Genomic DNA, 71,783 nt, shown 5'->3' with positions numbered 1-71,783 from the left:
CTAACTCATTCCAACACAGGTGTGTGTTGTGTGTGTGTGTTGTGTGTTGTGTGTGTGTGTGCTGTGTTTGGTGTGTGTGTGTGTTGTGTGTTGGTGTGTGTGGTGGTGTGGTGTGTGTGTTTGTGTTGTGTGTGCGGGGTGCTGTGGTTTCTATTTTTTGCCCATCGTCGACAATGACTTATAGGTGACCTCTTATGCCGGAGGCATGCATGAGCAATTACCATCGTCCTTACTATGCATCTCTCTGTGGTTCTCGCAAAGTACTGTCGTGCTCTGGATCATAAGACGTCTCTTACATTATTATATATTAGATAATAGTAAGATGAAGGGTCTTTACAGAGATATAGAAAGAAAAATAAAGAGGTTATGATCATCTCTCCAACCCAATGAAATGTTTAAACACCTCTAATTTCATTATGCCAACAAAAGGTGGAGTCGCATGCAATTAACCAACGCGGACCTAGACGTCCTGGTCCTACCTTGTACGTGTAGCTTGTTAAGCCAAATGCTTTCAATAAACCTATTTCGAATTTATAGATACCTTAGACTCAGGACCATACATTTATCTCACGAGATTCTGCAAATGACGTATAATCAACTGCAAAGACGATATCACTATGCTGAGAGCCTATATTCATGTTCTCATGTAGATTGGCTAAAATGCTCCAAAACAAACAATAACCTCTCCGTCTCGTTGGCGACATCTGTGTATGTTGAGCGCTCCCTAAGGTGGCCATGTGCTTAGTTGCCATCTAGTGGACACAGAGACTCTCCACCTATACAATCCATTTTTAAATTGGCGGAGTTGCGTCTTGCTAATTCTTAACCCTATCCCACACAACATATGCGAGAAAAAATGTCAAAGAGGAACCATTGTAACACGAAGGTATGGGTATCTTGGGATATCTTGACACAGATTGAATACCTTTCTGAAGAATCACTTGTACAGATGTGCTCTCCACTGGCTATCCCTCTTTGACCATGCCTGTTGATCAAGGCCAAAAGGACTCTCTATTTCTACGTGATCCTGCGTAATACCCAATTGTTCAGAGAGTCAACAGCATTAGCTTAACATCAGATTAATAGGTCTTCTTGATGGTGCTATGGTTGCCTCGATATGCCAGTGTGGATGTAATTTGTTATGGACCATCTCTGGTTCGCTGTGATCTCTATTTATTAGAGTGCTTGTTTCTCTTATTTACATAGTGTGGTCACGATCAAGTTATTGAGTAGTGCATCTGTGAACAGTTGTATCAGGAAACACGTCTCGTGTTTCATGCTATAGACGATTCTTAATAGTCGATCATGTGATAGTGCCGATTGCTCTAAGGCTCTTCTCTATGTGGCGTCAGTAGATTCCAAGCGGGAGCTAGGTGATCCAAATGTCTCTCTCTTTAAGCAAACAGTAAGCATCGTCGTGCTCGTCGTGTGTTTGGATGAGTATTGATGGTAGTGGTGATAAAGAGATCTAATAATGTCATAAAGCCAGAGAACACGCTGTAAGTTAAAATAGGGTATACAGTGTAACACACACAAACACAATGCTCGAAGAGTTTACTGATTTATATGAATTTCATTATTGTCAATGATGTTCTTGACAGAACACATTGTATTATATCAGATGTCACAAATGTATAGGAATTCTGTATATTTTTCATTCTTCAGGAATGTTTAGCATGGCTAAATGATAGGGAAAATGACTAAAGCGCAAATAGACTTGGCTACTAGGCATGACAAGTAAACAAGTAAAATCCATGTTTCATGTGACAATTTGAATGACATGTAGATGTTTTGTTATTGCTAGGAGGAGTTATGGTCTCATTGTGCATGTCTAGACTTTTATTTCTGTATCACATCCGGCCATGATTGGGAGTCCCTGTAACGGTTTTCTTCTGTGGAAGAAGGAGAGGACCAAAGCGCAGCGTGATTAGTGTTCATCATGTTTAATAAAAGACAATAAACTGAACACTTCCAAAATACAAAACAACAAAACGTGAAAACCGAAACAGTTCTATCTGGTGCAGACACACAAAGACTGAAGACAACCACCCACAAAACCCAACACAAAACAGGCTACCTAAATATGGTTCCCAATCAGAGACAACACAAAACACCTGCCTCTGATTGAGAACCATATCAGGCCAAACACAGAAACAGGAAAACATAGACATACAAACATAGACTGCCCACACCAACTCACGCCCTGACCATACTAAATAAAGACAAAACAAAGGAAATAAAAGGTCAGAACGTGACAGTCCCATAGGGCAGCGCACAATTGGCACAGCGTCGTCTGGGTTTGACCGAGGTAGTTGTCATTGTAAATAAGAATTTGTTCTTAATTGACTTGCCTAGTTAAATTAAGGTTACATTTAAAAATGTAAAATAAATTAAAAWCTATATATGGAAAGCTGCAAGAAAATAATATTTAAATGTATATCAAACCATTTAGAAGCTTTGACCCTGAGGTCACACATTGGCCCCTTTATTTWGAGAAATCTAGACTTGGTTTCCTCTATTGTAAATCGCTCTTCTTTCACCCCAGGTGCCAAACTAACCCTGATTCAGATGACCGTCCTACCCATACTACATTAAGGAGACGTAATTTATAGATCGGCAGGTAAGGGTGCTCTCGAGCGGCTAGATGTTCTTTACCATTCGGCCATCAGATTTGCCACCAATGCTCCTTATAGGACACATCACTGCGCTCTATACTCCTCTGTAAACTGGTCATCTCTGTACACCCATCGCAAGATCCACTGGTTGATGTTTATTTATAAAACCCTCTTAGGCCTCACTCACTCCCCCTTATCTGAGATATCTACTGCAGCCCTCATCCTCCACATACAACACCCGTTCCGCCAGTCACATTCTGTTAAAGGTCCCCAAAGCACACACATCCCTGGGTCGCTCCTGTTTTCAGTTTGCTGCAACTAACGACTGGAACGAGCTGCAAAAAACAGTCAAACTGGACAGTTTTATTCAAAGACTCAATCATGGACACTCTTWCTGACAGTTGTGGCTGCTTCTTGTGATGCATTGTTGTCTCTACCTTCTTGCCCTTTGTGCTGTTGTCTGTGCCCAATAATGTTTGTGCCATGTTTTGTCCTGCTGCCATGTTGTTGTCATGTTGTGTTGCTACCATGCTGTGTTGTCATGTGTTGCTGCCATGCTATGTTGTCTTAGGTCTCCCTTTATGTATCGTTGTGGTCTCTCTCTTGTCGTGATGTGTGTTTGTCCTATATTTGTATTTTACTTTTCATTTTTAAATTGCACAGAAGGACATGTAGGAGATGGGGTGACCGGCYTCTGAGAAATGACGTGCAATTCGGGATTTAGGGTAATTTCTCCTTACAGTGCTCGTGTTCTATAATGTGTGTTCTTATCGGTCTACTGGTTTTACCCACCCACGTATTGCATGGACAAGAGATAAGGTACAGTATATGATGTTAGAAGAGCTGCATGTGAGGAACTGTTTGGTAGTGTATTGTTTACCAGTGGCAGAGCTACTGAATTCACTCACTTTTTTACAGGAGACCTTACATACTGAACAACTACGGCAGGGGTAGAAACCGGTCACCTCGTCCTGTCGTCCATCATTTATTTTCGGGGGGACATAAGTGTCAGCCCGAACAGTGAAGTCCTTGACATTCCTTGCCCTGTAGTGTGAGGAGAGAGGCGGGTCAGAGAAAACCTTTTAGCAAACAGGATCAGCCTGTTCATCAGCCAGGGCATTCCAATGTTTCTTAATGGTTTCCTTGATGTCATCACTCAAAGGACAATATGTAGTGCTACAGACATATTCATGTATTCTTTTTAAAACATTTATCCATTCTGGTTGAGGTCTCATCAATGTTACGTACCTGACTGAGCGCATCATCAAGACATTCTATAGGGTATGAACAGATCTCAAATCTAGTCTGTTTTACTAGTACAAATCAAGTCAAATTTTATTGGTCGGGTACCCATATTTASCAGATGTTATCGCGAGTGTAGTGAAGTTCTTATGTTCCTAGAGTGCAGTAATACCTGACAAAACAAAAGGTTTCAGTCTCAGAAATTGGTGTACGGTAAAACCTTTCAGAAATGTGGGATGCAGACTAGAGGCATGTAGGATACTGTTCTTATCTGTAGGCTTGGTATACAAAGTAGTAGACAAGGAACCTGAGTCATGGCACACAAGGGTATTAAGGAAAGACATCTCGTCTCTGGCTAATCTCGGCGTTGAATTTGGGGTAAGCGATAAAGTCATCAAATACATTGAAGGGACCCTTCCAAACTAGAAACACAGCAATATATATTTTTCACATATAGTGCATTTGGAAAGTATTCAGACCATTTCACTTTGTCTACATTTTGTGTTATTCTTTTTTTATTTWTTWTTTTTTTTWAATACATTTTTCTCCCCTTTTCTCCCCAATTTTCGTGGTATCCAATCGCTAGTAATTACTATCTTGTCTCATCGCTACAACTCCCGTACGGGCTCGGGAGAGACGAAGGTCGAAAGTCATGCGTCCTCCGAAGCACAACCCAACCAAGCCGCACTGCTTCTTAACACAGCGCGCCTCCAACCCGGAAGCCAGCCGCACCAATGTGTCGGAAACACCTGGCCACCCGCCCCCCTCGGTTAGCGCGCACGCGCCCGGCCCGCCACAGGAGTCGCTGGAGCGCGATGAGACAAGGATATCCCTACCGGCCAAACCCTCCCTAACCCGACGACGCTAAGCCAATTGTGCGTCGCCCCACGGACCTCCCGGTCGCGGCGGCTGCGACAGAGCCTGGGCGCGAACCCAGACTCTGGTGGCGCAGCATAGCACTGCGATGCAGTGCTCTAGACCACTGCGCCACCCGGGAGGCCCATTTTGTGTTATTCTAAAATGGATTAAATCATGTTTTCCCCTCCCCAATCTACACACAATACCCCATAAAGACAAAAAGCCTTATTTTTTTAAACCCTGGAAATATCACATTTATTAAAGTATTCAGACCCTTTACTCAGTACTTTGTTGAACCACCATTAGCAGCGATTACAGCCTTGTCTTCTTGGGTATGACACTACAAGCTCGGCAGACCTGTATTTGGGGATTTTCTCCCATTCTTCTTTGCAGATCCTCTCAAGCTCTGTCAGGTTAGATGAAGAGCGTTGCTGCACAGCTATTTTCAGGTCTCTTCAGAGATGTTCGATTGGGTTCAAGTCCAGGCTCTGGCTGGGCCACTCAAGGACATTCAGAGACTTGTCCTGAAGCCACTCCTGCACTGTCTTGGCTCTGTGCTTGGGGTCGTTATCCTGTTGGAAGGTGAACCTTCGCCGCAGTCTGATGTCCTGAGCACTCTGGAGCAGATTTTCATCAAGGATCTCTCTGTACTTTGCTCTGTTCATCTTTCCCTCAATCCTGACTAGTCTCCCAGTTCCTGCCACTGAAAAACATCCCCACAGCATGATGCTGCCAACACCATGTTTCACTGTAGGGATGGATTTGGCCAGGTGATGAGCGGTGCCTGGTTTCATCCAGACGTGAAGCTTGGCATTCAGGCCAAAAAGTTCAATCTTGCTTTCATCATACCACAGAATCTTGTTTCTCATGGTCTGAGAGTCCTTTTGGTACCTTTCGGCAAACTCCAAGCGGACTGTCTTGTGCCTGTTACTGAGGTGTGGCTTCTGTCTGGCCACTCTACCATAAAGGCCTGATTTGGTGGAGTGCTGCAAAGATGATTGTCCTTCTGGAAGGTTCTCCCATCTCCACAGAGGAACTCTGGCGCTCTGTCAGACTGACCATCGGATTCTTGGTCACCTCCCTAACCAAGGCCCTTCTCCCCCGATTGCTCAGTTTGGCCTGGTTGACAGCTCTAAGAAGAGTCTTGGTGGTTCCACTGTGTTCTTGGGGACCTTCAACGCTGCAGAAATGTTTTGTTACCCTTCTCCAGATCTATGCCTCGACACAATTCTGTCTCGGAGCTCTACAGACAATTTTTCGACCTCATGGCTTGGTTTTTGCTCTGACATGCACTGTCAACTGTGGGACCTTTTATATAGACAGGCGTGTTCCTTTCCAAATCACGTCCAATCAATTGAATTTACCACAGGTGGATTTCTAAAAACCTGTTTTCGCTTTGTTATTATGGGGTATTGCGTGTAGATTGAGATTTTATTTATTTAATACATTTTAGAATAAGGCTGTTGTCACGCCCTGGCCATAGAGTCTTTTATTCTCTATTTTGGTTAGGCCAGGGTGTGACTATTGTGGGCATTCTAGTTTCTTTATTTCTATGTTTTCTGTTTCTATGTTTTGGCCGGGTATGGTTCTCAATCAGGGACAGCTGTCTATCGTTGTCTCTGATTGGGAATCATACTTAGGCAGCCCGTTTCCCACCTTAGTTGTCGGTAGTTGTCTGTGTTAGTGGCCTGTATAGCCCTAGTCAGCGTCACGGTCGTTTTTGGTTGTTTCTTGTTTTTGTTGGCGACATTCATAATAAAAAGAAATGTACGCTTACCACGCTGCACCTTGGTCCGGTCATTTCCACCCTGATGACGATCGTGACAGTTGTAACTTAACAAAATGTGGAAATAATTAAGGGGTGTGAATACTTTCCAAATGCACTGCAAGTATATGTTGGGAAAAAGGGTTTTCGTGCCAATTAAACTTGTCTTCCAGATAATCCATAAATAGACATGCATAGTCAGGAGGTCAAATGCAGCCCATAGCCACACAATGATTTTGTAAATAGTATCAAATAGTAACAATATATACATACAGTTGAAGTCTGAAGTTTACATACACCTTAGCCAAATACATTTAAACTCAGTTTTTCACAATTCCTGACATTTAGTCCTAGTAAAAAGTCCCTGTCTTAGGTCAGTTAGGATCACCACTTTATTTTAAGAATGTGAAATGTCAGAATAATAGAGAGAATGACTTATTTCAGATGTAATTTATTTTGTCACGTTCCCAGTGGGTCAGAAGTTTACATACACTCAATTAGCATTTGGTAGCATTGCCTTTAACTTGGGTCAAACATTTCGGGTAGCCTTCCACAAGCTTCCCACAATAAGTTGGATGAATTTTGGCATATTCCTCCTGACAGAGCTGGTGTAGCTGAATCAGGTTTGTAGGCCTCCCTGCTCGCACACGCTTTTTCAGTTCTGCCCATACATTTTCTATGGGATTGAGGTCAGGGCTTTGTGATGGCCACTCCAATACATTGACTTTGTTGTCCTTAAGCCATTTTGACACAACTTTGGAAGTATGCTTGGGGTCATTGTCCATTTGCGACCAAGCTTGAACGTCTTGACTGATGTCTTCAGATGTTGCTTAAATATATCCACATAATTGTCCTCCCTCATGATGCCATCTATTTTGTGAAGTGCACCAGTCCCTCCTGCAGCAAAGAACCCCCACAACATGATGCTGCCACCCCCGTGCTTCACGGCTGGGATGGTGTTCTTCAGCTTGCAAGCGTCCCCCTTTTTCCTCCAGACATAACGATGGTCATCATCGCCAAACAGTTCTATTTTTGTTTCATCAGACCAGAGGACAGTTCTCCAAAAAGTACGATCTTTGTCCCATGTGCAGTTGCAAACCGTAGTCTGGCTTTTTCATGGCGGTTTTGGAGCAGTGGCTTCTTCCTTGCTGAGCGGCCTTTCAGGTTATGTTGATATAGGAATCGTTTTACTGTGGATATAGATAAGTTTGTACCTGTTTCCTCCAGCATCTTCAAAGGTCCTTTGCTGTTGTTCTGGGATTGATTTGCACTTTTCGCACAAAAGTACGTTCATCTCTAGGAGACAGAACGCATTTCCTTCCTGAGCGGTATGACGGCTGCGTGGTCCCATGGTGTTTATACTTGCGTAATATTGTTTGTACAGATGAACGTGGTACCTTCAGGCATTTGGAAATTGCTCCCAAGGATGAACCAGAGACTTGTGGAGGTCTACAATTTTTTTTCCTGATTTCTTTTGATTTTCCCATGATGTTAATCAAAGTGGTACTGAGTTTGAAGGTAGGCCTTGAAATACATCTACAGGTACACCTCCAATTGACTCAAATGATGTCAATTAGCCTATCTGAAGCTTCTAAAGCTGTGACATTATTTTCTGGAAATTTCAACATAGTCAACATAGTGCATGTAAACKTCTGACCCACTGGAATTGTGATACAGTGAATTATAAGTGAAATAATCTGTCTGTAAACAATTGTTGGAAAAATTACTTGTGTCATGCACAAAGTAGATGTCCTAACCAACTTGCCAAAACTGTAGTTTGTTAAAAAATAAATTTGTGGAGTGGATGAAAAACGAGTTTTAATGACTCCAACCTAAGTGTATTTAAACTTCAACTGTGTAATATATATTATATATTTGTACAGGAGGATAGTTGCCAGGTTCAACAAAAAAACAGTAGAATGTCTTGTGTCCCCTCCCCTCTCTGTTCCAAAAATAACTTGAATTCCTCCAGTCTTTTGTCATGTTTTTTCTTTATACACTAATGTACAACATCTAGGGCGATGAGAGATATCCAAGTAAACATCACMATTTTTTCATTGTTTTATGAAAATGCCAGTGTCTCTCAAATATGAGGGCAATTGTCTTATACTGGGGTGTATAACTTCAATTGGGGGAGTTAGAATAGTGGAATACACAAGGTTACATTTTGAAATTTGGTAGTGCATCAGCAGTTTTCCTCATGTCAATCACTGACAGTCACTCAATTAGCCCACGTCAGCCAACATTTTATAGATTGATAGGTAAGTTAGTCTAGCCAGCTATCTAAACATTTGGAGCAATCATGGCTTGGTAATCAGGGGCCCTGACCTCCAGGGGTCCCCATTGATTTTGTTAGTCCCTCTCACTCAGATATCCTTTGCACATGGCAAAATGTGTACAATTGCAACCAAATCTTGCTTAGGGCCCCCAAAAGTGACTGATGATTGGCTGAAAGAAATTGATATAAAGAAAATTATGGGAGCTGTTTTGTTAGACTTCAGTGCAGCTTTTGACATTATCAATCATAGTTTGCTGCTGAAAAAACAGGTGTGTTATGGCTTTACATCCTCTGCCACACAGAGGGTGTTCTTTAATGGAAGCSTATTACTAATGACCTACAACTAGCCTTGAGTAAAGCCTATGTACGCTGATGCTTCAACATTATACGTCAGCTACCACAACAAGCGAAATCACAGCAACACTTAAAGAGCTGAAGTCAGTTTTGTAATCGATGGCTACTAATAAGCTGGTCCTAAATATAAAATAAATAAAAGCATTGTATTTGGGCCAAATCATTTGCTAAACCGCATCTAAATCTTGTAACGAATAATGTGGCAATTGAGCATGTTGAGGACACTAACCTGCTTGGTGTAATGATTGACCAGGGATGGGCGACTTTGATGGGGGTCGGGGCCACAAAAAACTGAAATCATGAGGGGCTGCATCGGCTCGTGGGTCTGCGTACCCGCATCCACATCCAATAATTCCCTAAWTTCTAGACCTCACCTTAATCTGGTAATGAATGGTGTGGCTGTTGAACAAGTTGAGGAGATTAAATGACTTGGCGTTACCTTAGATTGTAAACTGTCATGGTCAAAACATGGATTCAATGGTTGTAAAGATGGGGAGAGGTCTGTCTGTAATAAAGAGATGCTCTGCTTTTTTGACCACACACTCAACAAACCAGCCTTGTCCAGTCATATGGTCAAGTGATGCAAAGAAAGACCTAGTTAAACTGCGACTGGCCCAGAACAGAGCCACCACACATCTTGCTCTTCATTGTAATCAGAGGACTAATATTAATGCTATGCATGCCAGTCTCTCTTGGCTAAAAGTTTAGGAAAGACTGACTCCATCACTTCTTCTTTTTCTAAGAAACAATGTGTTGGAAATTCCAAATTGTTTGCATAGTCAACTTACAAATCACTGACACACACACTTACCCCACCAGACATGCCACCTGGGGTATTTTCACAGTCCCAAGGTCCAGAACAAATTCAAGGAAACGTACAGTATTATACAGAGCCAAGAGTGCATGGAACTCCATTCCATCTTACATAGTACAAAACCTGGTTTAGAAAAACCCAAATAAAGCAACACCTCACAGCACAATGCCTCTCCCCCATGTGACCTACTTGTTGTGTGTATGTACTGACATGTATGGGTAACTGACAGATGCACACACACTACATGTTTTTAAATGTATGTCAATTGTAAAGTATTTTGTAAGACTAGCTGTTGCCCTTGGCGTTGGCTAATGGGCATCCTAATAAATWAAAAATAAATAAAAAAAGGAGACAAACACACACACACACTCTAACACACGCACTTTACAAACAAACACATTGAAATATTGTAGTATTGTACATTTCTAATAATAATTGAGTAAGAATGTTATAATGTGTGTATGAGGTATTGTAGGCTGTTGTTTTGTTGTGATTTGTTGTAATTGTTTTAATCCTGTTTGGACCTAATAAATACTAAATAGCCTACTAAAGGCTAGAAGCGGCTCTGGGACAATCCATATTACTTTCGATTTTTCTTTTACACCCCTTCAAATAAGTGGATTCAGCTATTTCAGCCACACCCATTGCTGACAGGTGCATAAAATTGAGCACACGGCCATGCAATCTCCATAGACAAACATTGGCAGTAGAATGGCCTTACTGAAGAGCTCAGTGACTTTCAACGTGGCACCATCATAGGATGCCACCTTACCAACAAGTCAGTTCATCACATTTCTGCCCTGCTAGAGCTGCCCCGGTCAACTGTAAGTGTCGTTATTGTGAAGTGGAAACGTCTAGGAGCAACAACAACTCAGCCACGAAGTGGTAGGCCACACAAGCTCACAGAACGGGACCGTGAGTGCTTAAGCGAGTAAAAATCGTCTGTCCTCAGTTGCAACACCCACTACCGAGTTCCAAACTGCCTCTGGAAGCAACATCAATGCCAAGCGTTGGCTGGAGTGGTGCAAAGCTTGCCGCCATTGGACTCTGGAGTAGTGGAAATGCGTTCTCTGGAGTGATGAATCACGCTTCACCATCTGGCAGTCCGACGGACGAATCTGGGTTTGGCGGATGCCAAGAGAACGCTACCTGCCCGATTGCATGTCAACTGTAGAGTTTGGTGGATAAGGAATAATGGTCTGGGGCTGTTTTTTGATGTGGAAGAACTTGACTGGTCTGCACAGAGCCCTGACCTCAACCCCATCAAACACCTTTGGGATGAATTGGAATGCCGACTGCGAGCCAGGCCTAATTGCCCAACATCAGTGCCCGACCTCACTAATGCTCGTGGCTGAATGGAAGCAAGTCCCTGCAGCAATGTTCCAACATCTAGTGAAAAGCCTCCCTAGAAGAGTGGAGGCTGTTATAGCAGCAAAAGGGGGACCAACTCCATATTAATGCCCATGATTTTGGAATGAGATGTTCGATGAGCAGGTTTCCACATACTTTTGGTCATGTAGTGTAGCTTCAGCCGCAGTCCTACTTATTCTTGAGCGGATGGTCAGGGGGCCGGAACAGAACTGCAAATACTTTGTAGACTGCAAATTGACCGTAAGAAGCCCAAACAAGTACAATATTTGACTAAAATATAATAATTTTAAACCATGCTTACATTTATATACTATCACGTTTTTACAGTCTTATGCACAACAATTAAAATAGATACAATAAAATAAAAACGCTAAAAAAAATCTGAGAATTTGGGGAACTAGAAGGTAAATTACTAGAATAATGATTTCCCACTGACTGGCCGTGTGGACATGCAAATTAGCCACAAAAAGCTTGGCTTGGTTAGCGTCGTAGGTATTTCAGTGTTCGATCATTCTCTGAAAATGGCATCCGGGGAAAGGGCTTTCTGGCTTGAACTATAGAAGCATAAGAGCAAACGTCAAACCAGATTCCAAGTAGGCCTATGATCACTATTACTTCATGGTGCGAGGCGCACACATGGCGTCTGGCACGCATCCACTTCAATGAAAGCGGGTCAGGATTTTCTCTCTCGTGCTCGCGCAATGGCGGAGACGAGCCCCAACAGGAAAACCCCGAGTCAGCAAGTAGCCTAATCCACGTAGTCTATTGCAATACATTCTCAGTAGACCATTTATGAGCAAATAATTCGCAGTTTTAGCGAGTCCTTGAATTCAGACGCCAATAATTGGATAGACGTATTGCTCGACACCTACAGGACATTCTAAAATGTCAGGATCAATCATTTTATAAAATGTGTCATGGGTTTTTCTAGAGTCACTGAAATACAATACATTAACCCCATTAAAACAAAGCATATCCCTTACAGAATACCCGAATATTCTTTAGTAAACGGCCTGACATATGATTTTGATATTGCATGTTTGTTTCATACTCATGCAAGTGTAGAATTACTTATCCACACCAAATAAACATAATAGAATAGGAGTAGAATACTAACCGTAGACTACACCCGCTGCAACCTGGTCTCAAAGAATGTTGTATTATTCTGTACATATATAACAGTTCAACTATACCTCCGTCCCCTCGCCCCGACCCGACCCGGGCGCGAACCAGGGACCCTCTGCACACATCAACAACAGTCACCCACGAAGCATCGTTACCCATCGCTCCACAAAAGCCGCGGCCCTTGCAGAGCAAGGGGAACCACTACTTCAAGGTCTCAGAGCAAGTGACGTCACCGATTGAAAGGCTATTAGCTCGCACCACCGCTAACTAGATAGCCATTTCACATCCGTTACACATACATTTGAGAAAATGCTCCATTTAGTAAGACGTTACGTTTCATATGGTATGTATTAATTTGTGGATGTCCATCATCCATTTCGTGTGATTTGTAACGAATTACAGCAGCTACTCTTCTTGTGGTCCAGCACAATGTTACAAATTTGCTAAATATACAATATGTTACGAAATCCAATTTGTTGTGGCTAATGTTAAGGTTAGGAGTTAGGTTAAAGGGTTAAGGTTAGGGGAAGGGTTAGCTAAAATGGTTAAGGTTAGGGTTAGCTAACAAACTAAGTAGTTGCAAAATTGCTCAAAAGTAGTAAGTAGCTGAAAAGTTGCTCAAATGCTAAGATTGTCCACGATGAGATTCAAACATACAACCCTTGGGTTGCTAGACATTCACGTTATATGCACACCTATTCATCCATCCATCCATCCCAATAAACCACTCTCCTTTCGTTTTTACCTTAAGTAACCTTCTGTCTTATGTAACCATACCAAACATAATATAGCATACTAATTTGATTGTCCCGGAATCACGTTTACTAAGTTACTTCTAGTGTATGAGACCAGGCTGTATTTATGGCAACGCATCTTATTATGCATTATCTGTTTGTTATTAATTTCCTCCTAATGGCCTAGCCCGAAAGTAGTTTCTAGGCAACCTCCATCCGTGTCTGAGAAAAATACAGAAAAAAATATTATTTACCTTTCATGTGTGCGCTACTTTGGACACACCTTCCAAATAGTCCACGCCTACTGCGTCCAAAACCTTGGCACTGGGTGGGCTCGACGCCAGGATTCGCTTTAATTGGCCCCCAATGAGAAACTTAACAACTCTATGTCGCGCAGGTCCCAGTCCGACATGGGTCGAGCGATATAAATAGTGTCTTGGTGCCTTGGTGCAAGATGAGCACCGACACCCGATAGACTTGCATGTGTTTCCCTACCAGTACATGGACATAGCAAAAAGGATGCTGCAGCAAGCCCTCAAAGTGTCTGGTCGCAGTATGACCCCGCTGATCAAGTGGATGGAGAATTGGGSTGAGAGCTCAGTTGGCCGGAATAAGACAGAGGCGGCGCACAGGGTGAAAAGCCTGGAGGAAATGCCGGGTCCCACCGTCGCCAAATTTGCCTGGGACCTCTTCGCCAAACGGGGACTGTCCCGCCTCCACGAGCTGCAGGTAAATTATTTTGATGACTTGTTAATTTTTTTTCTTTTTAGACTTTCTTTCTATTAAAGCAAGACAGGCGCGTGAATGTATGGGATTAGTGTTTCATAATGTCTGATAAACAGCAATACCATAAGGAATGTTTCATTGGCAGATTTAACTGGTCATCACACATTGTCTTGTAATAGATAGGTTATGACATTGGTGCTGTAGGGCAAACACTCTGTCACAGCCTCTCCTTACATGTAGGCTACTGTATAACTTTACCACCAGTGTGTAATGTAATTGCCCAGCAATTAAAAAGCAATGAGAGGGCCAACATAAGCTATACTGTGATGACCTAAATGCACCAGACATGCAGTTGCATATGGATAGACTATGTTAGATAAATGGTATACATACATCAGTTCTCTTACACTGATAGGGCATTGTGCAGGAAAGTGCCTTAGGCCACTAGGGCACTTTTCTGTGCTTTGGGAAGTACCTGCTGCCTCATAGGTGTAGATGGGGAGCACAACCAGCAAAGCACAAAGCTTTCTATCACAGCTTGAGGGGCGCTCCCAAAGCTTTGAAAATGTTTCTACAGATTTTGTCCATACACTTTACATCAAGCAGCTTTAATACAACAGGTTTAGACCTTAGTGAAATGCTTACTTACAGGCCCTTAACCAACAATGCAGTTTTAAGAAAAATACGTGTTATGTAAAAAATAGATAAGTAAAAAATTAAAGAGCAGCAGTAAAATAACAATAGCAAGGCTATATACAGGGGGTACCGGTACCAGAGTAAATGTGCGGGGGGACCAGTTAGTCGAGGTAATTGAGGTAATATGTACATGTAGGTAGAGTTAAAGTGAATATGCATAGATAATAAACAGAGTAGCAGCAGCAGCGTAAAAGGGGGGGGGGGGGCAATGCAAATAGTCTGGGTAACCATTTGATTAGCTGTTCAGGATTCTTATGGCTTGGGGTCGAAGCTGTTAAGAAGCCTTTTGGACCTAGACTTTGCACTCCGGTACCGCTTGCCGTGCTGTAGAGAACAGTCTATGACAGGGTGGCTGGAGTCTTTTTTTAGGGGCCTTCCTCTAACACCACCTGGTATAGAGGTCCTGGATGGCAGGAAGCTTGCCCCCAGTGATGTACTGGCCGTACGCACTACCCTCTGTAGTGCCTTGCGGGCGAAGGCCGAGCAGTTGCCATACCAGGCAGTGATGCAACCAGTCAGGATGCTCTCGATGTGGCAGCTGTAGAACTTTTTGAGGATCTGAGGACCCATGTCAATCTTTTCAGTCAATCTTTTTTTGTGCACTCTTCACGACTGTCTTGGTGTGTTTGGACCATGATAGTTTGTTGGTGATGTGGACACCAAGTAACTTGGAACTCTCAACCTGCTCCACTACAGCCCCGTCGATGAGAATGGGGTCGTGCTAAGTCCTCCTTTACCTGTGGTCCACAATCATCTCCTTTCTCTTGATCACGTTGAGGGAGAGATTGTGTCCTGACACCACACGGCCAGGTCTCTGACCTCCTTATAGGCTGTCTCATCGTTGTCTGTGATCAGGCCACCTGCGAACTTAATGATGGTGTTGGAGTCGTGCCTGGCCATGCAGTTATGTGTGAACAGGGAGTACAGGAGGGGACTGAGCACACGCACCCCTGAGGGGCCCCTGTGTTGATGATCAGTGTGGCAGATGTGTTGATGCCTACCCTTACCACCTGGGGGGCGGCCCATCAGGAAGTCCAGGATCCAGTTGCAGAAGGAGGTGTAGTAGTCTGTAATAGTTTGCAAGCCCCGCCACATCCGACGAGCATCGGAGCCGGTGTAGTATGATTCAATCTTTATCCTGTATTGACGCTTTGCCTGTTTGTGGTTCGTCGGAGGGCAAAGCAGGATTCCTTATATGCTTCCGGGTTAGAGTCCCGCTCCTTGAAAGTGGCAGCTCTACCCTTTAGCTCAGTGTGATGTTGCCTGTAATCCATGGCTTCTGGTTGGGGTATGTATGTACAGTCATGTACGTACAGTCATAGAACTGTAGCTAGGTCTGCTCACACATGTTGATGCTACATCCATAGAAATAGATTATTTCTAATTTTTATGGATGGTTCCATCTCCAGTGAATCATGCCATCTATATGCGTTGTGTACTAATGTGTTGTCTTCTCCCAGATTGAGGGTGTGAAGCGCTATGGGCCGATGTGGAAGGCCAGCTTCGGCCCCATCCTGACGGTGCACGTGGCAGAGCCAGCCCTGATTGAGCAAGTGCTGAGGCAGGAGGGCAAGACCCCCATCCGCTCTGACCTCTCCTCCTGGAAGGACTACAGGAAACAACGAGGTCATGGTACGGACTGCTCACAGCGTTGGTACCATTACTCTCCTCCTCTGCTGTCTCCCTCCCATGCTTGTCATTCTAATCTAAGCTGTTCTGACATCAGGTTCGTGTGCTGTTGACAGGAAGCAGGAAAGATTAACAGAGATGAAACAAGAGACTTAAAGGGATACTTCAGGATTTTGGCAATGAAGCCCTTTATCTACTTCCCTAGAGTCTGATGAACTCGTGATACCATGTTTCTGTGTGCAGTTTGAAGAAAGTTGCTAACTTGCATTAGCACAATTGCTAACTAGCGTTTAGGGCAATGAATGGAAGTCTATGGTATCGACATCCAGTCATTGTGCTAACACTAGTTAGCATTGGCTAGCGAAACTACCTCTAACTTCCTTCATACTGGATGCAGAGACATATAAATGGTATCCATGAGTTTGCCAAAATCCTGAAGTATCCCTTTAAGACAAAACTAATTGGTCTAGAAGCCAGACAGGCACAGACAGAGACTCAGGAAAGGACAGATGTCAGCCTTTGATCTATTATTACCTTTGGTTATAACCTAATGAGCAGGAATATGAAAATGCTCACAGTTCAATTACAGTTCAATCAAGTTACAGTTCAACTGTACAGTTACAGTTGGCTCAGCCTGTATAAAACATGTAAACTATTGGATGTTTGCTGTGCAAACTCATTGATTACATTATTTTCTGTTTACCTTCCTTAGGGTTGAAAAATCGCTGGGGAACTTTAAATAAATTCCGGTTTTCCAAAAAACCTGGTTGGAGGATCCGGATTTCCTGCTTATTCCCTCCTTATTACAGGAATTTTCGGGAAAGTCATGGAATTTATTGAAAGTTCCAGGAATTTTGCAACGCTAACCTTGATTTTTTTTGACGTAAGTGAAGGGGAGGAGTGGCAGGCGGTGCGGAGTCTCCTGGGGAAGCACATGCTACATCCAAAGGCGGTGGAGCCTACGACACCACTCTAAATGCCGTTTGTTGATGACCTCATTGCTAAGCTCGCCTCAGCAGGCGCCAGGACCGCTGCGGTCTCGTCCCGAACATCAGCAGTGAGTTCTCTACCGCTTCGGCCTCGAAGGTAAGACCTATTTGCACTCAACTGTTCTCTTTGTTTTTATTTTTACTTTTACACGGTGGCATATGAGTTCAGCATCCGAGGTCAGGTGTGATTATCTGAGATCAGTCCTGTAATAAGGACACAAGATCAGGAAGCAACTTTATTGTATCAATGTCAATTAGCATTGTGGGCTTCTAGTTTAGTCTATTACCACCACTTACTTGTGTATGGTAGGATAGGGTACTCTGACAAGTCTATAATAGGTTTGATTGGATCTGTATTACAGAGTGAAAACAAACAAAGCCCTTCCGGAAAGCCCTTCAAACCCTTCTCACCCTTGACCTGTGCGTCTCCTCTCTGCAGGGATCTCCTCAGTCTTGTTCGAGACCAAGATTGGTTGCCTAGACCCTGTGGTTCCCACGGAGACAGAGTGTTTCATCCAGTCCATTAACACCATGTTTGTCATGACACTCCTCACCATGGCTATGCCCGCCTGGTTACACAAGCTGTTCCCCATGCCCTGGGACACTTTCTGCCAATGCTGGGACTACATTTTCCAATTCGGTGAGCTGCCATCTTTGATAGCCTCATACTATTGTTACATATTTGTGTATTTATTCCTTGTGTTATTATCAGTCTATTTATAAAATGTTTTCCCTCTGCATTGTTGGGAAGGGCCCATAAGTAAGCATGTCACTGTTAGTCTACAACTGTTGTTTACGAAGCAGTGTGACAAATAAAATTGCTCCCCTTGGTTTTAATTCTGTCAACTTTTTAGTACATGTCACCTCTTACATTAGATCTTTTTTAACCCCACTGACCTACTTTAATTATTAGAATGCCCCAGTGGTTAGTTTACCTCTACGGATCGATTTCTAGTAAATTTGCTATAAATCGTTCCCATTCAAATAGGACCCATAGTGTGTTGTGGCTGCCTTCCATCATCACCTGTAATCCCTGTAGTAAACTTCCCGGAGGTCTATTTTTTAATTTCCAAGCTGTACAGATTCCCTTAGTTGGACTAGAGCTCCTTCAGACCTGGGTTCAAAAAACTATTTGAAATACTTCAGCTGGAAATTGATTGATGATTGGTGCTATGGAACCAATGCAAGCCCCGCCCATCTGGCATTCATTTAGGCTAAAGCAAAGCTGAAAGTATTTAAAATATTTAAAATAGTATTTGAACCCAGATCTGATATTTTTTTACTCTGATCTGACTCCTGATCTCTCTCCTTGCAGCTAAAGGTCACATTGACCAGCGTCTGAAGGAGGAAGCTGAGAAGGTGGCGCGGGGAGAGGAGGTGGAGGGCGATATCTGACTACTTCCTGACCCGCACAGGGCTGCCCATGAAGACGGTGTACAGCAACGTCACTGAGATGCTTCTGGCTGGGGTGGACACGGTGAAGAAATCTCTCATGTCTTCTTCCTCTTGCATCTCTCCCTCCTTATTGTCTTCTCTGTCCTAATCGCTCCATCTTTGAGCCTGCTCTTTACTATTAGTTTTAAAATATCCAATAGTCATACATCTCCATTTCCTCTCACTCCTAGTCAAAAGTATACTATATCATTGAGTAAATCACAGCATACGACCTCTTCTTAAGCTGTAAGGAGCTCACTATCCTCTCCATCCACTGCCAGTGACCTTATGGTGAATGATCTTTCTCGTTACTGACCTGTTGTGTCCTGTGTGGGTTCAGATCTCCAGCACCATGTCCTGGTCCCTGTACGAACTATCTCGGCACCCGAGGTGCAGGCCTCGCTGAGGGAGGAGGTACTGGCCGTGATGGGGGGTCGAGGGTGCCTGGGCTGTAGACGTGGCTCGCATGCCCCTCATGAAGGCTGTGGTGAAGGAGGGTGCTCAGGTAAGTGCTCATAGCTCCTCATTATATAATTTAAGGGGAGCTCATTTCATCCACTACCAATTTGAATGAACTATGTACCCCTGATTCAATCAACTACAACCAATCGATCAATCATTAGACTGATCAGTCACACTGACATTGTTATGTTTTGGCTTCTCCAGACTTTATCCTGTTATTGCGGCCAATGCCAGGGTCATCGCTGACAAAGACATCCAGGTCGGAGGCTACCTCCTCCCCAAAAACGTAAGTGTTGACGTGATGTTGAGTTCTTCTTTGTCCAATTTTTTTGAACAATCTGATGTAATATTAAGGTGGGAAGAAGGCAAACATATGCAATGATAGGATTTTACCAAGGTTTTTTAAAAACTGATTCCTACCAACAGTATGTCAAAATTCTATCCTATCCAGACTCTGATCACCCTCTGCCACTTCGCCACATCCCGGAATGCAGCATTTTTCCCGAACCCGGATACATTCCAGCCCCATCGTTGGCTGAACCTGTACAAAGGCCACCACCCTTACGCCTCAGTGCCCTTCGGCGTGGGAAACGCAGCTGCATCGGCCGCCGCATTGCAGAGCTGGAGGTCTACCTGGCACTGGCACGAGTGAGTAGATCTTTGGTCACTTTTACAGCTAGGCTTTGGCAGTGAGGTTCTCTGGAAATGACATATAATTTCCATAGCGTTTTGAGTCCCAGTACATTTTCATCCTCATAGTGGACTTCCATTCTTCCAAGTACTGTACACGTGAGGGGCGCCCTCTCATTTTCTCAACCCCTTTCCTGGTCCCCCAGATTCTGATGCAGTTTGATGTAAAAGCCGATCCAGGAGGCAGTGGTGCAGCAGTCAAACCCATGACCCGGACACTGCTTGTTGCCAGAGAGCGAGATCAACCTGCAGTTCATTGAGAGATGAGCCAATGACATGCTGAACACTAGCTATGTGCATTTGACAGTGACTGACAATCCCAGTCTCTCAGAGTGAGACAGATGGGAGCACTGGGGGAGAAAGAGGGCCCAACTGAAGCAGGCCTCAACCCACAGACCAGGCCCTCAGACCCTCAGAACTCAAGCCCAGATGGTTTGGGCTTAGTAATTAATGACAAGGTATTTTCCATCTCAATACCAGGTTTGATTACCCTTGCACCACTTAAACTTTGTGCTTTTATTCAATAATGCTCATGAATGGCAATATCACTTAAACTACTTGTGGTTTTAGATTGTAGCCAATGACATTACCAGTAGCCAATGATATTACCAGTGGAATCTCTGATAACTACATTATATTCCTCTCACCTAACTAGACATGAATTTCAATTTTACAAAATTCAGTTGCAAGTATGCATCTTGATCATAGCATGTAATGGTCAGTCCACCAAAAACCAGAATCACCCCTTTTAGGCATCTTCAATATTAATTTATTATAGGCCTATTTGTGTACAGTACCAGTAAAACATTTGGACACACCTACTCGTTCAAGAGTATTTTTGTTAAAAAAATGTTTTACTATTTTCTACATTGTAGAATAATAGTGAAGACATCAACACTTATGAAATAACACATATGGAATCATGTAGTAACCAAAAAGTGTTAAATCAAATCCAAATATATTTTATATTTGAGATTCTTCAAAGTAGCCACCCTTTGCCTTGATAACAGCTTTGTACACTCTTGGCATTCTCTGAACCAGCTTCATGAGGTAGTCACCTGGAATGCATTTCAATTAACAGGTGTGTCTTGTTAAAAGTTAATTTGTAGAATTTATTTTAATGCGTTTGATCCAATCAGTTGGGTTGTGACATGGTAGGGGTGATATACAGAAGATAGCCCTATTTGGTAAAATACCAAGTCCATACTATGGCAAGAACAGCTCAAATAAGCAAAGAGAAACGACAGTCCATCATTACTTTAAGACATGAAGGTCAGTCAATCCGGAAAATGTCAAGAACTTTGAAAGTTTCTCGAAGTGCAGTCAATGATGAAACTGGCTCTCATGAGGATCGCCACAGGAAAGGAAGATCCAGAGTTACCTCTGCTGCAGAAGATACGTTCATTAGAGTTACCAGCCTCAGAAATTGCAACCCAATAACTGCTTCACAGAGTTCCAGTAACAGACACATCTCAACCTCAACTGTTCAGAGGAGACAGCGTGAGTCAGGACTTCATGGTCGAATTGCTACAAAGAAAACCACTACTAAAGGACACCAATAGGAAGAAGAGACTTGCTTGGGCCAAGAAACACGAATAATGGACATTAGACCGGTGTAAATCTGTCCTTTGGTCTGAACAGTCCAAATGTGAGATTTCTGGTTCCAACCGCCGTGTCTTTGAGACGCAGAGTATGTGAACGGATAATCTCGGCATGTGTGTTTCCCACCGTGAAGCATGGAGGAGGTGGTGATATGGTGTGGGGGTGCTTTGATGGTGACACTGTCATTGATTTATTTAGAATTTCAAGCCACACTTAACCAGCATGGCTACCACCAGCATTCTGCAGCGATACGCCATCCCACTTGCGTTTTGCGCTTAGTGGGACGATCACTTGTTTTTCAACAAGACAATGACCTAACACACCTCCAGGCTGTGTAAGGGATATTTGACCAAGAAGGAGAGTGATGGAGTGCTTCATCAGATGACCTGGCCTCCACAATCACCCGACCTCAACCCAATTGAGATGGTTTGGGATGAGTTGGACCGCAGAGTGAAGGAAAAGCAGCCAACAAGTGCTCAGCATATGTGGGAACTTCTTCAAGACTGTTGGAAAAGCATTCAAGGTGAAGCTGATTGAGAGAATGCCAAGAGTGTGCAAAGCTGTCATCAAGGCAAAAGGTGGCTACTTTGAAGAATCTCAAATATATAAAATATATTTGTATTTGATTAACACTTTTTTGTTTACTACATGATTCCATGTGTGTAATTTCATTGTTTTTTTGTTTACAGCTGTGTTGGTCGTGCATTGTTCTGTTCATAACCAGAACAGTTGTAACTCATTCCTTAGCTTAGACAAACAGAAAGCAACTTATTCCTCTCTAATTTAAATCATAGATTGGCAGAGGCCAAGGCAAACCCAACTTCAGTTGCATTTATTAATGTTTACGCATTGCTGATGAAGATGCTATAAAATGCTTATAAATATGCCATGTACTGCCTTTAGAAGAGTGTTATTGAATTATTATTAGTTTGGACAAAACTGTGATGTTTCTATCAGAATGGTGCTCATATGGTGCTTATATAGTGCTCATTAGAGTYTYAGTGAAAAATGGCAGCTGGTGGGACTAACATGGTGCTTCATATCCTCCCACCTGGGTTACTCTGTTTACAAACACTTTTGTCTTTCTAAAAGTCTTATCTTATATGAAGTCATACTCARTTGTACAAAACTATGTATCCTCTGTGAGTTGTCTGTATCTCTTACGTCAAAMAAATGATTTGTGTGTTAGCCTTTTTCTACATCTAGAACCTKACGTGACTTGTATGATATGGTGCTTCAAAATGCTTCTTTCTCTGTTGGCATAACACATTATAAAAAGGTTAAAAAATAATTTTGTAWTTGTTCGCTATTAAAAGAATGTCATACATGTATGCATGGTCTTCTGTTTTCCTAGAAATGTGAAAGTCACGCTACCTTGGGGCATATTTTCCTGTCAGGCATTCTGGTTGTAGCTTGTCTGTGGTTCAAACTGATGGGATAATATTTAGACATGAAGGTAGGTGATTCTGGGAATGCYGCTGCTGGGTATCGCTGTTCCTGTGAGACGTGTCTGTGGGGACATTCATTGTGCTACCTACTGTACAATTAGTGCTAAGTTTGCAGGTCAACAGTATGCATCACATAACCGCTCTACCCCCACTTACATTCTACAAAACCCTCATCCTCCTATCTAATCTTTGGCTGCCCTGTGGATGACTGATGAGAGTGAGTTTTTTTTACAAAACCCCTGACTGTCCAAAAAGACTCCAATCACACTGGAACAAAGGTTGACTGACAGGAATCAACCCTCTAGATTAGAAGTTATGTTAAAGGGTACACTGCAGTAAGAGGTCTACTCACGTAATGTGTTCTTGTGATGGGTATGCATCTCTTTCTGAGTAAAATACCAAACACACTTTACCTGCAATTAAACTTGCTTCACTCTCCAAAATGTTCTGGTTATGAACAGAACAATGCATTACCAATACAGCTGTAAACATACGGTGCATGTTCTAGTATTATACATGAATAGGCCTATAATTCATATTGAAGACTGCCTAAAGGGGTGGTTGTGGTTTTGGTGGATTGAAATGCCAGAGCAAAAACATCTATAGCCAGTGGCTGTTGATCAATTGGAGGTAATAGTTCAAAAATATAAATTCAGTCAGAGCTGAAATGTTTCCCAAATGGTTAATGATTCATAGGCTCTTTTTTTCTCTTCTTTTCCCCCTCTGCCTGGCAGAGGCAGCAGCAGAGGTGGGGGCCTTAGGTGTCTGTGCTGGACTTTAACAGGTGACTGTAAGCAGTGTGTCTGTGCCTGTCAGTGGCTATACTGACTCAGAGGTATAGTTTGTATACGGTCTGTTGTCTGGTAAACAGACAACACATAGCAGGGTGTGTTGAAGGGGATGTGGAGGTGGGGTACATCAGTGGTATATGATTGTATAGGTGGAAAGTTAATAGCAAAAGTTGAAATTGGTAGCACAAACGATAGATTTTGATGATTGATTTAGCTTTTTCAGAGTTGCCCAATTCATTAGTGTGATTTTCCTTCCTAATTTCTAAAATAAAGTTCTATAAAATAAATAGTCCTTTGTGAATCTGTTGGTAAAATCAAAGATGGTTAAGTATGAAGATATGTAGAAACTGCTTCGCGATGTTACGGCGACCTTGGCTAGCTCATGCCTAGAAACACATCTTCAGGTCTAAAGGTCATCTCGCGCCGAACTTCACATGTGCAGTCCATCAAATCAAAGGCATCCCTTTGATGTAAAGTTGTTTTTGATGATAATGTCAACGTATCAGTTTGTCACTGTTCACGCAGTTGGAGTTTTAACATGTTCAGCTACTTAAGACTGGGTCAAATCTAGGTTGTGCCTTTAGATTTTGAGAAAATGAACAACTAAGGAAGAACTTTTTATTTCTCTCACTGACTTCTCAAACCCCAAACTCCGGTCTGCTGAGTCTCCTTCGCAAGCATTCCTGGAAGTTTCGCGATGTTGGRCCTCTGAGTTTAGAAACTCTGTGGTAAACCGTAAAATTATATTTCTATGGTTAAAACCAGAGATATTAGGAAGTATCTCTGGGGGAAAAATTGTGTTTTGACTAAACCACCAGTCATCGTTAATTGCACATATCCTATGAGTTCACATAGCTACTCGAGCCACATAGCATGTATTTTTATCACAGAGAATCACATTGAAATAAAGTGCAAACATTTTGGGGTCAACCACTTATGTAAACAGAGAGGAAGCGGTGAATCGAGAGGTATAACTGGGCCCAAAATCTATTATCTTTTTTCCAAAGTGTCAATTTTGGTCAACAAAAAATGTGAAGCTTAACATGCTGACCAGGCCACTCCCACATGCTGATTTTGTCCAGACGAAATATCAAAACGAACTCTGAACCAACTATATTAATTTGGGGACAGATCAAAAAGCAATAAACATTTCTGGCAATTTAGCTAGCTAGCTAGCTTGCTGTTGCTAGCTAATTTGTCCTGGGATATAAACACTGGGTTGTTATTTTACCTGAAATGCACAAGATCTTCTACTCCGACAAGTAATTCACAGATAAAAGGGTAAACTGAGTTAGTTTCTCGTAATCGCTCCTCCTTCAGGCTTCTTCTTCTTCGGACTTGATATGGAGGTTGGCAACCAACTTTAAGGTGCATTACCACTACCAACTGGACTGTGGACCTCAGTTCATCTTTCAATCACCCACATGGGTATATGCTCCTAAAAACCAATGAGGAGATGGGACTTGCAGCGCATCAAGCGTCACAAATAGAACCAAGTTCTACTTTAGCGCCTGGCTATGCAGACGCTCGTTGAGACGCGCGAGCAGTGTGGGTGCAAAAACAAATGTCCACATACATGTTATTTAATCATTGAACCCACACTGCTCACGAGCGTCTGCGAACTTGGTTCTATTTGTGACGCWTGACACGCTGCAAGATCCGCCTCTCCCATCTCCTCATTGGTTTTTAGGAGCATATACCCAGATGGGTGATTGAAAGTGAACTGACGTCCACACTCCAGTCCAGTTGGTAGTGCACCTTAAAGTTGATGCCAACCGCCATATAAAGTCCAAAGAAGAAGAATGTTTAATGCTTTTTGACCTGTCACAAAATTAATAAAGTTGGTTCAGTTTGTTTTGATATTTCAACCTGCGTGTCCTGATCGCGTCTGGTGTGGGTGGACAAAATCAGCATGCGCGCGATGGCGTGAGCGGTCTGGTCAGCATGTTAGGTTGTCACGAGTGCTATAAGTAGGACACGTGACATCCCGGGCAAACTTTGAGAAAAAACACTGGCTGCGTTTCAAACTCAAAGTAGACAGCCCTCGGCCCTAAACCCGTGGGGGAATCGCCGCGACCATATTTGTCATTGGTCCAAATGATTAGCCAAGCAAGGGAAGTTTGCAACGTAAGCCCCTCAGTCCTCGTTTTTAATGGAGTTTGCGAGTGTACAATTATGTTCGCTTCAGGGCCTGAAACGCCCCATAATTTAATTCACGATAATTGTACATCCGCTAAGAAAAGTCAGCCAAAACTTAAAACCTCAATGTCAATACGGAGTCAACATACAAGTGTAAGTAAAAACGAATGTAAATAATTTTGAAATTGTGCTAATGCACAAACACGTCTCATAAAAGTAATTATGTTTTTGTTTGGTTAGCTTTTGGAAATTGTGGAAATAAAACATTTTCCTTCTTCAGAAGTAGCTAGGCAGGCTAACGTTAGTTAGCTAATTAATTTGCTAGCTATCATACATTAGGCGTATATTAATAATTATATAGTTAATATAAGTAGACATGCAATCATAATTGACTATAGCACATATAAAGCAACGACAAGCTACCGGTGGCTGAATTTTTTAAATATTTTTTTATTTATTAATAACAAATCAATAAAGAAAGTACATAAGGGAACACAAGTATATATAGATTATATATAATGGACAATCGAGCTAGGGGGTACAATATCACATTACAATTACACAAGGACCTTAAGGGACATACATACACTTACAATTCTAACAGCTTTTTTGTTAGTAGAGTATTTAATAGTCTTAAAATACAGTTCAATTTCTTTTTGTAGGGTAAGAAAATGTGTTTTTTTGTTAGTAAATTTACATTTGTGTATTGAAATTCAGCTTATTTTTATCGTATGTAAAGAATCCAAGCAGTACATCTCTCCGCAATAGTGTAAAATCTTCCTAAATGTGTTCAATTATAAATCTACTGATGTCTTGCCACAGTTTTCTTACATGTATACAATGCCAAAAAAGATGCAACACTGTTTCTGGGTGGTCATTACAAAGGGAGCAATTTGAGTTGATGTTTTCCTTAAACTTCTTCATATAGTGGGTTGGCAGGATAATATTTATGAATAATTTTAAAGGAAACCTCCTTAATTTTGTTAACAAGTAGGTATGTGTGTGGCAACATCCAAACTTTTTTCCAACAGATATTATCAATAAATCCATTCCAATAAGGTATGACATAAGGTATAGATACAACATCCTGCTGAAACAAGGTTCGTATCGCTCTGTTGTTGAATGGGCCAAAAGAGAAACAAATCTTTCCTACTGATGAGTCAACAGGGTCAATAGAAGGTAGGCTCTGAGGGTCAGGTCTTGACACGTTCCTGAATAACAGAGCAACACCTGAGGGAATGGCGTCTAAAACAATTGCAAAATCTTTAGGTGTTACAGGGACCTTGTAAAGAGATAAGAATTCCTTATAACTGAGTAAAAGACCCTCTGCATTTACCAGTTGGCTCACCAATAGGATATTATTTCGGAACCAATATTCTAAAAACAAAGAAGTATTTTTATACAATATATCCCGATTATTTCATATATAATATCTGTGTGGAGAAAAATTGTGTTTATAAATTAAGGACCATGACAAGAAAACCTGCCGATGAAAAGCAGAAAGTTTCACTGGAATTTTGTCAATATTATAATTGCACAACAACATGAAGTTAAGGCCACCAAAAGTAGAGAAGACATGATGAGGAATAAAATTCCAGATAGAAGTGGGTCTTCTTAGGAATTGTTTTATCCAATTGATCTTAAAAGTATTATTTAAAGTAGTACAGTCCAGAAAATTCAGTCCACCATTCTCATAAGTGTTCATTACAACAGTTTTCCTAATGTAATGGGTACGGTTTCTCCAAAGAAAGTTGAAAAGCATCTGGTCTATCTCCTTGCTTATTTTACTGTCAAGATATAAAGATAGAGCGCCATATGTTAGTCTAGAGATACCTTCAGCCTTAAGGCTGTAAGGCTATTAAGACTCTCTATGCAAATGGTAACAGCTCTATCAAATTGAAATATGGCACCTCACCTAGATTTGAGTTAAAGAAAGGAATTAGGCAAGGTTGTCCTATCTCCCCGTATCTGTTTTTATTAATCACCCAACTTCTTGCAAATTCTTTAAAAAATAGTCCTGTACAAGGTATTTCCATAGCTGGTAAAGAAATTATTATAAGCCAGCTGGCTGATGATACTACACTTTTTCTGAAAGACGCTAACCAAATTCCCATATCGATCAATGTGATACAATCCTTTTCCAAAGCGTCTGGTCTATACCTTAACATTAATAAATGTGAACTCATAGCTGTCAAAGATTGTGTGACAACTTCATATTATGGTATTCCAGTAAAAGAAGAACTTACATATTTAGGCATAACCATTACAAAGGATCAGAAGTCTAGAGGCTTACTAAATTTTAACCCTCTTATTAAAAATACCCAGAAGAAGCTAAATCAATGGCTACAGAGGGACTTATGGTAGAGTCCTAATAACCGGTGGCTGAAAAAACAATCATCGTGGGATAAACGAGTGACGAATTTCCAGGCAAGGGCGGTCCATTTAAAAAATCATTCCCTCCTCCCTCTTTTTTTTTCTTTCCTTTTTTTATTAACAACAAATCAATACAGAAAGTACATGAGGGAACACAAGTATATATAGATTATATACAATGGACAATCGAGCTAGGGGGTACAATATCACATTACAATTACACAAGGACCTTAAGGGACATACATACACTTACAATTCTAACAGCTTTTTTGTTAGTAGAGTATTTAACTGTCTTAAAATACAGTTCAATTTATTTTTGTAGGGTAAGAAAATGTGTTTTTTTGTTWGTAAATTTACATTTGTGTATATGAAATTTGGCCAAAAGAATAATGAAATGAATTACATAAAAATGTTTCAGCTTATTTCTATCGTATGTAAAGAATCCATTCCCTCCTCCCTCGCCCTGCAAGTGTATACTCGTCAGACTTCATAATACTTCATCAGAAGTGTCGACTTAATTTGAGGGCTGAAGGGGATAGGGTGTCTTTTAAGTGTTTGGAATGCAACCACCGTAGACAGCCCTCGGCCCTAAACCCTCAGTCCTTGAATGACGTTTTACATATTCACATCCGAGTGTACCTTAAATGTCCCTTGCCCAAGCGAGGGAGAGTGATGATCAGAGAGGCAACATCCTTGGTGGAAATCTTGAAGTTGAACTTTAAAACAACCAACCTAAAGCTATTAATGTACCTAGTAAGCTAACATATCTAGCTAGCACTCCTGTCAGGTAGCTAGCTAGCTAGTTTTATAGTTTCGTAATTTATTCTAATACATTTAGGAATTGCAAAAAATATGTTTGAATCTAGCAACGTTTTTTAGGCTCCTCACTACGAGACTAAGCCAATTTGCCAACGCTAAAATCAATGTGTGTGTGTGTATACAGTATATATAAGCTAGCTTCATACTTTTTTCTGATTTGCCGAAAATGCAGCCTTGTTGATTACATTTGACACTTCACGGTCACCAGAGTTTGACATGTGACTACAGTTTGCATTGAATCGTGGGTCATATCAACCTCACAYGTGACCTAAATTCTTCACTCTCCCTCGAGCTAAATTGAGGGCCGAGGGGATAACGTTGGTGAATTGGACCTCCACTTAAGATGGCAATCAATCTGCATCCGGTTTCGACGGGGATTGCCCCGAGGGAAAGTGGATAACGTGTTTGGACTGTCATCCATTTTTGAAGACATTTATTTCCATTGTTAGAGCGACCACTTGAGTATCTGGTCAATATAATGGATAGTCTGATGTAAATGAGCCAGTCCTGTTGGTGGCGACAATGCACGTTACGAGAACGTTATGAAGTAGACGGCCAACGACATTTCCTGTGCGTACCGGAAATGTGTTTCGTTCTGTTATTGTTAGCATGAATGTAACTAGCTAGCTAATTTCGAATATAACAGAAACATATAGCAATTGTGTTGATTTATTCGAAGTTCAACGTACCTGAATAGACTCTAGTTGGCTGATAAACCAGCCTGAGACGAGGTAGGTAGAGGAATAAGCGAAGTGGCTGCTTCGTTAGATAACCATGATGTGAAATGTTCCTAGCTTTGAAGACCGTTAACGTTACTGCTGTATCGACATCAAACTAGCTAGCAATAGCACAACTTGCCCAAGTATCTGTTCCCAGGAAGCTCCGATTCAAACTCCCATTCACCAGCTCAAGATTCACTTGAACCAGAATCTGGCCTTACAGGACGGAGACGTTGATATGGCGAATCTCCTTTCAGCTCCAGGAAGCAGCCATTCACCAACTTTTCAAGCTTAATAATGTCAAAATACATTCGTTACTCACCAAATATTGAGTTTTAATGAGCAACTATCGTAATTTACAGCCGCCACGGCCGGTATGTACTTCCAAAAAATGTGTAAATAAAAAGTTACATGCAACTGAAAAAATGCCTATTCGGCACCTCCAATGTATTGACCTGTTGTAGACTTCCGACCTATTCATGGAAGCAGGGTTTGTGATGACCGGGATCCTTGGGACGTGTACGATTTACATTTGTTGCTTCTACGTTTTATTTAGATCTTTTTTGGATGTACACACCGCCCGTGACGTCAGTAAATGTCGATAGTTGCTAATCGAAACTCTATATTTGTTGAGTACATGCTTCCCATTTACCGCCCATCTCTGACTAATAATCCTCTTTCGTCTCAGATTGCCACCTGAGATACGTTGTCTGAGTGACACCTGCCGAATGTAGCAACATWATTTTATTCAACATTTATTCGAAATCTCTGGACTGTGAACAAGATCATGGAAAAAGGTATGCACATCTCTTGGTTGTCTGTCTGCCTTTTGTTGCAAGTTGTTGCCATTTATGTTGTCATAATCCATAGTGTCTAATATTGAGATTTGTCTCTATGGGGATAGATATGCAGGCAGGTGCTGCAGCTGCATCTGTGGTTGGGGCACCGATGGGAGCAGCTGGGACACAGAGCCGTTCAGAGGACGAGGAGTCGACTGGGATGAAAGATATCAAAAGAACAGCAACACAGGCATTTGTTGGGGGTGGTGGTGTTGTGCCCAATCGCAGGAGCTCTTCAAGGTTTGAACGTTACTCATTTGTCTCTGCAGGCACTTTTTTAGCTTCAATCTTTCCATCAGTTTTAACCTGAAATATGAACATCTAACACCTTGTACAGTTCAGTGATTAAAAATAATTGCCTACACTTCTGACCATTGGACAGCATTCATTCTGCATCACCTACCCTCTGAATTTGAAGTAGGCCTGCCTGAAAGGAAGCTCAAGGGTTCTCTCTGTTGCAGCTCTGGTTGCTATATGAAATCTAACCTGTTCCTCTCCTACTCCTAGGTCAATTAAAAGGAAGAAGTTTGATGATGAACTGGTGGAGAGCAGCCTGGCCAAGTCATCCAGCAGGGTCAAGGGCCCACCTGTCATCGAGCCAATCCGCTGCTCTGGGAGCGAACCCTCATCCAATGAGAAGAAGAAGGTATGAAGGAGGAATTGAATCCAAAGAGAGGGTGGTGTTTTTATGAGTAGCTCATATTGAGAAAGGTAGAGGGAGATACCAATAGTTGTTGAATTACTCTTGATTAAATGGCTAGACTATTAGCAGGTTAGCATTTTTCAGAACTGACCATAAAAATCATATACCATATAAACAGCACAATACTCTGCTGGTTGCAGTTTGTCATGAGTTTTGTTCTGGAGGCAGCTCTGCAGAGTGGTCACTAGCTGGCACAGCCACAGTCGTAAAATATGATTTTAAACCTTAACCCTAACCGTACTGCTATCCCTAATGCCTAACCTTACATTTAGACCAAAAAGCTTATTTTTTTATTTCCATAAATTTTTACAATATAGCCAATTTTGACTTTGCAGCTGGACTGTCTAAGGAAAAATTGCTGAGTTCTGCCTCCAGGACAAGACTCATGACAAACTGCAACCTGCAGAGTATTGTGCTGTTTATATGGTCAGTTCTTTATTTGTCTCTAGACTCTAACTAATAAGGATGTCTGACCGATGATAAAATCACTACTAAAGTAAATGATGTAAAAGGCAAAGGAGATGTCTCATTGGTTCCCCATTTCCATGCTCCCCTATGTCAGATGTCCAAGTCCAGCACGACCCTCACGCCGCCCCTCACCATGGTGATCACCCCCCCGTCCATCGCCAAGAGGGTGAAGAAGAGCAAGCAGCCCCTCCAGATTACTAAAGACCTGGGCCGCTGGAAACCCACTGATGACCTGCTGCTCATCAACGCTGTGCTACAGGTAATAGGCCTAAAGACAGTAGAGAGAGGCTATTGATATATAACTGAAGCATCAGTGCTATAAATCATTGGAATTTGGCAGCGTAGTATACTATGTAAACATTGACCTTTTATTAATGGAAATATGAATTTTCAATGTGTTTGCGATGTATCCATATAATCTTTCTATGGATGTATAATACAGCTCATTGATGTGGTAATGCACAACTGCCTGTGTGTATTGTGTGTGTGCGCTGTTAGACGACAGATCTGACCTCTGTTCATCTGGGAGTGAAATTCAGCTGTCGTTTCACCCTGAGGGAGATCCAGGAGCGCTGGTACTCTCTGCTCTATGACCCCGTCATCTCCAAGTAAGAGCTCCACCACATCCCACACACCCCTGGCCATCTCCTACTATCCACTTCCTCCTATCCTTTTCCTTCCTCTCTCTTTTGTCTTTCTCGTTCCGTCCAACACATTTGACCACCACTGTCAAATTTGTTCCTCCCCCTTATTAATTAACCGCAAGACTGTTATTGTAATAGACAACCAATTATTGTTGATTTGACTGGTCAAGTAAAGGCAAATAAAATCTCTATTATTTGTGACAATGTTCTACCCCTGTCTCTGTGTTATAGGTTGGCATGGCAGGCGATGAGGCAGCTTCATCCGGAGGCCATTGCTGCAATCCAGAGCAAAGCTCTCTTCAGTCAGGCTGAGGAGGCTCTGCTGGCCAAGATTGCATCAGTGAGTGAGGCTGGGGGGTTTCTATGGTGTTTGAAATATATCAGGTGAAGATGGCYCAGTTCTTGCTCTCGAAATATGTAGTCAGTCACAAAGCAACGCCCAAATATAGAGTTATTGAGCTCTCTATTGCATCTCAACTTTTTTAATCATACACACAGTTCAGAGATGGTTGAATAAACATCAAAAACCCGAACTCTATACAGTCCACACGATATGTATTTGGACAGTGAAGCAAACATTTTTAAAGTTGGCTTTATACTCCAGCATTTTGAATTTGATATAGCATTTTTCAAATTAGGTGATTTAAAAAAAATTATATATTTTCTTTATTATTCTTTTTATTATTCTTTTTCAGGGTATTTTCATACATATGCCATGTTTGAAGAATTCATAAGTATTTGTACAAATTCACTTCTAGTGTATTAAAGAAGTCAAAAGTTTAGTATTTGGTTCCATATTCCTTGCACACGATGACTACATCACAATGACTATGTTTTGCCCAAGAGGAACTGAATGGTGAATAATGTCGTGTCATTTTGGAGTCACTTTTTTTATAAGTAAGAATAGATATTTCTGAACACTTATATTACTCCAGTCATCATTCACCATTCAGTTATTATTGGGCAAAACATAACCAAAACAAACTGCAAATGCATCCGAGTCCCAAGCTTGACTTAGTCATTGCGTGCTAGGAGTATGGGACCAAATACTAAACATTTGACTACTTTAATACACAATAAGTGAATTTGTCCAAATACATATGACTTCTTCAAATGGGGAAGGGATGCATAAAGTGCTTTAATTTCTAAACGGTAAAACAGATACACCCTCAAATAAAAGGTGACATTCTGTACTGTCGTCTTGTATGAAATACATTATTTCATATCCACAATGCTGGAGTATACAGTGAGTTCCAAAACTATTGGGGCAGTGACACATTTTCTGTTTTGGCTCTGTACTCCAGCACTTTCAATTTGAAATGATACAATGACTATGGGGTTAAAGTGCAGACTGTCAGCTTTAGTTTGAGGGTATTTTCCTCCATATCGGGTGAACTGTATTTACATAGTTCCCCTATTTTAAGGGACTAAAAGTATTGGGACAAATTCACTTATGTGCATTTTTTTCCCACCTTTATTTAACCAGGTAGGCTAGTTGAGAACAAGTTCTCATTTACAACTGCGACCTGGCCAAGATAAAGCAAAGCAGTTCGACACATACAACAACACAGAGTTAGACATGGAATAAACAAACATACAGTCAATAATACTGTAGGGGGGAAAAGTATATATACAGTGTATGCAAATGAGGTAAGATAAGGGAGGTAAAGGCAATAAAATAGGCCATAGTGGCGAGGTAATTACGATATGGTAATTAAACACTGGAGTGATAGATGTGTAGAAGATGAATGTGCAAGTAGAGATACTGGAGTGCAAAGGAGCAAAATAAATAAATACAGTATGGGGATGAGGTAGTTAAATGGGCTATTTACAGAGGCGCTATGTACAGGTGCAACGATCTGTGAGCTGCTCTGACAGCTGGTGCTTGAAGTTAGTGAGCTTCAGCAATTTTTGCAGTTCCAGTCATTGGCAGCAGAGAACTGGAAGGAAAGGTGGCCAAAGGAGGAATTGGCTTTGGGGGTGACCAGTGAAATATACCTGCTGGAGTGCGTGCTGCGGGTGGGTGCATTAAAGTAGTCAAAAGTTTAGTATTTGGTCCCATATTCCTAGCACGTAAGTCCTGAATGAATCGTGAATAATAATGAGTGAGAAAGTTACAGCTGCACAAATATCATACCCCCAAGACATGCTAACCTCTTACCAATACAATAACAGGTGAGGTTGGCATTTTTGGGGGAAGTTTGGTATTTGTGCRTATAACTTTTTCACTCATCATCCACTATTCAATCAGGACTCTCCGTAGTCATTTTAGCATCCACATTAATGTAGAAGTGTTTAGAAACATGTTATATTCTTATTTACAATAAATGACTCAAATGACAATACATTATTTACAGTTAATTTCTATTGTGCACAAAATAATCTGAAACACAACCAAAACAAACAGGAAATATATCAAACAAGTTTGTAGAATCACAAGCTTGGTATAATCATTGCGTGCTAGGAATATGGGACCGAATACTAAACTTTTGACTACTTTAATACACGTGAATTTGTACCAATACTTTTAGTCCCCTAAAATGGGGGGGAACTATGTACAAAAAGTGCTGTAATTTCTAAACGGTTCACCCGATATGGATGAAAATACCCTCATTAAAGCTGACAGTCTGCACTTCAACCTCATAGTCAATATATCATTTCAAATCCAAAATGCTGGAGTACTGAGGCACTACAACAACAAATGTGTAACTGTCCCAATACTATGGGAGCTCACTGTAGAACCTCATTTCAAATGTTAGCTTCATTGTCCAAATACAGATGTGTGGACTGACTTTATATACATGTGTGTGTATATAGATTGATTATAAACATAAGTGTATTGATGCTGGAAAAAGCAATGACCTGCCCATTGGTGAAATATTTTTCTTGCTGCATATGTTTACATGTGTGGGATTGATGGTACTATATGCGTGTCAGTTTGAAGATGTGAGTGTGGTTTGTTTAAATATGTTTGTGTTTTCTGATGAACAGAGCAGTCAGCCCAAGCTGGAGGTGTTCCAGGAGCTGCTGAGTAAGCACCCCAGTGTGTTCTACCCCTCCCGCACACCCAAGAGCCTGCTGGTGCACTGGCAGCTGCTCAAACAGTACTACCTGCTGGAGGACCAGAGTGGTGAGAAACTCAAATGGGCTTATTGGTTCGTTACATATGTGTTGTACCAAATGCCACCCTATTCCCATAGCCTCTGGTCAAAAGTAGTGCACTAATACAGAATAGGGTACCATTTGGGATGCTGCTACACTGTTAGTCCATTACTTGATATCCATGGAGTGAATTATTTCTAAAAGTTGAACTACCTCCTGATTCCTGCTTACAAGCAAAAACTAAAGCAGGAAGCACCAGTGACTCGGTCAATAAGAAAGTGGTCAGGTGAAGCAGATGCTAAGCTACAGGACTGCACAGACTGGAATATGTTCTGATGGCATTGAGGCGTACACCACATCAGTCACTGGCTTCATCAATAAGTGCATTGATGACGTTGTCCCCACAGTGACCGTACATACCCCAACCAGAATCCATGGATTACAGGCAACATCCGCACTGAGCTAAAGGGTAGAGCTGCCACTTTCAAGGAGCGGGACTCTAACTTGGAAGCCAGTAAGAACTCCCGCTATGCCCTCCGACGAACCATCAAACAGGCAAAGCGTCAATACATGACTAAGATCGACTCGTACTACACCGGCTCCGACGCTCGTCGGATGTGRCAGGGCTTGCAAACTATTACAGACTACAAAGGGAAGCACAGCCACTCGCTGCCCAGTGACACAAACCTATCAGACGAGCTAAATTACTTCTATGTTYGCTTCGAGACAAGTAACACTGAAACATGCATGAGCGCACCAGCCGTTCCAGGCGATTGTGTGATCACGCTTTCCTTAGCCAATGTGARTAAGACCTTTAAACAGATCAACATTCACAAGGCAGCAGGGCCAGACGGATTACCAGGACGTGTGCTCCGAGCATGCGCTGACCAACTGGCAAGTGTCTTCACTGACATTTTCAACCTGTCCCTGACTGAGTCTGTAAAACCAACATGTTTCAAGCAGAACACCATAGTCCCTGTGCCCAATAACATTAAGGTAACCTGCCTAAACGACTACCGACCCGTAGCACTCACGTCTSTAGCCATGAAGTGCTTTGAAAGGTTGGTCATGGCTCACATCAACACCATTATCCCAGAACCCCTAGACCCACTCCAATTTGCGTACCGCCCCAACAGATCCACATATGATGCAATCTCTATTGCACTCAACACTGCCTTTTCCCACCGGGACAAAAGGAACACCTATTTGAGAATGCTATTCATTGACTACAGCTCAGCATCCAACACCATAGTGCCCTCAAAGCTCATCACTAAGCTAAGGACCCTGGGACTTAACACCTTCCTCTGCGACTGGATCCTGGACTACCTGATGAGCCGACCACCGGTGATAAGGGTAGGGAACAACACATCTGCCACGCTGATCCTCAACACGGGGGCCCCTCAGGGGTGCGTGCTCAGTCCCCTCCTGTACTCCCTGTTCACTCATGACTGCATGGCCAGGCATGACTCCAACACCATCAAGTTTGCAGACGACACAACAGTGKTAGGCCTGATCACCGATAACGATGAGGCAGCCTATAGGGAGGAGGTCAGARACCTGGTCGTGTGGTGCCAGGACAACAACCTCTCCCTCAACGTGATCAAGACAAATGAGATTGTGGACTACAGGAAAAGGAGGACCAAGCACGCCCCCATTCTCATCGACGGGGCTGTAGTGGAACAGGTTGAGAGCTTCAAGTTCCTTGGTGTCCACATCACCAACAAACTATCATGGTATAAACACACTAAGACAGTCGTGAAGAGGGCTCGACAAAACCTATTATCCCTCAGGAGACTGAAAAGATTTGGCATGGGTCCTCAGATCCTCAAAAGGTTCTACAGCTGCACAATCGAGAGCATCCTGACTGGTTGCATCACCTGCCGGGTATGGTAACTGCTCGGCCACCAACCGCAAGGCACTACAGAGGGTAGTGCGAACGGCCCAGTACATCACTGGGGCCAAGCTTCCTGCCATCCAGGGACTCCATATCAGGCAGTGTCAGAGGAAGGCCCTAAAAAGACCCCAGCCACCCGAGTCATAGACTGTTCTTTCTGCTACCGCATGGCACGCGGTACCGGAGCACCAAGTCTTGGTCCAAAAGGATTCTTAACAGCTTCTACCCCCAAGCCATAAGACTCCTGAACAGCTAATCAAAGGCTACCCAGACCCCTCTTTTACACTGCTGCTACTCTCTGTTTATAATCTATGCATAGTCACTTTAACTCTATCTACATGTACATATAACCTCAATTACCTCAATTAACCGGTGCCCCCGCACATTGACTCTGTACCAGAACCACCTGTATATAGTTTTGCTTGTTCTGTTACTGCTGCTGTTTAATTATTTGTTTATTTTCTATTTTTTACTTACAGTGAGGGGGGAAAGTATTTGATCCCCTGCTGATTATGTACGTTTGCCCACTGACAAAGAAATGATCAGTCTATAATTTTAATGGTAGGTTTATTTGAACAGTGAGAGACAGAATAACAACAAAAAAATCCAGAAAACGCATGTCAAAAATGTTATAGATTTGCATTTTAATGAGGGAAATAAGTATTTGACCCCTTCTCAATCAGAAAGATTTCAGGCTCCCAGGTGTCTTTTATACAGGTAACGGGCTGAGATTAGGAGCACACTCTTGAAGGGAGTGCTCCTAATCTCAGTTTGTTACCTGTATAAAAGACACCTGTCCACAGAAGCAATCAATCAATCAGATTCCAAACTYTCCACCATGGCCAAGACCAAAGAGCTCTCCAAGGATGTCAGGGACAAGATTGTAGACCTACACAAGGCTGGAATGGGCTACAAGACCATCGCCAAGCAGCTTGGTGAGAAGGTGACAACAGTTGGTGCGATTATTCGCAAATGGAAGAAACACAAAAGAACTGTCAATCTCCCTNGTTCCAGTCATTGGCAGCAGAGAACTGGAAGGAAAGGTGGCCAAAGGAGGAATTGGCTTTGGGGGTGACCAGTGAAATATACCTGCTGGAGTGCGTGCTGCGGGTGGGTGCATTAAAGTAGTCAAAAGTTTAGTATTTGGTCCCATATTCCTAGCACGTAAGTCCTGAATGAATCGTGAATAATAATGAGTGAGAAAGTTACAGCTGCACAAATATCATACCCCCAAGACATGCTAACCTCTTACCAATACAATAACAGGTGAGGTTGGCATTTTTGGGGGAAGTTTGGTATTTGTGCRTATAACTTTTTCACTCATCATCCACTATTCAATCAGGACTCTCCGTAGTCATTTTAGCATCCACATTAATGTAGAAGTGTTTAGAAACATGTTATATTCTTATTTACAATAAATGACTCAAATGACAATACATTATTTACAGTTAATTTCTATTGTGCACAAAATAATCTGAAACACAACCAAAACAAACAGGAAATATATCAAACAAGTTTGTAGAATCACAAGCTTGGTATAATCATTGCGTGCTAGGAATATGGGACCGAATACTAAACTTTTGACTACTTTAATACACGTGAATTTGTACCAATACTTTTAGTCCCCTAAAATGGGGGGGAACTATGTACAAAAAGTGCTGTAATTTCTAAACGGTTCACCCGATATGGATGAAAATACCCTCATTAAAGCTGACAGTCTGCACTTCAACCTCATAGTCAATATATCATTTCAAATCCAAAATGCTGGAGTACTGAGGCACTACAACAACAAATGTGTAACTGTCCCAATACTATGGGAGCTCACTGTAGAACCTCATTTCAAATGTTAGCTTCATTGTCCAAATACAGATGTGTGGACTGACTTTATATACATGTGTGTGTATATAGATTGATTATAAACATAAGTGTATTGATGCTGGAAAAAGCAATGACCTGCCCATTGGTGAAATATTTTTCTTGCTGCATATGTTTACATGTGTGGGATTGATGGTACTATATGCGTGTCAGTTTGAAGATGTGAGTGTGGTTTGTTTAAATATGTTTGTGTTTTCTGATGAACAGAGCAGTCAGCCCAAGCTGGAGGTGTTCCAGGAGCTGCTGAGTAAGCACCCCAGTGTGTTCTACCCCTCCCGCACACCCAAGAGCCTGCTGGTGCACTGGCAGCTGCTCAAACAGTACTACCTGCTGGAGGACCAGAGTGGTGAGAAACTCAAATGGGCTTATTGGTTCGTTACATATGTGTTGTACCAAATGCCACCCTATTCCCATAGCCTCTGGTCAAAAGTAGTGCACTAATACAGAATAGGGTACCATTTGGGATGCTGCTACACTGTTAGTCCATTACTTGATATCCATGGAGTGAATTATTTCTAAAAGTTGAACTACCTCCTGATTCCTGCTTACAAGCAAAAACTAAAGCAGGAAGCACCAGTGACTCGGTCAATAAGAAAGTGGTCAGGTGAAGCAGATGCTAAGCTACAGGACTGCACAGACTGGAATATGTTCTGATGGCATTGAGGCGTACACCACATCAGTCACTGGCTTCATCAATAAGTGCATTGATGACGTTGTCCCCACAGTGACCGTACATACCCCAACCAGAATCCATGGATTACAGGCAACATCCGCACTGAGCTAAAGGGTAGAGCTGCCACTTTCAAGGAGCGGGACTCTAACTTGGAAGCCAGTAAGAACTCCCGCTATGCCCTCCGACGAACCATCAAACAGGCAAAGCGTCAATACATGACTAAGATCGACTCGTACTACACCGGCTCCGACGCTCGTCGGATGTGRCAGGGCTTGCAAACTATTACAGACTACAAAGGGAAGCACAGCCACTCGCTGCCCAGTGACACAAACCTATCAGACGAGCTAAATTACTTCTATGTTYGCTTCGAGACAAGTAACACTGAAACATGCATGAGCGCACCAGCCGTTCCAGGCGATTGTGTGATCACGCTTTCCTTAGCCAATGTGARTAAGACCTTTAAACAGATCAACATTCACAAGGCAGCAGGGCCAGACGGATTACCAGGACGTGTGCTCCGAGCATGCGCTGACCAACTGGCAAGTGTCTTCACTGACATTTTCAACCTGTCCCTGACTGAGTCTGTAAAACCAACATGTTTCAAGCAGAACACCATAGTCCCTGTGCCCAATAACATTAAGGTAACCTGCCTAAACGACTACCGACCCGTAGCACTCACGTCTSTAGCCATGAAGTGCTTTGAAAGGTTGGTCATGGCTCACATCAACACCATTATCCCAGAACCCCTAGACCCACTCCAATTTGCGTACCGCCCCAACAGATCCACATATGATGCAATCTCTATTGCACTCAACACTGCCTTTTCCCACCGGGACAAAAGGAACACCTATTTGAGAATGCTATTCATTGACTACAGCTCAGCATCCAACACCATAGTGCCCTCAAAGCTCATCACTAAGCTAAGGACCCTGGGACTTAACACCTTCCTCTGCGACTGGATCCTGGACTACCTGATGAGCCGACCACCGGTGATAAGGGTAGGGAACAACACATCTGCCACGCTGATCCTCAACACGGGGGCCCCTCAGGGGTGCGTGCTCAGTCCCCTCCTGTACTCCCTGTTCACTCATGACTGCATGGCCAGGCATGACTCCAACACCATCAAGTTTGCAGACGACACAACAGTGKTAGGCCTGATCACCGATAACGATGAGGCAGCCTATAGGGAGGAGGTCAGARACCTGGTCGTGTGGTGCCAGGACAACAACCTCTCCCTCAACGTGATCAAGACAAATGAGATTGTGGACTACAGGAAAAGGAGGACCAAGCACGCCCCCATTCTCATCGACGGGGCTAAAATTGTTTGTCAATGATCTCAAGGCAGCTGGGACCATAGTCACCAAGAAAACAATTGGTAACACACTACGCCGTGAAGGACTGAAATCCTGCAGCACCCGCAAGGTCCCCCTGCTCAAGAAAGCACATATACATGCCCGTCTGAAGTTTGCCAATGAACATCTGAATGATTCAGAGGACAACTGGGTGAAAGTGTTGTGGTCAGATGAGACCAAAATGGAGCTCTTTGGCATCAACTCAACTCGCYGTGTTTGGAGGAGGAGGAATGCTGCCTATGACCTCAAGAAGACCATCCACACCGTCAAACATGGAGGTGGAAACATTATGCTTTGGGGGTGTTTTTCTGCTAAGGGGACAGGACAACTTCACCGCATCRAAGGGACGATGGACGGGGCCATGTACCGTCAAATCTTGGGTGAGAACCTTCTTCCCTCAGCCAGGGCATTGAAAATSGGTCGTGGATGGGTATTCCAGCATGACAATGACCCAAAACACATGGCCAWGGCAACAAAGGAGTGGCTCAAGAAGAAGCACAGTATGGTCCTGGAGTGGCCTAGCCAGTCTCCAGCCCTTAATCCCATAGAGAATCTGTGGAGGGAGCTGMAGGTTCGAGTTGCCAAACGTCAGCCTCGAAACCTTAATGACTTGGAGAAAATCTGCAAAGAGGAGTGGGACAAAATCCCTCCTGAGATGTGTGCAAACCKGGTGGCCAACTACAAGAAACGTCTGACCTCTGTGATTGCCAACAAGGGTTGTGCCACCWAGTACTAAGTCAAGTTTTGCAGAGGGGTCAAATACTTATTTCCCTCATTAAAATGCAAATCAATTTATAACATTTTTGACATGCATTTTTCTGGATTTTTTTGTTWTTCTGTCTCTCACTGTTCAAATAAACCTACCATTAAAATTATAGACTGATMATTTCTTTGTTAGTGGGCAAACGTACAAAATCAGCAGGGGATCAAATACTTTTTCCCCTCACTAACTTTTTTTTTAAAGCGTTGTTGGTTAAGGGCTCGTAAGTAAGCATTTCACTGTAAGGTCTAGACCTGTTGTATTCGGCACATGTAACAAATTTGATTTGTTCCACTGTTGCAAACTAAAACTAAGTGAGTTGACCGTGCCCATCAGTCCCCCTATATATGATGCCTTATTGTATGGTTTGATTCTCTTTTGCAGTCCAACCTTTCCCTAAAGGTGACCAAGTCCTCAACTTCTCTGATGCTGAGCAGCTGGTGGATGATGCTAAGCTAAAGTAAGAGAACCGGTCAACATTCTGACCACAATTAATTTCCAGTTTCCCTGAGTTAAAATTTAGAGCTYCTCCTCTCCTCGTCATTCTAATCAGTTTCTCTGTTTTGTTACCCAGGGAGAGCAGAGATGAGGTGCTGGAGCATGGTGAGTTACTCAAACATAACTTGCACACTACTGACACATAAAAGGAGTCTATCTAAGAAGGTGCTTCATTGATCAAATTCAAAGCACCTGAATGCATGTTCCTTAATGCATGTTGGTTGGCTTAGAAGTCTGTCATCTCTTCTCCTCTTCCTCATTCTCTCTCCTGCTGCCCTTCCTCATTCTGTCCCCACTTTCAGAGCTGATGATATCTGACCGCCATCAGAAGAAGGAGATAAGACAGCTGGAGCAGGAGCTACCACGCTGGCAGGTCCTGGTGGACAGCATCACAGGTGTGAGAGTGTGTGAGAGTGTGTGTGTGTAAGAAGCCAGTCTTGCAGGGGGTTTATGTTGTTGTGTTCTCAGGTATGAACTCTCCAGACTTTGACAACCAGACGCTGGCAGCTCTGAGAGGCCGGATGGTTCGCTACCTTATGAGGTCACGAGAGGTGAGCAGCTAATTTCAGATTGAATTAACTGAATTTACAGTACAGTACCAAATTATATTAGGACCATAGTAAGATGACTGTGGAGCAAGTTCATTATATGGAAATGTATGCTTATGAAATGTGAAAATGTTTTATATATATTTTATGAAGCTAATCTGACTTCCTCTAGATCACCCTGGGCAGAGCCACCAAGGACAAGCAAATAGATGTGGATCTGTCTCTGGAAGGACCTGCCTGGAAGATCTCCAGGAAACAAGGTGACTCCCTTATCAGCACCATGACATGGACCTCATTTAACATAGGGTGCCATTTCAGTCACAGCCAATGGTAGTGCACTAAATAGGGAATAGGATGCCATTTTGGATGCCATATCTGCATTACCTGGGTCTGATGCTGAATAACCTGTATCTGGGCTCTAGAGGGCAGTGCTTGCCCTGTCCTCACTTAACCATAGTGAAATTAGACCCTGTTGAAATGACTGTTTTCTGATAAACGTCTATCATATAGTAATATTATGGCCCTATATCAGGACTTGATCTAGTTTTTCATTGTGTGTTTGTAACTGTTTATAACTGTCTATGTCTAATGTACAGGGATCATTAAACTGAAGAACAACGGGGACTTCTTCATAGCCAACGAGGGCCGCAGGCCCATCTACATAGACGGCAGACCAGTCCTGTCGGGCAACAAGTGGAAACTCAACAACAACTCTGTAGTGGAGGTTTGTGGAAATTTCTGGAAGACTTAAATGGCAGGATSTATTATACGGTAGCTGGTGCAAGAAGAGTGACATGGAAGAAACATTTTAAAGGGGCTTAATTTTTTTAATGAACAACAGACTACATAGTTGAGATTGAATTCTGTCTGCCTGTCATGCTTTTTACTTCACAATACCTGATCTATAACAACCACCTCTACTAATACATGAATGTCACAACAAGTCATTTGTCTCTCCAGATTGCAGGTCTTCGTTTTGTGTTTCTGATTAACCAGGAGCTGATCTCACTCATCAAGGCAGAAGCAGCTAAGATGAATCAGCAGTGAGAGAGCAAGGCCAAGATAGCTGCTTTTAGCAACACTGGTGTATTGGCACACAAGCATTGCTGGGAATTGGGTTGCAAAAACTGAATAGTCCGCAGGCCAGAAGTTAATAAAATTATATTTCAACTTACTCTGCCGGTGGTCTTGACGGTTGGTCCTTATAGCGAGGGGAATTTGAGACAAAATATCGAAGTATGTGGAAAGTCTGTTAAATAATACCTTTAGATAATTTGTCTCAAGTTCCCCCAGTTAGAAAGACCCACCGGCAGTTAGTTGAAATGGAATTTTATTTAACTTCTTTCTCTGTTGCGGAAAGACTGATACATGTTTGATAGTGTCTTGATGCTGTATTGTTTGTCCTTCATGTTCTAATACTTCAATGTTACCCCTTGTGTTTTTTTGTAATAATAAAAAAATCTTGCTCCCCCCTGCCTGTTCGGTTTTTCAGCAACCCAATTCCCAGCAATGCTAGTGTGTCAGTGCACCAGCGTTGCTAAAAGCAGTTAAGGGTAAGACACATGCCTGTGTCCACTGCCCAGCCAGCTCCTTCATACAGAGCAACGTACGGTGGCCAATGGACACGACCAGGAGCCTAATGGACACCACCAAGGAGCCTAGTAGACGAGGACCACATGAAGGACTACAGATTTGAASGAAAGTAACCCGGAACCCCTTTAGTCGTGGTTATACAGTGGAGTAAGAGCACGACACACACACACTCTGAGAATGATTGTGGTCTTTGGCTACATCACATACCTTTCCGCTGCTGGACATTTTAGGGTGAATCTCATCTCAAAGAACCTAAATGATACTTTCCTTGTAACTACAGGACCGTAACACCAGTTTAGTCTTGTTTTAAAGTTTAAATTGGGATTCATATCAGGAGGTTCCACAGTGCCTTTTAAGACAATGGATTTGTTTTAAAACTGTGTTTCCTTTTAGTTCATACAGATAGGTTTAGGTTGAATTGGTACATGCAAAGATACATTTAGGACCAGGATAGGGAATCAGTCGTAAAARGTGATATTGTGTATGTATGTATTAGTGCTACTTAAGCCAAAGCCATGTAAAAGTCAATGTGACAGTTTGTTTGATTTTTGTATGAAAGCTTGGATTAAAATGTGTCATTAGTTGAACCATTTCCTGAGTGTCATAATAATTGCATGTAAATGTTGTTTATTTTTCTACCACAAGGTGTAGCTGTTGGATTAGTAATGTTTTTTTTTTGCATCTCTTCATTCTTACTCTGTTAATGAGTGCTACAGTATTATCTTTGATATTATTCATATCTGAAAGATGTCAGCAGTCAATGAATTTAAAAAAAAWTCGACTCCATAATTTGGCCTATAAGTGTTGACTTGTGGCATCAACAAAACTTAAGTCCCACTAGCTGGTGTAGTGCTTGTCGGACTACAGTACATCACAGCAGCGATATTTTCTTGCAACATTGTGAGAAAGTTGGTTATTAATTGCCTGTATCAGAGACACCAACGTTTTGGTTTAATATGCTGCAAAATCAAAGAAGATCAGATATGCAGATTTTCTGGAAGTGTGAAATATGGTCTATTGAAGATACTAATCTGTTAAAATGCTCATAAGTTTACAATTGGCTCATTCATCCCCCTCCTCTCCCCTGTAACTATTCCCCAGGTCGTTGCTGCAAATGAGAACGTGTTCTCAGTCAACTTACCTGGTAAAATAACGGTAAAATAAATTTAAAAAAATAACGTCTGAGTTGAAACACTTGTTGCCGTTCATAAATTCATAAATCTTTTTACTTTCTGTTAAACTTCAATCAAACACGTTCTGTGTTAGCCTGGGTGCCAGTTTGTTTCTAAAATTGTTTGACAATGAGGTAGTTTGATTATGTGCACCTGGCAATTGCCCGTGAAGTGAACGGGCAAAATCGGTGAGGGAGGAGTGCCTTTCAAATCGAACAGTAATCTGTGCAGCTTGGTCATGTTTTCAACAAGGCATCATGATGCATCGTTTAGAAACATACATCTCGCCCTTAAAATATGTTTGAATTTTCAAACCAGTTTTCATTGTGAAGGCAGATGAAGCGTTTTTATCAAAATCAATCACTTTTGCATGTGAAAACACAGAATCCTACGTATGTGCCTCTGTAAGGTCCCTCAGTCAAGTACTGAATTTCACACAGATTCAACTACAAAGACCAGGGAGCTTTTTGAAAGCCTMAAAGAAAAGCAGTGATTAGTAGATRGGTAACAACAAATAATGTGCTTAACCTACGTCACTTTTGTTTTGAGACGATTTCGCCGTCGGACAGAACGGGGCACCCGGTTCCAAATCGAATGCAACCAACGCTAACCCTGTTCACTCGGGGCATTCATCGAATTCCCTCTATGACAGTAATGGATTAGGCAAAAGCTCAAACAGTTCTGGGACCAGGCTAGTTCTGTCTTTTGAGAAAATAATTGGCAGTGTTTTGTGTACTTTTATGCCTGTAGGGAAGTGGCCCCCAATACCTACCCCCATGACATGTTACAAACAAGAAAATAACATCTAGGCTTTTGTCATTATTTTGCTCATTAGGTTGGTTATTATTGAAACCGAAAGATACCCATTTTACATTTCTATGATATCTGATCAAATTTGGATATTCATAAGTTGATCAGCATCACAGGAATTGGATTAACAAAATGCATTCAGTTTGTTAGGTTTACTTACTGCTTGCTTTGCTTTACCATTTAACCAAGGTATTTCTGGGGAGGAGGTACTTGCGCTGAGGTAGTTGACCCTATGTAGCCAATATCTGGAGATGCAGCCAGCCCTGCAGCAGCCTGTGACTAAAACTAGCCTGTCACTAAAACCAATGCTATCGCCATCTACTTTCTAAATTAAAAGCTGAAATGTTTTGAGTTAAAGTATTCAACCCCTTTGTTWTGGCAAGCCTAAATAATTTCAGGAGTAAACATTTGCTTAACATATCACAAAGTTATATGGACTCACTGTGTGAAATAATAGAGGTTGACATTTTTAAATGACTACGCCTTCCYCTGTCCTCCATACATACAACCTCTGTAAGGTCCCTCAGTCAAGTATTGAATTTCACACAGATTCAACTACAAAGACCAGGGAGCTTTTTGAAAGCCTCAAAGAAAAGCAGTGATTAGTAGATGGGTAACAACAACAAATCAGACATTGAATATATCTTTAAGCATGGTCAAATTAATAATTATGATGTGGATGATGTATTAAACCACACAGACACATCAAAGATGCAGTCGCCCTGAACTGAGCTGCAGGACAGGAAGGAAACTGCTTATGGATGTCAACATGAGGCCATTGGTGAATTTAAAACAGCTACAGAGTTCAATGGCTGTRAGAGGAGAAAACGGAGGATGGATCAACAACATTGTAGTGACTCTACAATGACCTAAATGACAGAGTGAAAAGAATAGAAATATACAGGAAATATTCCAAAACATGCATATGTATGCAACAAGGCACTAAAGTAAGACTGCAAAGGAATATACTTTTTGGCCTAAATACAAAGCCTTATGTTAGGGGCAAATCCATCACAACGCATCACTAAGTAACTGCCTCCTTATTTTCAAGCATAGTGGTGGCTGCATCATGGTACTGTATGGGTATGCTTGACATCAACAAAGAYGGGAGGTTTTAGGATAAAAAAAGAAAACGGGAGGGAGCTAAGCACAGGCAAAATCCTAGACGAAAACCTGCTTCAGTCTGCTTTACACCAGACACTGGGAGGGGAAATCACCTTTCAGCAGGATAATAACCTACAACACAAAGCCAAATCTACACCGGAGTTGCTACCAAAAAAATATTTTAAAAAATATATAAAAATCTTCCTCATTGACAGAGTATTTTGTGTAGATTGTTGACAAAAATGACAAATCCATTTTAATCCCAATTTGTAACAATAAAATGTGAAGTAATCAACGGGGGGTGTAGACTTTCTATAGCCACTGTATATTATAGGTTACAGTAGGCTACTAAATCAAGAAAAGATTAGTCTCCTCTTTTCAGCAGTAGGTGTTTGCTTTCCAAACTATGTTTTTCTTGCGATTGTATTTTGAAGTCAGTGTCATTGTAAAGTTTATTTAGTAGCCTACTATGTACACACACACACACACACACAAACAATTCGGAAAGTATTCAGACCCCTTGACTTTTTCCACATTTAGTTACGTTACAGGCTTATTCTAAAATGGATTACATTGTTGTTATTCCTCAATCTACACACAATACCCCATAATGACAAAGGAAAAAGTTTTTTAAAACATTTTTGGAAATGTATTACAAATATAAAACTGAAATCACCTTAGTATCACATAAGTATTCAGACCCTTTACTCAGTACTTTGTTGAAGCACCTTTTGCAGCGATTACAGCCTCAAGTCTTCTTGGGTATGACGCTACAAGCTTGGCACACCTGGGCTCCCGAGTGGCGCAGCGGTCTAAGGCACTGCATCTCAGTGCTTGAGGCGTTACTACAGACACCCTGGTTCGATTCCAGGCTGTATCACAACTGGCTGTGATTGGGAGTCCCATAGGTCGGCGCACAATTGGCMCAGCGTCGTCCGGGTTTGGCCAGTGTAGGCCGTCATTGTAAATAAGAATTTGTTYTTAACTGACTTGCCTAGTTAAATAAAGGTTACATATGCAAAAATAAAACACCTGTATTTGGGGAGTTTCTCCCATTCTTCTCTGCATTCAAGCTCTGTCAGGTTGGATGGGGAGTGTTGCTGCACAGCTATTTTCAGGTCTCTCCAGAGATGTTCAATCAGGTTCAAGTCCGGGACACTCAAGGACATTCAAAGACTTGTACTGAAGCCACTCCTGCATTGTCTTGGCTGTGTGCTTAGGGTTGTTGTCCTGTTGGAAGGTGAACTTCGCCCCAGTCTGAGGTCCTGAGCTCTCTGGAACAGGTTTTCATCAAGGATCTCTATACTTTGCTCCATTCATCTTTGCCTCGGTTYTGACAAGTCTCCCAGTCCCTGCCGTTGAAAACATCCCCACAGCATGATGCTGCCACCACCATGCTTCACCGTAGGGATGGTGCCAGGTTTCCTCCAGATGTGATGCTTGGCATTCAGGCCGCAAAGAGTTGAATCTTGGTTTCATCAGACCACAGAATCTTGTTTCTCATGGTATGAGAGTCTTTAGGTGCCTTTTGGAAAACTCAGAGCGGGCTGTCGTGCCTTTTGCTGAGGAGTGGCTTCCGTCTGGCCACACTACCATAAAGGCCTGATTGGTGGAGTGCTGCAGAGATGGTTGTCCTTCTGAAAGGTTCTMCCAGCTCCACAGAGGAACTCTAGAGCTCTGTCAGAGTGACCATCGGGTTCTTGGTCACCTCCCTGATCAAGGCCCTTCTCCCCCGATTGCTCAGTTTGGCCAGCTCTAGCAAGATTCATGGTGGTTCCAAACTTCTTCCATTTAAGGATGATGGAGGCCACTGTGTTCTTGGGGTCCTTCAATGCTGCAGAATTTGTTTTGTACCCTTCCCCAGATCTGTGCCTCGACACAATCCTGTCTCAGAGCTCTATGGACAATTCATTCAACCTCATGGCTTGGTTTTTGCTCTGACATGCACTGTCAACTGTGGAACCTTATATAGACAGGTGTGTGCCTTTCCAAATCCAATCAATTGAATTTACCACAGGTACACTCCAATCAAGTTGAAGAAACATCAAGGATGATCAATGGAAACAGGATGCACCTGAGCTCAAATTCGAGTCTCATAACAAAGGGCCTGAATACTTATGTAAATAAAGTATTTCTGTTTTTATTTTTAATAAATTAGCTCAACAAAAAAAAATGTTGTGTGTAGATTGATAAGGACATTTTTTTCCAATCCATTTTAGAATAAGGCTGTAACGTAAAACAAAATGTTTTTAAAAAGTCAAGGGGTTTGAATACTTTCAAAAGACACTGTATGTATGTGTGTGTGTGTGTGTGTGTATGTGTGTGTATGTATATATATATATATATTTATCGACGTGTCCAAACTTTTGACTGGTACTGTGTATATATACATATGGCATACTTTTCCAACAGTCTTGAAGGAGTTCCCACATATGCTGAGCACTTGTTGGCTGCTATTCCTTCACTCTACGGTCCAACTCATCCCAAACCATCTCAATTGGGTTGAGGTCGGTTGATTGTGGAGGCCAAGTCATCTGATGCAGCATTACATCACACGCCTTCTTCGTCAAATAGCCCTTACACAGCCTGGAGGTGTGTTGGGTCATTGTCCTTTTGAAAAACAAATGATAGTCCCACTAAGCGCCAACCAGATGGGATGGTGTATCGCTGCAGAATGCTGTGGCAGCCATGCTGATTAAGTGTGCCTTGAATTAATAAATCACTGACAGTGTCACCAGCAAATCACCGTCAGACCTCCTCCTCCATGCTTCACGGTGGGAACTACACATGCGGAGACCATCCATTCACCTACTCTGCTTCTCACAAAGACACAGTGGTTGGAACCAAAAATCTCAAATTCAGACCAAAGGACAGATTTACACCGGTCTAATGTTCATTGCTCATGTTTCTTGGCCCAAGCAAGTCTCTTCTTCTTATTGGTATCCTTTCGAAGTGGTTTATTTGCAGCGATACGACCATGAAGGCCTGATTCACAAAGTCTCCTCTGAACAGTTGAGGTTGAGATGTGTCTGTTACTGGAACTCTGTGAAGCATTTATTTGGGCTGCAATTTCTGAGGCTGGTAACTCTAATGAACATATCATCTGCAGCAGAACTAACTCTAGGTCTTCCTGTGGCGGTCCTCATGAGAGCCAGTTTCATCATAGGGCTTGATGGTTTTTGCAACTGCACTTGAAGAAACTTTCAAAGTTCTTGACATTTTCCGGATTGACTGACCTTCATGTCTTAAAGTAATGATGGACTGTCGTTTCTCTTTGCTTATTTGAGCTGTTCTTGCCATAGTATGGACTTGGTATTTTACCAAATAGGGCTATCTTCTGTATATCACCCCTACCATGTCACAACCCAACTGATTGGATCAAACGCATTAAAATAAATTCTACAAATTAACTTTTAACAAGACACACCTGTTAATTGAAATGCATTCCAGGTGACTACCTCATGAAGCTGGTTCAGAGAATGCCAAGAGTGTACAAAGCTGTTATCAAGGCAAAGGGTGGCTACTTTGAAGAATCTCAAATATAAAATATATTTGGATTTGATTTAACACTTTKTTGGTTACTACATGATTCCATATGTGTTATTTCATAGTGTTGATGTCTTCACTATTATTCTACAATGTAGAAAATAGTAAAACATTTTTTTACAAAAATACTCTTGAACGAGTAGGTGTGTCCAAATGTTTTACTGGTACTGTACACAAATAGGCCTATAATAAATTAATATTGAAGACTGCCTAAAAGGGGTGATTCTGGTTTTGGTGGACTGACCATTACATGMTATGATCAAGATGCATACTTGCAACTGAATTTTGTAAAATTGAAATTCAWGTCTAGTTAGGTGAGAGGAATATAATGTAGTTATCAGAGATTCCACTGGTAATATCATTGGCTACTGGTAATGTCATTGGCTACAATCTAAACCACAAGKWAGTTTAAGTGATATTGCATTCATGAGCATTATTGAATAAAGCACAAAGTTTAAGTGGTGCAAGGGTAATCAACCTGGTATTGAGATGGAAAATCCCTTGTCATTAAATTACTAAGCCCAAACCATCTGGGCTTGAGTTCTGAGGGTCTGAGGGCCTGGTCTGTGGGTTGAGGCCTGCTTCAGTTGGGCCCTCTTTCTCCCCCAGTGCTCCCATCTGTCTCACTCTGAGAGACTGGGATTGTCAGTCACTGTCAAATGCACATAGCTAGTGTTCAGCATGTCATTGGCTCATCTCTCRATGAACTGCAGGTTGATCTCGCTCTCTGGCACAAGCAGTGTCCGGGTCATGGGTTTGACTGCTGCACCACTGCCTTCTGGATCGGGCTTTACATCAAACTGCATCAGAATCTGAGGGGACCAGGAGAGGGGTTGAGAAAATGAGAGGGCGCCCCTCACGTGTACAGTACTTGGAAGAATGGAAGTCCACTATGAGGATGAAAATGTACTGGGACTCAAAACGCTATGGAAATTATATGTCATTTCCAGAGAACCTCACTGCCAAAGCCTAGCTGTAAAAGTGACCAAAGATCTACTCACTCGTGCCAGTGCCAGGTAGACCTCCAGCTCTGCRATGCGGCGGCCGATGCAGCTGCGTTTGCCCACGCCGAAGGGCACTGAGGCGTAAGGGTGGTGGCCTTTGTACAGGTTCAGCCAACGATGGGGCTGGAATGTATCCGGGTTCGGGAAAAATGCTGCATTCCGGGATGTGGCGAAGTGGCAGAGGGTGATCAGAGTCTGGATAGGATAGAATTTTGACATACTGTTGGTAGGAATCAGTTTTAAAAAACCTTGGTAAAATCCTATCATTGCATATGTTTGCCTTCTTCCCACCTTAATATTACATCAGATTGTTCAAAAAAWTTGGACAAAGAAGCACTCAACATCACGTCAACACTTACGTTTTTGGGGAGGAGGTAGCCTCCGACCTGGATGTCTTTGTCAGCGATGACCCTGGCATTGGCCGCAATAACAGGATAAAGTCTGGAGAAGCCAAAACATAACAATGTCAGTGTGACTGATCAGTCTAATGATTGATCGATTGGTTGTAGTTGATTGAATCAGGGGTACATAGTTCATTCAAATTGGTAGTGGATGAAATGAGCTCCCCTTAATTATATAATGAGGAGCTATGAGCACTTACCTGAGCACCTCCTTCACCACAGCCTTCATGAGGGGCATGCGAGCCACGTCTACAGCCCCAGGCACCCTCCGACCCCCCATCACGGCCAGTACCTCCTCCCTCAGCGAGGCCTGCACCTCGGGGTGCCGAGATAGTTCGTACAGGGACCAGGACATGGTGCTGGAGATCTGAACCCACACAGGACACAACAGGTCAGTACGACAGAAAGATCATTCACCATAAGGTCACTGGCAGTGGATGGAGAGGATAGTGAGCTCCTTACAGCTTAAGAAGAGGTCGTATGCTGTGATTTACTCAATGATATAGTATACTTTTGACTAGGAGTGAGAGGAAATGGAGATGTATGACTATTGGATATTTTATAAACTAATAGTAAAGAGCAGGCTCAAAGATGGAGCGATTAGGACAGAGAAGACAATAAGGAGGGAGAGATGCAAGAGGAAGAAGACATGAGAGATTTTCTTCACCGTGTCCACCCCAGCCAGAAGCATCTCAGTGACGTTGCTGTACACCGTCTTCATGGGCAGCCCTGTGCGGGTCAGGAAGTARGTCAGATATCGCCCCTCCACCTCCTCTCCCCGCGCCACCTTCTCAGCTTCCTCCTTCAGACGCTGGTCAATGTGACCTTTAGCTGCAAGGAGAGAGATCAGGAGTCAGATCAGAGTAAARAATCTCAGATCTGGGTTCAAATACTATTTTAAATATTTTAAATACTTTCAGCGTTTGCTTTAGCCTAATGAATGCCAGAWGGGCGGGGCTTGCATTGGTTCCATAGCACCAATCATCAATCAATTCCAGCTGAAGTATTTCAAATAGTTTTTGAACCCAGGTCTGAAGGAGCTCTAGTCCAACTAAGGGAATCTGTACAGCTTGGAAATTAAAAAATAGACCTCCGGGAAAGTTTACTACAGGGATTACAGGTGATGAATGGAAGGCAGCCACACACACACTATGGGTCCTATTGAATGGGAACGATTTATAGCAAATTACTAGAAATCGATCCGTAGAGGGTAACTAACCACTGGGGGCATCTAATAATTATAAGTAGGTCAGTGGGGTTAAAAAGATCTAATGTAAGAGGTGACATGTACTAAAAAGTTGACAGAATTAAACCAAGGTGGAGCAATTTTATTTGTCACATGCTTCGTAAACAACAGTTGTAGACTAACAGTGACATGCTTACTTATGGGCCCTTCCCAACAATGCAGAGGGAAAACATTTTATAATAGACTGATAATAACACAAGGAATAAATACACAATATGTAACAATAGTATGAGGCTATCAAAGATGGCAGCTCACCGAATTGGAAAATGTAGTCCCAGCATTGGCAGAAAGTGTCCCAGGGCATGGGGAACAGCTTGTGTAACCAGGCGGGCATAGCCATGGTGAGGAGTGTCATGACAAACATGGTGTTAATGGACTGGATGAAACACTCTGTCTCCGTGGGAACCACAGGGTCTAGGCAACCAATCTTGGTCTCGAACAAGACTGAGGAGATCCCTGCAGAGAGGAAGACAGGCACAGGTCAAGGGTGAGAAGGGTTTGAAGGGCTTTCCGGAAGGGCTTTGTTTGTTTTCACTCTGTAATACAGATCCAATCAARCCTATTATAGACTTGTCAGAGTACCCTATCCTACCATACACAAGTAAGTGGTGGTAATAGACTAAACTAGAAGCCCACAATGCTAATTGACATTGATACAATAAAGTTGCTTCCTGATCTTGTGTCTTATTACAGGACTGATCTCAGATAACCTCACACCTGACCTCGGATGCTGAACTYATATGCCACCGTGTAAAAGTAAARATAAAAACAAAGAGAACAGRTTGAGTGCAAATAGGTCTTACCTTCGAGGCCGAAGCGGTAGAACTCACTGCTGATGTTCGGGACGAGACCGCAGCGGTCCTGGCGCCTGCTGAGGCGGAGCTTAGCAATGAGGTCATCAACAACGGCATTTAGAGTGGTGTCGTAGGMCTCCACCGCCTTTGGATGTAGCATGTGCTTCCCCAGGAGACTCCGCACCGCCTGCCACTCCTCCCCTTCACTTACGTCAAAAAAAAATCAAGGTTAGCGTTGCAAAATTCCTGGAACTTTCAATAAATTCCATGACTTTCCCGAAAATTCCTGTAATAAGGAGGGAATAAGCAGGAAATCCRGRATCCTCCAACCAGGTTTTTTGGAAAACCWGGGAATTTATTTAAAGTTCCCAGCGATTTTTCAACCCTAAGGAAGGTAAACAGAAAATAATGTMATCAATGAGTTTGCACAGCAAACATCCAATAGTTTACATGTTTTATACAGGCTGAGCCAAMTGTAACTGTACAGTTGAACTGTAACTTGATTGAACTGTAATTGAACTGTGAGCATTTTCATATTCCTGCTCATTAGGTTATAACCCAAAGGTAATAATAGATCAAAGGCTGACATCTGTCTCTTTCCTGAGTCTCTGTCTGTGCCTGTCTGGCTTCTAGACCAATTAGTYMTTTGTCTTAAAGGGATACTTCAGGATTTTGGCAAACTCATGGATACCATTTATATGTCTCTGCATCCAGTATGAAGGAAGTTAGAGGTAGTTTCGCTAGCCAATGCTAACTAGTGTTAGCACAATGACTGGATGTCGATACCATAGACTTCCATTCATTGCCCTAAACGCTAGTTAGCAATTGTGCTAATGCAAGTTAGCAACTTTCTTCAAACTGCACACAGAAACATGGTATCCACGAGTTCATCAGACTCTAGGGAAGTAGATAAAGGGCTTCATTGCCAAAATCCTGAAGTATCCCTTTAAGTCTTTGTTTCATCTCTGTTAATCTTTCCTGCTTCCTGTCAACAGCACACGAACCTGATGTCAGAACAGCTTAGATTAGAATGACAAGCATGGGAGGGDAGACAGCAGAGGAGGAGAGTAATGGTACCAACGCTGTGAGCAGTCCGTAGCCATGACCTCGTTGTTTCCTGTAGTCCTTCCAGGAGGAGAGGTCAGAGCGGATGGGGGTCTTGCCCTCCTGCCTCAGCACTTGCTCAATCAGGGCTGGCTCTGCCACGTGCACCGTCAGGATGGGGCCGAAGCTGGCCTTCCACATCGGCCCATAGCGCTTCACACCCTCAATCTGGGAGAAGACAACACATTAGTACACAACGCATATAGATGGCATGATTCACTGGAGATGGAACCATCCATAAAATTAGAAATAATCTATTTCTATGGATGTAGCATCAACATGTTGTGAGCAGACCTAGCTACAGTTCTATGACTGTACGTACATGACTGTACATACATACCCCAACCAGAAGCCATGGATTACAGGCAACATCCACACTGAGCTAAAGGGTAGAGCTGCCACTTTCAAGGAGCGGGACTCTAACCCGGAAGCATATAAGGAATCCTGCTTTGCCCTCCGACGAACCACCAAACAGGCAAAGCGTCAATACAGGATAAAGATTGAATCATACTAYACCGGCTCCGATGCTCGTCGGATGTGGCGGGGCTTGCAAACTATTACAGACTACTACACCTCCTTCTGCAACTGGATCCTGGACTTCCTGATGGGCCGCCCCCCAGGTGGTAAGGGTAGGCATCAACACATCTGCCACACTGATCATCAACACAGGGGCCCCTCAGGGGTGCGTGTGCTCAGTCCCCTCCTGTACTCCCTGTTCACACATAACTGCATGGCCAGGCACGACTCCAACACCATCATTAAGTTCGCAGGTGGCCTGATCACAGACAACGATGAGACAGCCTATAAGGAGGTCAGAGACCTGGCCGTGTGGTGTCAGGACAACAATCTCTCCCTCAACGTGATCAAGAGAAAGGAGATGATTGTGGACCACAGGWAAAGGAGGACTTAGCACGACCCCATTCTCATCGACGGGGCTGTAGTGGAGCAGGTTGAGAGTTCCAAGTTACTTGGTGTCCACATCACCAACAAACTATCATGGTCCAAACACACCAAGACAGTCGTGAAGAGTGCACGAAAAAGATTGACTGAAAAGATTTGACATGGGTCCTCAGATCCTCAAAAAGTTCTACAGCTGCACCATCGAGAGCATCCTGACTTAGCACTAATTGTACAGTAGGTAGCACAATGAATGTCCCCACAGACACGTCTCACAGGAACAGCGATACCCAGCAGCGGCATTCCCAGAATCACCTACCTTCATGTCTAAATATTATCCCATCAGTTTGAACCACAGACAAGCTACAACCAGAATGCCTGACAGGAAAATATGCCCCAAGGTAGCGTGACTTTCACATTTCTAGGAAAACAGAAGACCATGCATACATGTATGACATTCTTTTAATAGCGAACAATTACAAAATTATTTTTTWACCTTTTTATAATGTGTTATGCCAACAGAGAAAGAAGCATTTTGAAGCACCATATCATACAAGTCACGTMAGGTTCTAGATGTAGAAAAAGGCTAACACACAAATYATTTKTTTGACGTAAGAGATACAGACAACTCACAGAGGATACATAGTTTTGTACAAYTGAGTATGACTTCATATAAGATAAGACTTTTAGAAAGACAAAAGTGTTTGTAAACAGAGTAACCCAGGTGGGAGGATATGAAGCACCATGTTAGTCCTACCAGCTGCCATTTTTCACTGAGACTCTAATGAGCACTATATAAGCACCATATGAGCACCATTCTGATAGAAACATCACAGTTTTGTCCAAACTAATAATAATTCAATAACACTCTTCTAAAGGCAGTACATGGCATATTTATAAGCATTTTATAGCATCTTCATCAGCAATGCGTAAACATTAATAAATGCAACTGAAGTTGGGTTTGCCTTGGCCTCTGCCAATCTATGATTTAAATTAGAGAGGAATAAGTTGCTTTCTGTTTGTCTAAGCTAAGGAATGAGTTACAACTGTTCTGGTTATGAACAGAACAATGCACGACCAACACAGCTGTAAACAAAAAAACAATGAAATTACACACATGGAATCATGTAGTAAACAAAAAAGTGTTAATCAAATACAAATATATTTTATATTTGAGATTCTTCAAAGTAGCCACCTTTTGCCTTGATGACAGCTTTGCACACTCTTGGCATTCTCTCAATCAGCTTCACCTTGAATGCTTTTCCAACAGTCTTGAAGAAGTTCCCACATATGCTGAGCACTTGTTGGCTGCTTTTCCTTCACTCTGCGGTCCAACTCATCCCAAACCATCTCAATTGGGTTGAGGTCGGGTGATTGTGGAGGCCAGGTCATCTGATGAAGCACTCCATCACTCTCCTTCTTGGTCAAATATCCCTTACACAGCCTGGAGGTGTGTTAGGTCATTGTCTTGTTGAAAAACAAGTGATCGTCCCACTAAGCGCAAACCAGATGRGATGGCGTATCGCTGCAGAATGYTGTGGTAGCCATGCTGGTTAAGTGTGGCTTRAATTCTAAATAAATCAATGACAGTGTCACCATCAAAGCACCCCCACACCATATCACCACCTCCTCCATGCTTCACGGTGGGAAACACACATGCCGAGATTATCCGTTCACATACTCTGCGTCTCAAAGACACGGCGGTTGGAACCAGAAATCTCACATTTGGACTGTTCAGACCAAAGGACAGATTTACACCGGTCTAATGTCCATTATTYGTGTTTCTTGGCCCAAGCAAGTCTCTTCTTCCTATTGGTGTCCTTTAGTARTGGTTTCTTTGTAGCAATTCGACCATGAAGTCCTGACTCACGCTGTCTCCTCTGAACAGTTGAGGTTGAGATGTGTCTGTTACTGGAACTCTGTGAAGCAGTTATTTGGGTTGCAATTTCTGAGGCTGGTAACTCTAATGAACGTATCTTCTGCAGCAGAGGTAACTCTGGATCTTCCTTTCCTGTGGCGATCCTCATGAGAGCCAGTTTCATCATTGACTGCACTTCGAGAAACTTTCAAARTTCTTGACATTTTCCGGATTGACTGACCTTCATGTCTTAAAGTAATGATGGACTGTCGTTTCTCTTTACTTATTTGAGCTGTTCTTGCCATAATATGGACCTGGTCTTTTACCAAATAGGGCTATATTCTGTATTCCACCCCTACCTTGTCACAACACAACTGATTGCCTCAAATGCATTAAGAAGGACAGAAATTCCACAAATTAACTTTTAACAAGGCCCACCTGTTAATTGAAACGCATTCCAGGTGACTACCTCATGAAGCTGGTTGAGAGAATGCCAAGCATGTGCAATGCTGTCATCAAGGCAAAGGGTGGCTACTTTGAAGAATCTCAAATATAAAATATATTTTGATTTGTTAAAAGCTCTTTTGGTTACTACATGATTCCATATGTGTTATTTCTTAGTTTTGATTTCTTCACTATTATTCTACAATGAAGAAAATAGTAAAAATAAAGAAAAATCCTGGAATGAGTAGGTGTGTCCAAACTTTTGACTGGTACTATATATATATATATATATWTTTTTTAATGTTATATATATAGGGCACATTTGTAAAAGAGACCTAGGTTTCAGTATGCCTTCCCTGTTAAAATAAAGGTGAAATAAAATAAAATACAAATCTTTTTTGTACGTGTTGTAACCGATTGAAACGCTATTAGCGCRCACCACCGCTAACTAGCTAGCCATTTTACATCCGTTACACTCACCCCCCTTTCGACCTCCTCCTTTTCCCGCAGCAACCAGTGATCCGGGTCAACAGCATTTAGGATCACCACTTTATTTTAAGAATGTGAAATGTCAGAATAATAGAAGAGAGAATGATTTATTTCAGCTTTTATTTMTTTCATCACATTCCCATTGGGTCAGAAGTTTACATACACTCAATTAGTATTTGGTAGCATTGTCTTTCAATTGTTTAACTTGGGTCAAACGTTTTGGGTAGCTGCTTCCCACAATAAGTTGGGTGAATTTTGGCCCATTCCTCCTGACAGAGCTGGTGTAACTGAGTCAGGTTTGTAGGCCTCTTTGCTCGCACATGTTTTTTCAGTTCTGCCCACAAATTTTCCATGGGATTGAGGTCAGGGCTTTGTGATGGCCACTACAATACCTTGACATTGTTGTTCTTAAGCCATTTTGCCACAACTTTGGAAGTATGCTTGGGGTCATTGTCCATTTGGAAGAGCCATTTGCGACAAAGCTTTAACTTCTGACTGATGTCTTGAGATGTTGCTTCAATATAGCCACATAATTTTCCCTTCCTCATGACGGCATTTATTTTGTGAAGTGCACCAGTCCCTCCTGCAGCAAAGCACCCCCACAACATGATGCTGCCACCCCTGTTCTTCACGGTTGGGATGGTGTTCTTCGGCTTGCAAGCATCCCCCTTTTTCCTCCAAACATAACGATGGTCATTATGGACAAACTGTTTTATTTTTGTTTCATCAGACCAGAGGACATTTCTCCAAAAAGTACGATCTTTGTCCCCATGTGCAGTTGCAAACCGTAGTCTGGCTTTTTTATGGCAGTTTTGGAGCAGTTGATTCTTCCTTGCTGAGTGGCCTCTCAGGTTATGTTGATATAGGACTCGTTTTACTGTGGATATAGATACTTTTGTACCTGTTTCCTCCAGCACTTCACAAGGTCCTTTGCTGTGTTCTGAGATTGATTTGCACTTTTCGCACCAAAGTACGTTCATCTCTAGGAGACAGAACACGTCTTCTTCCTGAGCAGTATGACGGCTGCGTGTTCCCATGGTGTTTATACTTGCGTACTATTGTTTGTACAGATGAACGTGGTGCCTTCAGGCGTTTGGAAATTGCTCCCAAGAATGAACCAGACTTGTGGAGGTCTACAATTGTTTTTCTGAGGTCTTGGCTGATTTCTTTTGATTTTCCCATGATATCAAGCAGAGGCACTGAGTTTGAAGGATGGCCTTGAAATACATCCACAGGTACACCTCCAATTGACTCAATGATGTCAATTAGCCTATCAGAAGCTTCTAAAGCCATGACATAATTTTCTGGAATTTTCCAAGCTGTTTAAATGCACTGTCAATTTAGTGTATGTAAACTTCTGACCTACTGAAATTGTGATACAGTGAATTATAAGTGAAATAATCTGTCTGTAAACAATTGTTGGAAAAATCACTTGTGTCATGCACAAAGTAGATGTCCTAACAGACTTGCCAAAACTATAGTTTGTTCAGAAGAAATTTGTGGAGTGGTTCAAAAACAAGTTGTAATGACTCCAACCTAAGTGTATGTAAACTTCCGACTTCATCTGTACCAGTTCATTGTCCTTAATGGCATTCACGTACAGTAAATCCACATGCGGTCACCCTTTGGCTGCTCCAATCCTAGTTAAGCCATGTGTCCAACCACACAGGCCTCCTCTCATACTGCCATGACAAGGCAGGCGTTTGATGACTAACAACAATTTATAGGTCAAGTCTAAGATCTCAACTAGACCACTGTCTCGCCACCACTGAGATACAAACACACAAGTGACTAATAGTTAGTAAGTTGGTTATATGCACATCCCAAACTTTAACAACAGTGCTTTGCCAAAAATGCAGTACAGATTTGTGGTGCAGCTTGAATTAAACAACAGCATACGCTGTGGGTGAGCTTCCTTTCATTATGCAAAATGACTAATAGGAAGAAAACAATGCGACAGAATGAATTATGACTTCCTGTATATGTGTGCTAACAGGGATGACCAAAGCACAGTCAGAGGGAGGACGGAGGCTGTTGCAAGTTTATACGATGAACAGTAACTTATTAAACTACACTCCCACACTTACTGGTCAGAGAGTGCAGAAGGAAACCAAACTTGAACGTCAACAAGTGACGTTTTATTTGTTTTACAGGTCACTGACTTTTGTAAGCTCATCATATTATCCATTTGTAATGTGTAATCGCTTAACTATGGTTGCAAAATTCCAGGAACCTTCAATAAATTCCCATAATTTATAATCAGGAGGGAATAAGCATGAAATTCGGTAGCCTCCATCCAGGATTTCTGAAAAACCACGGAAATGATTGAAAGTTCCCGGGATATTGCAACCCTACTCTTAACATAATGAGACATATTGTAAGGATAGTCACTGGCCTCTGACAACAAGCAGTAATATATCCATATGTTGTGAAACTATTGAATTGATTAGAGACTATTTGAGCAGTTTGGTTTAAATAGCCTCTTCAAGTATAGAATGAACTCAGCATCATCTATTAACAATTGTTTTGACTTGTTTGGTTTAATTTGTGATGTAAAGAGACACCCCAGACATTTGTTCTGCACACTGAACTCAATGATGCACAGATGTGGTGACGTTGGTTTTACAAGGATGTAAATTGGCCAAGACAGTTTCCTGGAAACAACAAGGTTATTCCAGCTGTCAAAAGAGAGAGGGAGGAAGAAGGAGGCCGAGAGAGAAACAGGGTGGAGAGAGAGCGAAATAGAGAGAGAAAGACAGACGCTGTAAGGAATCGAACACGAATGAAGAAAGATAAATGAAGGGATGAAAAGAAAAACGGAGTGAGAGAGGGGGCAGACAGCAGAGAGAAATAAAGTAGGTTTATGATGTTAAAGACAACAAACTCAGCGTGTGACCAGACCATATGTTATATCCCTCCTACTCTATAAAACCAGGGACTCATTCCAACATAAATGAACTTTGGAGAACATCACCTGGGGAATCTGTAGATAATCTCTGAGTTTTCTCTTCTGTTATGAAGTCAGAGCCAAAGTCAACCTCTGTGATAATAAATGGAAACAAAGGATACATCTAGGGATAGTTGGCTGAGAGGAGAGAGATAGGGCACCCAGTCAGACAGAACCATGCAGGTGTCTGAGTGACATGGCGAGATGCCAGACTGACATTTTCTGACAGAGCACATTCTTCCCACCCTCCCGACACAAATAAGATGGTCTTCACACTTACTAGCCTTTTCGCAAAATTACCCTCGACTACACATATACTGCACATGTACAGAATTGTCTCGTTGAGCCAACACTCTTACAATAAAAAATGTAATAGCAAAGCAATGTGTTTGAAACAGCAGAAATTTACAGACACTTTCCTTATTTTTTAGACTAGTTTTATTGAGTTTTTACAGCCTGTTACAAAAAATGATTGCTGTAGCTTTAAATCTCAAGAGTTTTTTTGCTTGACTGCAATGAGCCACCACTGAGGTACAGGCAAGAAGCAACTCCCTAGGGAATGATCAACGTTTTCAGTGGCAATTTGTTTAAACGTCATATAATGACTTCCATGATATAGATAAAATGAAGCCTGGTTTGTTCTAAGTTAACTTTTCTACAGTAGCTTGTGTAACTTTAATACCTTTGCTAATCAAGGGCGTAACTTTGTGTTGCATATTGGGCGGATCCGGGTCAATGGGTTCTAGGGTTGTTTCTGGTGAATTTTTAAGGGAAAATACATCCAAAACTTTCCTGATAATTTGGTCAATCACAGGAGGTTGGTGGCACCTTAATTGGGGAGGACGGGCTTGTGGTAATGGCTGGAGCGGAATARGTGGAATGGTATCAAATACATCAAACACGTGGTTTCCATGTGTTTGATGCCATTCCATTCGCTTCATTCCATGAGCTGTCCTCCCCTCACCAGCCTCCACTGTGGTCAATATATCCCAACCACAACTGAAATACAATAATTTCAGTATTACTTTAAACTGTTGGTCTAACTCTATGAGTTCAGAAAGTAACCATGCTTGGTTAGTCAGTTCTGGGGTGCGTTCAGTTCGATTGCACGTTTGCTACAATGCATAATGGGTTGTACACTGTGCGTATATTCACTGTCTTTATCATTGGATCAGTACTACTGGAATTATTGGGGGGAGGAAATCATTTCCTCCTCCAGGCTAGATAGAGGTCATATTGTACAAATTGTGTCTCTCCTTTTCATAGGCCTAGATTAGATGGTTGTATGCAAGACAAGGTCATTTTTACTGATCTGTTTGTCAGTGTCAGCAGAGTAGGCTACTAATTTGTGTTGTATTAAAAAATATGTTGCTTATGTCTCCAGTCATATAAAGTGTAGTAGAATTGCATGACATGTGTTTATAAAAGGCCACATTTTTCCCATGCAAAGAAAGGAGAAGACACGTCTCTGATTAGGCTTACTCTATCTCGCTACACACTCAGGCAAGAATTGTTCAGAACTTTTGCTAACAGTGATTGAGTTATATTATTATCTTAAATTATGACTATGCAATTTACTCATCACATTAGCCTATCTTACATTAGTCTGCAAATGCGATGATAAATGCATGCAATGTTATGGTGAAAAAATAGCTTCCCCAAACTTGAAACTAATGCACCGCCTATGGATGTCAGCATTTAAAGTCAGCCTTGTTGTCACTTGATAGTGGGTATTATGCATCTTTTTCACGTTTCTCTGTATGCGCCATTCCACATGTAAATTAGTTAATTTACTATATGGTGAGGTTGAGTAGTGGTTGACTTTGTTTATGCCATTCTACATACCTTCAAACCTAATATTGTGGCGATAATTAATGGCTGGGGTCATTTTAGTTTGTTTTTGCTGTTCTCCAAATAGCTGTTTAAAGTTTTTTAAATGTGTAGAAATGCAGTAAATGAGCTTCAACTTCCAAAGAATTCCTTGGAGCAACACACCCCACTTTGCCACACCCTAGACTTAGCTGAACTGACTGACTGACTGACTGACTGACTGACTGACTGACAGACTGACAGACTGACAGACTGACTGACTGACTGACTGACTGACAGACAGACAGACAGACAGACAGACAGACAGACAGACAGACAGACAGACAGACAGACAGACAGACAGACAGACAGACAGACAGACAGACAGACAGACAGACAGACAGACAGACAGACAGACAGAGAAAGACAAGGGGGGCACCTCAGATACCTTGCTCTTGTATGGTATATAAATCCAAACCAGATTATTGGCCAGTCAATCATGTTACAACCTGATCCACATTCCATCTCACCCTCTGCTTCACAAATTGCTTATCATCAGTTAATAATGCTAAAAGTGTAATACCTTCTTAGTAACACTGTTTTGCGTGTACTCTATATCAAATAGAGGTCCAACATTCTTTCTGGTTCACCTGGATTTTCACTTGATAAGTATCTGTCCTTCTGGAATTCTTTAGAGACTTAAGGAGTATGTTTTGCTGGAAAATCCCATTGGCAGACATCCATATTCCCTTCAAACTGCTATAATATAGGGAAGGGAAGGGAAAGGGGATACCTAGTCAGTTGAATGCATTCAACCAAAATGTGTCTTCTGCCTTTAACCCAACCCCTCTGAATTCTGTTCAATGCAGAATCTTTAGCTGTGACCCTGTGCTCAATCTTTCTCTTCCCCGAAGCTTACTAGACCTGGGATGAGTCAGAGAGAGCAGGGGAATACTACAAACATGACCTTACTAATCCTTCATTTACAAGCACTGTAAGTAAACAGAACCTTAAGGTTCTGAGAAAAAGTCATTCGATTTACGTTTTAAGTGTACAGGGATTTCCAGGCTGTGGACGTTTACTCACACGGCATGATACACTTACATTACCACTAGTATGAATCAGTGAGAGAGAACTTATACTTATAAAGATACAGGACTGGAAAGATCAAACTGAGGAAAATATAGCAAAAGAGAGTCTAAGGCACCTGAGGAATACCACTGTGACAATATTGCATCTAATTCAAAGTCAAATATTTACTTCATCCAGTGTCTTAGGCTGAGCCCCAGAAATAATAACTGGAAATTGTCAGTCGCCCATGAACAATAAACACTAGCTCAGGCATATGACAGTACAGACTTARGAAGGAAACCTTTGCAGTATGTGGTTTGAGGTTTTGGCAGTCTGTGGTACAGTCTGTGTTGCATTACCCAGAAATTGTGCTGGCAGAACAAAATCATTATTATATTTATCAGATACCAGAACACTTGACCAGAAATCTGCACAATTTTGCACAATTAAATTTTTTATACCTGGATGATTTGGGGCAATCTGGTTGTGGACCCATTCCTCTAACTCTTACACTTCAATGGCTGTTGCAAACTAAGCTCCAGACAAAACATTCACCATCAAACACCTTCACCATGAATCTAACTTTGTTGTCAGGCTCAATTGCTTGGGAGAGCCAGATGGTGGATGAGATTACTCCAAATTTTTATGGAAAGGAGTAGCTGTGCTGCTTGCATGACACCACGTATTCACATCACACAAAAAAATATTCCCAGTGAAGACTGGACCATGCCAAAACCACACAAAGCCTCCTCTCCGCCCCCAGAGTGTCTACGCTGTCTGCACCTTGAAAGGCTGATGACAGTGATTTAGAAGAGGTATGTGTTAAAGTGGACCTTAATGATGGCTGACAACTGCACAATCGCAGCCAGACCCATTATACCTGTGCCACCCCATAAATCCACTGGCACCATTGGTCTTCTATTACAGCATGGCACATGACAATGAGGCAGACTGGCATGCCACTTCCCATCCCCATAAGCATTGTTTTCACACCTCTGTCTTGTTCTGAGGATGCATTTATTGTAGCTGGGGATTTTAACAAGGCTAATCTGAAAACAAGGCTCCCTAAATTTTATCAGCATATTGAATGCGTGACCCGGGCTGGCAAAATTCTGGATCATTGCTACTCTAACTTCCGCGACGCATACAAAGCCCTCCCTCTCCCGCCTTTCRGCAAATCTGACCACAACTCCATTTTGATGCTCCCAGCCTATAGACAGAAACTAAAACAGGAAACGCCCGTGCTCAGGTCTGTTCAACACTGGTGCGACCAATTTGAATCCACGCTTCAAGATTTCTTCGATCACGTGGACTGGGATATGTTCCAGATAGCATCGGACAACAACATTGATGTATGCGCTGATATGGTGAGCGAGTTTATGAGCAAGTGCATCGGTGATGTTGTACCCATGGTGACTATTAAAATCTTCCCCAACCAGAAACCGTGGATTGATGGCAGCATTCACGCAAAACTGAAAGCGCGAACCACTGCTTTTAATCATGGCAAGGCGACCGGAAACATGACTGAAGACAAACAGTGTAGCTATTCCCTCCGCAAGGCAATCAAACAAGCTAAGCATCAGTAAAGAGACAAAGTAGAATCGCAATTCAACGGCTCAGACGCGATACATATGTGGCAGGGTCTACAGACAATCACGGATTACAAAAAGAGAACCAGCCAAGTCGCGGACATCGACATCTTGCTCCCAGACAAACTAAACAACTTCTTTGCTCGCTTTGAGGACAATACAGTACCACTGACACGGCCCGCTAACAAACCCTGCGGGGTCTCCACCGCAGCCAACGTGAGTAAAACATTTAAACGTGTTATCCCTCGCAAGGCTGCGGGCTAAGACGGCATCCCTAGCCGCGTCCTCAGAGCATGCGCAGACCAGCTGGCTGGTGTGTTTACGGACATATTCAATCAATCCCTATCCCAGTCTGCTGTTCCCACATGCTTCAAGAGGGCCATCATTGTTCCTGTTCCCAAGAAAGCTAAGGTAACTGAGCTAAACGACTAACGCCCCGTAGCACTCACTTCCGTCATCATGAAGTGCTTTGAGAGACTAGTCAAGGATCATATCACCTCCACCCTACCTGACACCCTAGACCCGCTCCAATTTGCTTACCGCCCCAATAGGTCCACAGACGACGCAATCGCAATCACACTGCACACTGCCCTAACCCATCTGGACAAGAGGAATACCTATGTAAGAATGCTGTTCATCGATTACAGCTCAGCATTTAACACCCTAGTACCCTCCAAACTCGTCATTAAGCTTGAGACCCTGGACTTTCTGACGGACTGCCCCCAGGTGGTGAGGGTAGGAAACAACATCTCCACCCTGCTGATCCCCAACACTGGGGCCCCACAAGGGTGCATTCTCAGCCCTCTCCTGTACTCCCTGTTCACCCATGACTGCGTGGCCATGCACGCCTCCAACTCAATCATCAAGTTTGCAGACGACACTACAGTGGTAGGCTTGATTACCAACAATGACGAGACGGCCTACAGGGAGGAGGTGAGGKCCCTCGGAGTGTGGTGTCAGGAAAATAACCTCACGCTCAATGTCAACAAAACAAAGGAGATGATCGTGGACTTCAGGAAACAGCAGAGGGACAGCAGTGGAGAAGGTGGAAAGTTTTAAGTTCCTTGGCGTACACATCACGGGCAAACTGAAATAGTCCACCCACACAGACAGCGTGGTGAAGAAGGCGCAACAGCGCCTCGTCAACCTCAGGAGGCTGAAGAAATTTGGCTTGTCACCAAAAGCACTCACAAACTTTTAAAGATGCACAATCGAGAGCATCCCGTCAGGCTGTATCACCGCCTGGTACTGCAACTGCTCCGCCCACAACCGTAAGGCTCTCCAGAGGGTAGTGAGGTCTGCGCAAAGCATCACCGGGGGCCAACTATCTGCCCTCCAGGACACCTACACCACCCGATGTCACAGGTAGGCCAAAAAGATAATCAAGGACAACAACCACCCGAGCCACTGCCTGTTCACCCTGTTATCATCCAGAAGGCGAGCTCAGTACAGGTGCTTCAAAGCTGGGACCGAGAGACTGAAAAACAGCTTCTATCTCAAGGCCATCAGACTGTTAAACAGCCATCACTAACATTGAGTGGCTGCTGCAAACATACTGACTCAAATCTCTAGCCACTTTAATAATAAAAAATTGGATGTAATAAATGTATTACTAGTCACTTTAAACAGTGCCACTTGATATAATGTTTACATACCCTACATTACTCATTTCATATGTATATACTGTACTCTATACCATCTACTGCATCTTGCCTATGCCGTTCAGCCATCGCTCATCCATATATTTATATGTACATATTCTCATTCATTCCTTTACACTTATGTGTATAAGGTAGTTGTTGTGAAATTGTTAGATTATTTTTTAGATATTACTGCACGGTTGGAACTAGAAGCACAAGCATTTCGCTACACTCGCATTAACATCTGCTAACCATGTGTATGTGACCAATAAAATGTGATTTGATTTGATTAGGCTATTGTGCAACTGCTTGATGTTTGCTTAAGTAAATAGATGTGGGAGTCAGCTACCACTACTCAAACTTCCCTGCGGCGCTTGCGGTTAGGCTGAGGGAACCTGCTGCCAACACCAGCTGCACTATCCAGAAAATGGCTTCTCTTTGTCTTTATCTTCCACACCTTCTCGCTGCCCTGGACTGTGAAAGGACAGAGAACAGCTGTTGTACTATCAGACCCAGTGTGTGCCAGCTCTGACATATCCTTGTGTTGACATAATAATCACAATATCGCTATAACTACCACACATGCACAAGGGGAAGAGAAGCAAGAAGATGCATTTCAGGTACCAAGCCTAGATACATTGTGTCAGTTTTTATGTTGTTTTAACCATTGTGGGGTAGAAGGAAAATAAATGAAATATGTTAATTTGGTTCCTGAGAAAGCAAACTTTCTGATTCAATCATATTCAAGTCCTGGTTAATAATATGATGGATGGACATCCACACAGAACCCCCAGAAACATGAAACATCTGCAGCATGTGGCTGCGTTCGTTCAAAGGATGAAAGAGTCTTTCAAAAATCACAACCCCAAGAACTCTGGAGGTTATTAAGATATGGGTGAACATTTCTTCTGATGGTAAGATTTCATCAGTGACTGGATGATGTTTTTGTTTGTTTACCCCTTTTTTCTCCCCAATTTCGTGGTATCCAATTGGTAGTAGTTACAGTCTTGTCTCATCGCTGCAACTCCCGTACGGACTCGGGAGAGGCGAAGGTCGAGAGCCATGCATCCTCCGAAACACAACCCAACCTAGCCGCACTGTCTCAGTTTAGTAATACTCTGGGTGAACATTTCTTCTGATGGTAAGATTTCATCAGTGACTGGATGATGTTTTTGTTTGTTTACCCCTTTTTTCTCCCCAATTTCGTGGTATCCAATTGGTAGTAGTTACAGTCTTGTCTCATCGCTGCAACTCCCGTACGGACTCGGGAGAGGCGAAGGTCGAGAGCCATGCATCCTCCGAAACACAACCCAACCTAGCCGCACTGCTTCTTGACACAATGCACATCCAACCCGGAAGCCAGCCGCACCAATGTGCCGGCCCGCCACAGGAGTCGCTAGTGCGCGATGAGACAAGGATATCCCTGCCGGCCAAACCCTCCCTAACCCGGACGACGCTGGGCCAATTGTGCGTCGCCCCATGGACCTCCCTGTCGCGGCCGGCTGCGACAGAGCCTGGGCTGGAACCCAGAATCTCTGGTGGCCTTAGACCACTGCGCCACCCGAGTGGCCCGACTGGATAATGTTACGTGTAAAGAAAGGGAGAGGTCTATAGACGGGCTAGCTGACAATGTCACGAAAACGATGCGCACGCTTCAATGGGGCAGAAGTTCCTGCGTTGTTGTGATTCTGGATGAGTAGTGTAAGAAATTGTAATAGATACTGGAAACTTGTTTTAACAACTTCTCAACACAAGCTATAYTTGACAYAACATGCACCCATCCCCCTCTTTACCCCCACACTTCGTACCCTTAATGATAATAACCACAGACCCACACACACTCCCCTCCCCCATGTACAGGCCCCTGCTAAAACAAAACGCACATGCATTCTGCTCGAGGTTGAGACTCTAAGACAAAGAACCATGTTAAGAGCCAATGGAACGTCGACACCAGGCCCGAACAGGACTACCCACGACCCAGAGCGACCAATCAGAAGGCCAGACTACCAGATCAACCTACTTCATTTATTGCATATATAATCAGCACAATATGTTTAGGGTCTCTTTTCCGACGATTCCATACGAGTCAGACAGAACGGGGCCGTGCTGCACGATTTCTAAGATATCTTTACCTGTGAATAAACTGCCTTATTATACAATATCCACCTCGTCCTATGTCTCAACTTGATCTCCTGTCTCCAGTAAATGTTTTATCAACAGTAGCAACAATGACAAGAAGCTGCCATGTGGGGAATCAGTAGATGGCTCATTTCAGCTAGTTCTAGCTTGTTCTTGATGTCGTGTTTTGACTGTTGTCACTTCTATGCTAATATGGCAAAAAAATCACTAGCTAACAAACCAACAACTGTAACAATGTTTTTGAGAGACAACAATTGCTCATTGTGCAAATGTATTYATGGTTTCAATAAACATTGGAGACTAAATATAGTTTACATGTTGTCAACAATCTATTCTAAGCCAACCCCGTCTGTTTTTCCCCATAGTTGCGCACAAGTCGGTTTTGTTGCTAAACAACCAACCCGTCTATAGCTTTAATGATCAGAAAAGAGGAAGCAAAGACTAAGATATAAACCACTGAGGTTTCCCTACAAACAGCTGTGGAATGTTATCATGATTTGGTTGCTGAAATTGTACTTACTGTACATGCACACTGCACATACTCAAGAAGAATGAGTTCAAGTTCAAGTTCAGACTCTTTTTCTTGGAAAGCCTGCAGGCTGACCAAACGAATACATTGTGAATGTATCTCTTTGTTAAGCTGCAGAACTGATTTCTGAAATGCCAACCTGAGTACGTCCTTGAAAAGTGTGTGAGGTTTTGAACATTATTGTAGCATGCCCTCATAATGTTGACAAATTGGAGGAGGATGTAAAGCTACACAAAAAAAAGATATCCAAAGCTGTCAATTCAGAATGATAAACTAACTAAGACTATGGTTTTTGGTTTCCACTTATTGTATATCAGCAGCATGTTAATGGTATTCTCACACTCTGGCTTCAAACCAGTGCACTGCATTTCTGTCCCTGAGATAGTTCTGTGGTTTGGTCATTAGTATCTATTGGCACCTTGTTGCAGGCTGAGGAATGTGCAGCTGTGCAGTGAAACTATGGTGTGTATTTCACTTCAGCATTTCTCCAGTGTCTCTTTAAGCCCCCAGGACCCCAGGACTGTGTAAAAAATCAATGCAGGAAAACATTGACCATGACCTTACTAAC

General features: G+C 42.4%; 2 protein-coding genes and 1 pseudogene across 3 annotated transcripts; 2 read left to right on the top strand and 1 right to left on the bottom strand.

Moving 5' to 3' along the window:
* Positions 1 to 13,436: 13,436 nt before the first annotated feature.
* Positions 13,437 to 20,220, top strand: LOC111968798 (25-hydroxyvitamin D-1 alpha hydroxylase, mitochondrial-like; annotated as a pseudogene).
* A 10,347-nt stretch (positions 20,221 to 30,567) lies between these two features.
* mcrs1 (microspherule protein 1) lies at positions 30,568 to 45,209 on the top strand. Its single transcript, XM_023989763.3, has 13 exons — positions 30,568 to 30,752; positions 31,020 to 31,158; positions 31,778 to 31,942; positions 32,182 to 32,291; positions 32,559 to 32,667; positions 35,319 to 35,457; positions 42,368 to 42,443; positions 42,558 to 42,586; positions 42,784 to 42,876; positions 42,950 to 43,032; positions 43,202 to 43,289; positions 43,626 to 43,753; positions 43,990 to 45,209. The coding sequence occupies exons 1-13, from the start codon at positions 30,568 to 30,570 to the stop codon at positions 44,074 to 44,076; spliced, it is 1,431 nt and encodes a 476-aa protein (XP_023845531.2). The 3' UTR covers positions 44,077 to 45,209.
* A 5,643-nt stretch (positions 45,210 to 50,852) lies between these two features.
* On the bottom strand, positions 50,853 to 56,051 carry LOC111965588 (25-hydroxyvitamin D-1 alpha hydroxylase, mitochondrial). 2 transcript variants are annotated; one of them, XM_023989741.2, is made up of 8 exons: positions 55,781 to 56,051; positions 54,709 to 54,905; positions 54,161 to 54,361; positions 53,327 to 53,490; positions 52,860 to 53,026; positions 52,618 to 52,699; positions 52,256 to 52,453; positions 50,853 to 52,066 (listed from the first exon to the last, which is right to left on the bottom strand). In XM_023989741.2, exons 1-8 carry the CDS (start codon positions 55,942 to 55,944, stop codon positions 51,947 to 51,949), a joined length of 1,293 nt encoding a protein of 430 aa, XP_023845509.1. In that variant the 5' UTR covers positions 55,945 to 56,051; the 3' UTR covers positions 50,853 to 51,946. The 2 variants fall into 2 exon arrangements, with proteins under 2 accessions (XP_023845509.1, XP_023845515.1); XM_023989747.2 differs by having other exon boundaries at positions 54,709 to 55,084; positions 55,781 to 55,861.
* Between the last annotated feature and the right edge of the window lie 15,732 nt (positions 56,052 to 71,783).

This window comes from Salvelinus sp. IW2-2015, linkage group LG1 (assembly GCF_002910315.2).
Source record: "Salvelinus sp. IW2-2015 linkage group LG1, ASM291031v2, whole genome shotgun sequence".
Lineage (NCBI taxonomy): Eukaryota > Metazoa > Chordata > Actinopteri > Salmoniformes > Salmonidae > Salvelinus > Salvelinus sp. IW2-2015.
This window is presented reverse-complemented; position numbering and strand designations above follow the sequence as displayed.

Excerpts from the sequence above, each read along its gene's own strand:
- mcrs1 (XM_023989763.3), top strand. The coding sequence starts at position 30,568 with ATGGGGATAGATATGCAGGCAGGTGCTGCAGCTGCATCTGTGGTTGGG. Across the intron at positions 35,458-42,367 it reads CCTGCTGGAGGACCAGAGTG|TCCAACCTTTCCCTAAAGGT; the intron begins GTGAGAAACTCA and ends TCTCTTTTGCAG. Across the intron at positions 42,444-42,557 it reads GTGGATGATGCTAAGCTAAA|GGAGAGCAGAGATGAGGTGC; the intron begins GTAAGAGAACCG and ends TTTGTTACCCAG.